Source organism: Sander lucioperca, chromosome 12 (assembly GCF_008315115.2).
Source record: "Sander lucioperca isolate FBNREF2018 chromosome 12, SLUC_FBN_1.2, whole genome shotgun sequence".
Lineage (NCBI taxonomy): Eukaryota > Metazoa > Chordata > Actinopteri > Perciformes > Percidae > Sander > Sander lucioperca.
This window is the reverse complement of record NC_050184.1, coordinates 13,524,671-13,583,316: the sequence shown is the minus strand read 5'-3', so window position 1 is coordinate 13,583,316 and position 58,646 is coordinate 13,524,671. Positions and strand designations below refer to the sequence as shown.

At 40.2% G+C, this 58,646-nt stretch overlaps 3 protein-coding genes and 1 long non-coding RNA gene across 6 annotated transcripts; 2 read left to right on the top strand and 2 right to left on the bottom strand.

The window, feature by feature from the left end:
- Positions 1-1,842: 1,842 nt before the first annotated feature.
- znf341 (zinc finger protein 341) lies at positions 1,843-18,950 on the bottom strand. Of its 3 annotated transcripts, none has more exons than XM_036008271.1 (16): positions 18,715-18,950; positions 17,347-17,475; positions 16,149-16,339; positions 15,443-15,592; positions 14,287-14,760; positions 13,353-13,536; positions 12,119-12,212; positions 11,913-12,003; positions 9,805-10,000; positions 8,284-8,516; positions 6,693-6,901; positions 6,349-6,445; positions 4,984-5,116; positions 3,899-4,010; positions 3,586-3,656; positions 1,843-2,746 (listed from the first exon to the last, which is right to left on the bottom strand). In XM_036008271.1, the coding sequence occupies exons 1-16, from the start codon at positions 18,743-18,745 to the stop codon at positions 2,118-2,120; spliced, it is 3,024 nt and encodes a 1,007-aa protein (XP_035864164.1). In that variant the 5' UTR covers positions 18,746-18,950; the 3' UTR covers positions 1,843-2,117. The 3 variants fall into 3 exon arrangements, with proteins under 3 accessions (XP_035864164.1, XP_035864165.1, XP_035864166.1); XM_036008272.1 differs by having other exon boundaries at positions 12,119-12,209; XM_036008273.1 differs by having other exon boundaries at positions 17,365-17,475; positions 18,715-18,949.
- A 400-nt stretch (positions 18,951-19,350) lies between these two features.
- Positions 19,351-31,902, top strand: e2f1 (E2F transcription factor 1). Its single transcript, XM_031286558.2, has 7 exons — positions 19,351-20,770; positions 21,095-21,194; positions 22,278-22,497; positions 22,764-22,917; positions 23,074-23,187; positions 23,284-23,566; positions 28,025-31,902. Exons 1-7 carry the CDS (start codon positions 20,519-20,521, stop codon positions 28,264-28,266), a joined length of 1,365 nt encoding a protein of 454 aa, XP_031142418.1. The 5' UTR covers positions 19,351-20,518; the 3' UTR covers positions 28,267-31,902.
- Positions 31,903-33,516: 1,614 nt separating this feature from the next.
- On the top strand, positions 33,517-48,905 carry LOC116040865 (protein-glutamine gamma-glutamyltransferase 5-like). Its single transcript, XM_036008189.1, has 15 exons — positions 33,517-33,632; positions 37,756-37,950; positions 38,774-39,010; positions 39,109-39,227; positions 39,329-39,457; positions 40,172-40,349; positions 41,546-41,684; positions 42,847-42,950; positions 43,176-43,415; positions 43,980-44,036; positions 44,170-44,192; positions 45,621-45,837; positions 46,048-46,208; positions 47,301-47,440; positions 48,500-48,905. Exons 1-15 carry the CDS (start codon positions 33,605-33,607, stop codon positions 48,654-48,656), a joined length of 2,124 nt encoding a protein of 707 aa, XP_035864082.1. The 5' UTR covers positions 33,517-33,604; the 3' UTR covers positions 48,657-48,905.
- LOC116040866 lies at positions 38,007-58,247 on the bottom strand. Its single transcript, XR_004102784.1, has 3 exons — positions 58,236-58,247; positions 49,851-49,859; positions 38,007-38,159 (listed from the first exon to the last, which is right to left on the bottom strand). It is a non-coding gene; the product is annotated as an uncharacterized LOC116040866 (long non-coding RNA).
- Positions 58,248-58,646: the final 399 nt, after the last annotated feature.

Below are 58,646 nucleotides of genomic sequence, written 5' to 3'. Positions count from 1 at the left end.
TTCTTCCCCACCCTTAGGCATCAGGTATCCTTTTTAGTAGTCTATATCAATGACGTTCCACTTAAAGGATTGCTCCGTTGCCGTCGGAAATTCCGCCAGATTTTACTCTTTTTCAGCTGGATGTCCGTTTCCTTCCGCTTTCTGTGTTATAATTTTAAACTCCAGTGGATTTATGAGGACTATGGTTAACTGCTCTTCAGATCTCTGCAGGGTAAATCCAGACAGCTAGCTACACTATCTGTCCAATCTGAGTTTTCTGTTGCACAACTAAAACAACCTTTGAACGTACACACGTTCCACCAAAACAAGTTCCTTCCCGAGGCTATTTTGCAGAGGCACAGGGGCTTTTCTCCGGTGCTTAGCGCAACCCAAGACGATTGTGATTGGTTTAAAGAAATGCCAATAAAGCAGAGCACGTTTTTCTCCCATCCTGGAATGCTGTGTGGACTAGCCAGACCCTCCTCCGCAGCGCTGTGGAGGAAGGTCTGGCAACGCGAGACTACCTTTTAAGCACCTTGATGCCAGCAGAAATTATTGACCACATAGGCTTTACGGTCAAATCAATAGTCTGAACTCTGGCACTGATCAGTCCTTCTTGACCCTGCTGTGGAGAATTAACCAGACCAAGAGGAGTTTGAGAAGTTCTTTTTCAAGAAACTGCACTAGTTTGGAAAAGCTATAAGACTTGAGCTGATGACACATGCCCTGTTTTGGTGGCTAATTGTGACTTCAGCTGGGATAACAACTACTGAGACAAAGTCAGTTTAATATTACGAATGTATCATAATGAAAACGTTGATTGATAAAGTTGCCTATTTACATCTTTGCCTCAGATTATCCCGAATGCAGAGTGTTTTAATCTTGTTCTGAGTCAACTACATATTAAAATCCCAGGGACATAGCAGTTAAGCAAATATGTGAATATCATAATTCACCGCTTCTTTTTAGTTTTGTTTTTCAGAATCCTCCATGTACAACTAAACCACTGTCACTCTCCTGTATATGAAACAAGTTGTAAATGGTGTCAATAACAAATTTTCTTTTGTAAAAGAGAGGTTTTAATAAGAGGTTTATGGTAACACTATATTTTCTTTTCTGTTTAAATTGCTGATGTACATGAAAGATGTGTAATATAGAAATTGTCACCTTAATAAATTAAATTTAAAAAAAAAAAGTGTGTGTTAGTGCCTTGATGAATGAAAGCATTTGATTATTTACCATGTGTTTATTATTTCTAAATTTGAGTGATTCCAGCAGCAGGGAAAAAAATCTGTTAATGTCTGCAAGAGCCCCTTTGTGGACTTGATAGATGGTAGAATTGGGCAGCCCAAACCACTTTGCACCTGTTGATGTCTACATTACTATATCTACATTTCAAGATAGCCATTTTCCTTGTGCTCCCACTAGGTAGTCTCAGAAATCTTAAATCTCCAACTGTAGTAGAAGTACACAAGGAAATTTGAGGGACGGACGATGGCAAACGGAGAAAAGAGTATCAGAGGGTTGCATTTTACTCAAAATGCAAAAACATTTGGTTACACTTTACGGTATCTACATAAGTGACATGACACTCATGAACATGTCATAAACATAAGTCAAACGTTTATGACATAACGCTTCTGTCAGTGTCATTCAGTTTTTGTCATAACAAGTTAGGGTTAGAGTTCATGTGTCATGACAGTGTCATGTGTTCATGACAGTGTCCTGTCACTCTTATGTAGATACCTTCAAGTAAAGTGTTACTGAGCATTGATATGGACACAAATATACTTCGAGACATGGGTTAACTTAAAATAATTCAGTTTTTGCTACATATAAGTAAATGTAAAGACAATGTTGGCATTGCTTTTGACATGACATTTTTAATGAACCACTGTGGCCTAACTTGCACAAAATGTGTAAACAAGAACATAGAAATGGTCCCTTGGTTATTTTGGCAAAATATATACTACTAGGTAACTGTTCTTACTTTACAGTAAAAGCAGTGTGTATGATTTTAAATAACGTTTTAATTTAAAACAAATAATGAAATTATTTCCCCAGACTTGGAAAAAAAATAATGGATAGTTTGTTTGGTCCATGTCCAGGAAACGTTCCTACAAAGATGATGCTTAAAACTACAAACATGGCTGCTGCAAACAGTTTTGGTCATTGCTCTGAATCTGCTCCAGTGCTACGCCACCATGTTCTATCCCGTCCTCTTCTCTGTCCGTCTGCCCTTCAATGGTGCTGATAGTCCTCGCAGCCTGACAACCCTCGTCATTCCTCCCTTCTCCCTCCTCCTCTTCCTCCTCCTCCTCCTCCTCCTCTCCCTCCTCCTCCTCTCCCATCTCCTCCTCCTCCTCTCCCTCCTCCACCTCTTCCTCCTCCCCGTGTGTTTCCACCTGCTCTTGGCTACCCTTTGAGCTGTCGTCATTCTCTTCGTCATCTCCCCCGGCCCCCGGCCTTTTTTCTTTACTCAGGAACCTTCTTCTTCTTCTCCCATCCTCCCCTCCGTCCTTTTCCTCTGCCATGGGCACTCCCCCCACCTGGTCTCCCTCTGCCTCTCCAGTCCCTCCTTCACTTCCTGTCCCGTTCCCTGCCGCGGGACATTTGTGATCTCTGTAATAGCTCTGTCTGGTGAATCCCTTGTTGCAGGCGGAGCATCTGAAGCGGTAGTTATCTGTGTGAGACTGCTGATGCTCGAGCATGTGGGCCCTGCGGCTGAACGCTTTCTGGCAAAAAAGACACTTGTAGGGTTTGATACCTGGAGGAAAGAGGAGTTTATGAGAATCAATGTAATAATGCCATGAAGGGTTTACCCGCTTTCAGTTCATGTCTTTTGTTAAATGTACAGTATGTAGTTTCAGTGATACAAACAATTCTGAACAACAAGAAACTGGCTTATAGGGGTGCGGGGGGGGGCAATGAAAATCATATGTATCGTGATTTTTTTTGCGACGATTTTTAAAATTGATTCTTTTCCCTAGAATCGTGATTGTTTTTTATTATTAATGAATCACCTAAATATTTTTTGTTTACACGGTACCGCTGACGGCGACTACATCACAAATGCAGAAAATACATGTTATGTACTTCTTTACAAATGAAATAAATATCAGACTGACTGACTGACACGTTTAGTTTTCAGAAATGTCTCATGATATATTGTCCCTAGAAGTGTATTATTCAACTTTAGTTTTTGTTAAAGAAGGAAAAGAAAATCATAATACTCAATACAAATCGAATCGGCACCCATGTATCATGAAAGAATCGAATTGGGACAAAAGCATATCGTCCCAGCCCTACTGGCTTATATGCCAAAAGATGTTTTTTTGTATAATTTTAATTAATCACTTGGCCCTGCAAACATACCCTTAAGATTGGCAGTCAAGTCTCAGGTATGTCTAGAAAACAGTCATTCATCCAACAACAATATTTCCACATTATCAGTTCACTGGTTTTCGTGTAAATCTGTTCAGTTTAAGAAGTAAAGAAATAGATCATGTGGGAAAGGATGTTTCATTATTGCTACAACAGAACAATGCAAACAATATTCCGTTATCTTTGTTTGAATGAAAAGTATTATTGCTATCATTCACTCACCAGAATGTGACAGAATGTGGGCCTTGAGTTTGTCTGGTCTGTTGAATTCTTTGGTGCAGCCTACATGTGTCCTGATGACAAAAACAGAAAGCATTACAGAGAGCATTACATTAAATAAATTGTGAGGAAAGTAAGAATCAAAAAGACAAAAAAGGGACAGAAAAGCACAAGTGAGGAGGAAAAGGAAAAGAAAGATAGACGTAAGAAAAGTTGAAAAGGCTTGAATGATAAAGTAAAATGAAAGAATCAAGTAGGGAAGGAGGGAAGAATGATTTAAATAAGCTAATATGGCTTTTCCATTTGAGAGCCTCACCTAAAGGGACACTTGTATTTCTTGAAGGGTTCATGGATGAGCATGTGTCGCTTCACTTTGTCCTTCCTGTTGAACGTCGCTTCACAGAGGGAACATTTGTATGGCTTTTCACCTGGAAAATGGAATCAGCATCAAACTCACACCTTTGATCGTCATTAATGTGCAGTTCTCGCTTTGATTATGTGATATACGAGTAGGGGTGAGCGTAACTCTAAGTCAAACTAAATCTTTGCCCTGGCATCTTTGCCCTACATCAACATCAACTTGTTCAATCAGTAGTTTACCCAGACATTGTTAAGGGTTTATTTTAACAATAGGTTCTTCCGTCTGTCGCTTTCTGGTGTGATAGGAATAAAGACAGCCACCTAAGTGGCTAAGCAGACACTAAAAATAGTGCTACCTAAGAAAGTCAAACATCAACATCATAGAACATTTCCAGCAATGAGACAGGAACAATATCAACACATCAGCCCTTGACTTAGTTACACAACATAATGCACAATTCGGATCTCAACAGCGCCCCCCCCCCTCCCCCCCGCCACACACACACACACACACACACACCCTCAAAAGAGCGCTACAAACCAGTGTAAACAGCTGTTTCTACACACCTCTACCATGTTGGTTTTGAGTGAGTTTTGTGAATGCTCTGATTAATACATGTAAACAAATAATGCTTTGCTTTAATGACAGTTTAGTTTTAGTTCCTAGTACCTAGCCTTGTCCAATGTGCCTCAGGCTCTGTGGGCTTGTGATGCGTTTGTGACTTTTTCCTCTCCCCCTCTGTGTTCCAGGGCCTCCTGATTTACAAGTGAAGCTCTGAATATAACACATGAATGTACCAAACTCACACAGTAATGTAAAAAAAACTAAAAAAACATTCCCCAGTCTAGAATATGCTATTTCATTATTTTCTCCCCAACCATCTGGCGACCCCCAGAAAGTTTCTCGCGACCCCCTTGGGGGTCCCGACCCCCAGGTTGAGAACCACTGGTCTAGTGGCTTGGCTTAAAGTCTTCTTACTATGAGAATAAATAATAAATATCAGACGGACAAGAAGACTGCTTTGTGGAAGTCTTTCAGACCTGAGTGAATACGTGTGTGCAGTTTGAGGTAGTGCTCTGTCTTGAAGGCTTTCTTGCAGATCTGACACTTGAACCTCCCTCCAACGCCATGAGTGGGGAGGTGGCGTCTGAAGTACCTTTCACACGGGAAAACCTGATGGCCAGCAAGAGAACAGATGAGACACTCAGGCACCGAGGTCTTAAAAATGTGACATGAAAAACAAAAGCCCTGAACGTCTCAAACCTGAACTAGTGAACTGTACATTTTAAGGCAAAGGTAGACTTATCAAAATCAGAATCAGAATCAGAAAAGGTTGTACTGCTACAATAAGTACACTTGTGTTTGGTGGAATTTGCCTTGGTGAAAGGTGCATACATAAACAGACAAACAAACATATTAAACATGAATATGAAATAAACAATAAATACAGAAACTGTCGCATAAGAGGCTGAATGGTTTGAGTGCACAATTTGCAAAGAATATATAGTATGTGCAATGGGCAGATGTAAAGTCAAGGATGAAGGTTAATGTCAATTGTAGTGACTTCGTATGGGGGGGGTTTTACATGCACACCAATATCATACTATTATTCCGAATATGACAATATTACGAATTTGATACAGGTCATGTAAACAGCATATTCTGGTTGGATATTTATAATAGGGCCTTTTTCTGAATATAGCATTTTCCGAGACATGTGGGATATTCTGGTATTATTCGGGTTTTAAAGGCATTCTTTTGACATGTATACAGCGCATTCGGAATATGTGTCTCAATCTGGGTTTTTACCGCAGTTTACGGCGTCTTGCCCTGTTTACGGCTTATGGTCAGCTTTGTGCGTTGCTATGGTTTCTGTACACAAACCAACAAGCCAACAGTATGCAAAGCTGCAGACCCGATAAGAAGGAGAAACACAGCTACTTTTAAACATTACCAAAAGACTTGGATATCAACAGGTTTTTGGATATGCGCACACATTGCTACGCCGACCTTTTCAAGAAGCTGGTTAAGGGAATGAAAGAGGGACACCGTGTTCGCACGGTCCAACAAGTCCGCCACCGGTGGAAAACTGTGAAATTATCGTATTTTGCACGGCTACATGTAAAAAGGAATATTAGTGGAATATTCACTTTCATTAGCCATGTAAACAGCTTAGTCAGAATATTATGTGCATGTAAACGTAGTTAGTGTCAGTGGAGGTCCGGGGCTCTGTTGGTGAGGCTGACTGAGTGCAGAGGGACTACTGTATGACTACTGTAACTTCTAGAGTCCAAATATCATTACAATAATAGCTAACCATGCTGGCTCTTTACATGAGGACAGCTTAACAGATTCCAAAGGTGTATAGTTTGAATGTGTACAAAGCAGTGTGTACAGTATGCTACCTTTTGACAGTGTGGGCAGGGAAAGTTGTGCGTGGCAGTCAGCAGATGTTGTTCCAATGCCTCCTGGGTAGAATATCGGCTTTGACACTTCACACACCTGAGGTGAAACACAAGAACAAAAAAAAGTCATGTTTTTGTTAAAATAACGTACCACCCAACTACAGTAACATACCAGTTGTCTCCTCTTCTTCAAGAGCGTCATCTATGAGAGAGACTTTCTCTCACCTGCCCCACCTCAAAGACGCTGAGGCCATTTCAGCTGACTTTGGGATGCCAGTGTTCTTCCCTCTGTTCTGCTATAATTACAATGTAATCAACGCACAGGTAAGAGTGACTGAGCTGACCTGTAGATGGTGGTTTCCTTGTGTGTGCTCTGTTGTGGGCAGAAGCAGTGGGAGTACTGGTGGACTCCCAGTTCAAACAGTGATGGGAACACCTTGTTGCAGAGGTGGCAGCGGTAGGTCAGCTGCTCCTGGTGCGTCCTGATATGCTCCAGGAACTGGTCCAACTTCTGGAAGGTCTGGGAGCAGGACTTCAACACACACTTGTAAACCTGGGAAGTAAACATGGTTAATTAATCTTGTCATGTAAGAAATAAATTAAAATCATCCAGTGTTTTTTCAATGTCTTATCCCATTTAATCCAAATCACGTATACATTATTACTGCCCACCATTTTCTAAAGCATACCCTTACATGTATTTTTGCATGAGTGATGCGGACCTGGATGATTCTGCATCGATGCAGTGACAGACCATAATCGATTATTGCCTACTGATGTTACTTGTCGATTTTACAGTGGCTGCTTTTTTTGTTTTTGCCTTTTGCCTGTTGTCTGCTGAGTTCAGACTCCACTACATTCAGGAAGTGTCTTTTTTAAGAGCAGATACAATAAAAAGGGGAGTTCATATATATATATATATATATATATATATATATGACTGCTTGAATTTGTTGATGAAAACCATGTGTAGCAATATATAATATTGAGGAGGTGACGCATCGTGATGCTTTGTGATATCGAAACGATTCAAATAGTTGAAAGGATAATCGAAAACCCGAATCCAATCGTGAGACCAGTGAAGATTCACACCACTATGCTGTACTTGATCATACTTGATATTTCTTGTCAAAACTACTTTAAAGTGCCCATATTATGAAAAAATCACTTTTTCTGGGATTTGGGGTGTTCTGTTGTGTCTCTGGTGCTTCCACACACATACAAACTTTGAAAAAAATCCACCCATGCTGTTTAGAGTGAGATACGGTTTCTGAATGTGTCCTGCCTTCAGTCTCTGGGTGAGCTGTTCAAAATCAGCACGGCTTGTGATGTCACAAGCCGAAACGAGCAGGCTAACCGCAACCATTAGCTCGTAGCGTTAGCATGCTAACGCTATGGCTAACGCTAGCATGCTACCTCGTTCTCAATAGCAAAGCACTGCTACAATACACACAAGTTCACCATAATCTACAAAAGAACTACTTACATGTGCACCCTCATTTAGAAGTCTCCCAGCTAATCCTGCCTTGTAACTGAGCAAAGTTGTAGAAACAGCCTTTCTTTTACTGTCTATGGAGCTAGCTAGCTGACATGATCTACATCTGAGCTACTGGGCATGTGCAGTGCAATCAAAGATAGTACAGAAGAAGAAGAAGAAAAGAGGTCTCACTCTGTAGCTAAAACAGAGACCAGCTGAAAAGAGGATCTGCAGCAGTGAGAGAGAGCTCTGCAGTACAACACAAATATGGTGTTTTTTGAAAATTAAACCATGTAAACCTATTCTGGTACAACCTTAAAATACAATTATGAACCTGAAAATGAGCATAATATGGCTGCTTTAAAACGTCTGCTACTGTTGGAAGAGGCCAGGAGCTCTTCTGTTAGATAATCAATCCCATGAGACAAAAAGTAAGCAAACATGGACTCTGTACTCACCTGCTCCCCTTTGTGCTGGGTCATGTGAGACTTGAGCTGGAAGTAGGTCTTAAACTTGCTGGCGCAGAACTGGCACTGGTAGGAGCGGTCTATTACAACTATCTGTTGGCTCGGAGCTTGGCATTGTTGGTCCTGGTTGGACTGTAGCTGAGGAAGACCGTTCTGCTCGGCTTCCCCTCGGCTGCCCTCCGGATCAGCCTCAGGCGTGCTCTCCTCCAACTCTCCTGGAGCTTCTGGAATCAAGCATTGTATTCACAAACAACTTTAAAGCAAAAGTGTATTTCGGTATGTGGTGTCAAACTGTGGCATTCATTGGATAATGATTTTGAGCGTAGTCAATCAATATCATTCAGTTCAAGAAAATGTATAAGACAAAAAAAAAATTAAAGTTGCCAGATACATTTATTTACATTATTGTTATCATTATTATTTTCTTTTGTTTTTGGTCTTCTCTCTCTCTCTTTCCTATGTAAAATTAACTGTTAACTGAGTGACAGTCTATCTATTTCTGTTTGTTTTATTATCTGAGAAAGGGGCTGGGAAAATAAGATGTCTTCATTCAGCTCCTTTCCGATCATGGATATGTGATGTTGTATAGAAAATAATTTTTGCGGTTCGATTATAAAATGTGTCTGTGTCCATGAGCGAATGTGTGAAGTGAAGTATTTACTGTAAAGGCTGGAGATGTAAATCTGATGAAGGATCAGTAGCGGTTATTACTATGTAGGACACAAGTGAAAGTAACCTACAACTCAATAAATAACAGATGTTATTTTTAGCATAGGTGTACTTTGTCTCACATTGCCAGACCTGCCTCCACAGCGCTGCTGAGGAGGGTCTGGCTAGTCCACACATCATTCCGGGATGGGAGAAAAAAACGTGCTCTGGTTTATTGTTCCAAATTTAATGGAGCCTTTTATACATTGTTGTGTTTCTTTAGAAATAAACAATGGACAAATAGAGTCTTTAAACGCTTCAGATGTAAAGTTATTCGCTGTCAAAGTGACGTCAAAATGAATGGCAGTCAATGGAATGCTAACGGCAGGTGATGGCTTGGTAGCATCAAAATAGCGCCATAGGAGGTTCGCGGTCCGAGGAGAAGCTTACCCCCTTGGCCGCAGCAAAATAGCCTCGGGAAAGAACTTGTTTTGGTGGAACATGTGTACGTTCAAAGGTTGTTTTAGTCGTGCAACAGAAAACTCAGATTCGACGGATAGTCTAGCTAGCTGTCTCAATTTACCCTGCAGAGATCTGAGGAGCAGTTAACCATAGTCCTCATAAATCAACCAGAGTTTAAAATTACAACACAAAGAAAGCGGAAGGTAACTGACATCCAGCTGAAAATTAGGGACATCTGGCAGAATTTCCGGCGGCATGGGAGCAATCCTGGAAGTGGAACGTCGTGGATATAGACTAAGGTGTACCTAATGAACAGGCGTCCAACTCTATGTGTTCATTAATATAATTTACATACAATGCATGATTATTGGAATGTATCAGTAGGATGTAAACAGATATTACCTGTTTGAACTCCCTCTTCTGTTTGTGTTTGACAGTTCTGCTGCTGTGACCCCTCCTCCTCTGGTTCACCCTGCTGCTGCTGCTGCTGCTGCTGCTGCTGCTCCCCGCCTCCCTCCACCTCATTGGATGACACTGGTACCACCTTTACTGTGATTGGTAATCTGGACACTGTGCTGGCCACGCCCATAGGCCACACCTTTAAGATAAAGAAAGTTATTATTTTGACTGTGTTGTTGGCACTGTGCTGCATTCACATCTTATGGGAATAATCAAAGGATGTGCTTTACGATACATTTTACCGGCATTGGTTAATTTACTATTTTACGCTACACCCTTCCCCCAAACAGTCATTGTCATTGTCCAATCATAGCTAAGCAACTGTAACTAGACACAGCAGGTCTGTCAACCTTTTGGATTTGACCACGTGTACACAGAGCTTATGGAGAGTTTGGAGCGTGGTCTTTACAAGAGCAAAATACAAGTGCAAAAGTTAAACGTTGCGTTTCTGTGCCTTTAAAGCCTCTGAACACCCACAGGTGTTTTGAGTTATTCTGGCTGATTAGACCTCTGCTCAGGTTGAAGGTGGGCTGGAACTTTGATGGGAATTTATTATGTTTCATCTACCAATAAGAATGATAAAGGTGTTATTTGTTGTCAATCAATCAGTCTAAACACACCCACACAGTCCTGGGAAGAGGGCTAATCAGCCAGAATAACTGAAGACACCTGTGTGGGTGTCCAGGGCCTTTAATTAATGTAAGCTTAAAACGTTAGCATGTGTGGCTAACTAGCTTACTACCTACAGTAGTAACCCAGCATTACTTTTAAAGCCAGGGAGCATGTCATACTCTGTGGGGTTAAAGGTCACATTAAAAGAAAAGATATGGACCTTTTTTCACGGCAGACATTTTGACTTGGCATAGTAGGAAAAGCACAGCTGAAATTGATAACCTTAACGATGGCTCAATTCCATCAAGTGTCCCAGTAAGCTGTTTCAGTGAGTCAGAATGCACAATACCAGGGCCTCTCCTAAGTGGAATGCAGCCATCATTAATGGTTTTGAATACACCTGCGTTTTTCCTACTATGACATGTCAACATGTCTGCCGTGAAAAAAGGTCTATTCTCGAAAGCATTTCCACTCTAGTATTTCCCCCCTGTGAGGTCCTAGATGCCACTGTATCAGAGTTTAGACTAATGTAGCTGCTCTGTCCTCCTCATTGTCGGATTTGGAGTTTACACTCCAGCATCCCCATGCAAAATGTTACGTTCACCAAACACATTGGTTAGTCCTCATCCTGAATACCTTTTCTCTTGAAAAGTAAAACAAACTGTAGCTTCCAAGCATCCTGACAGGATTTATCTGATCTTACATTTTTTCCTTATCGTACTTACAATAGTAGGACTAATTAGTTCTAAACTGCAATACAAGAACAATGCTGTTTCTTTATTTCCATGACTTCTACATGGATGCTTACTTTTTGCCTTGGGCATGCAGTTTTAACCACAGTTTTCTTTAGCATGATAGCATGTATCAATTGCATCAATTGCATATTGGTGACCCTTTTACACGGTTCTCGTTTTAAATGAGTCAGCTTGAAACATACAGTGGGTCAGTGGGAGACTGGGTTTTACATTAACTCATGGAGCTAATGCTAGCGTCAGCTTAATTAGCGAACTATAGCTACACCGGATAAATTCTGCTGGTGGCTGTTGTCATTTCAGTCTGCTAAATAAAGGGTCACCGGCTAGAAATGAGAAGCCTGCTTTTGTCAACCTCTGCCTGAAATCAAGCACTTGTTTCAAAAATGGCTAGGAATTCCACAAGGTAAATCTGTCACTTATTGTAAACTGCATACTGTATGTGCTGTGACAAGAGTGAAAAACTTGACAGGCGTAGCATGAGTTATTAAGGGGGGCAGGGCTTAGCGAATGGTCAATTAGAAAATATTTGGGCTAGCGTTGTTTGTAAGAATTTGTATGCTTAATTTTATCCAGACTTTTATGCATATGACATCAACCCCATTGTGATGACTATTGAGGATGTTTTTCTGTGGGGAGTAAACACTTTTGAAAAGAAGTATGGATTTATCACAAACTATTCAGAACCTTGTGTGTCTGCATGTGTTTCTTCACGTTGGACTTTTGGGCAAAAGCTCGGCCACAGACGATGCACTGAAATGGTTTCTCTCCTGTGTGACTGTAGAAAGAAAAAGGTTAGAGGCCATTACCAGAAAGGGAAATTGAGTCAATTTCTTCCAGGTTAAAGTCTATTTTTAGATGGGGACAGTCTACCATGCTGGCCAGTAACTCACCTTCGAATGTGCTGCTGAAGATCAAAGTTTTTTGAGAAGATTTTGTCACAGAAATTACACTTCAGCTTTGGAACTTTCCCCTTCAGCTGCTCTGCTAAGGAGTAGAAATTAAGTGCATGAATATTTATCCTACGGTGATCATCGTACAGTGAAGCGACTGGGATGAGGATCAGCACCTCTAAATCTGAGGCCATGGTTCTCAGCAGGAAACCGATGGAGTGCCTTCTCCAGGTAGGGAATGAGTCCTTACCCCAAGTGAAGGAGTTCAAGTACCTTGGAGTCTTGTTCGCGAGTGAGGGAACAATGGAGCGGGAGATTGGTCGGAGAATCGGCGCAGCGGGTGCGGTATTACACTCAATTTATCGCACCGTTGTGACGAAAAGAGAGCTGAGCCAGAAGGCAAAGCTCTCAATCTACCGGTCAGTTTTCGTTCCTACCCTCACCTATGGTCATGAAGGCTGGGTCATGACCGAAAGAACGAGATCCAGGGTACAAGCGGCCGAAATGGGTTTCCTCAGGAGGGTGGCTGGCGTCTCCCTTAGAGATAGGGTGAGAAGCTCAGTCATCCGTGAGGAGCTCGGAGTAGAGCCGCTGCTCCTTCGTGTCGAAAGGAGCCAGTTGAGGTGGTTTGGGCATCTGGTAAGGATGCCCCCTGGGCGCCTCCCTAGGGAGGTTTTCCAGGCACGTCCAGCTGGGAGGAGGCCTCGGGGAAGACCCAGGACTAGGTGGCCAACCTGGCCTGGGAACGCCTCAGGATCCCCCAGTCAGAGCTGGTTAATGTGGCTCGGGAAAGGGAAGTTTGGGGTCCCCTGCTGGAGCTGCTACCCCCGCGACCCGTTACCGGATAAGTGGAAGAAGATGATGATGATGATGATGATGATCATCGTACATACGTTCATATCCATGGTCATTATGTGCCGTTTCATTAATTATTAACTGCAGCCTATACGTTTTATAACTGACTGGCTTTGAATGGATTTGACAGTAGTAGTATGTAGGAATACATTTTTTCAGTGGTGGAAGCTGTGGCAGTAGTAGTACTAGAACTTTAAATTGAGATGTGAAGTGTCTCTGATCTAAATGTTGGTTCAGAGAATTTTCCTTCATGTCGTTTCCATTCGGTATGAAGTTAGTCAAATGTAAAGAGTTTGTGAAACAGCATAGAATATCACATATGAATGGTGCGAAAAAAAGACAAACTTGCAATGTCCCTTGATGTTTTTCCCTCACATACCTGCGGCTCCATCAGAGCTTTTTTTGCTACTCCTTGATCGTTTGGGAATGATAACCTTTTCAAAGTCGCCCAGCTCTGTCAGGTTGGTGGTGATGCTGCAGGTCTTTGTTTTGGTGCACTGCTTCCCGGGGCTGTAGACAGGAGGGGTGTTGAATGACTGGCTCTCCACACACTGACTGGGCACCTGAGGGAGACACACGGGCTCAGTGCTTTGTCTTAGACTGCTTTACAGTTTCGGTCTTCTGTGCATACAAGTACACGCCTTATCTGATCAAGATATTTATTCATTCATTCATTCATTTGGAGTTTTCTTTAAAGCCATAGTGCGTAGTTTCTGTCTCCCCCATGAGGAATTGTAAGTAATGACAACAACACTGTCGTTGCATCCACCTGCCGCAAGCCTTCGGTGATCGCGCATGTGGTTAACTGCTCCTCAGATCTCTGCAGGGTAAATCCAGGCAGCTAGCTAGACTATCTGTCCAATCTGAGTTTTCTTTTGCCCGACTAAAACAACCTTTTGAACGTACACACGTTCCACCAAAACAAGTTCCCTCCCCTGGCTATTTTGCAGCGGCATCGTGGCTCCGTCCGGCGCTTAGCACTGCCCAAGATGATTGTGATTGGTTTAAAGAAATGCCAATAAAGCAGAGCACGTCTTTCTCCCATCCCCGAATGTTGTGTGGACTAGCCAGACCCTCCTCCGCAGCATAGACTAGTATTGCATCAACTCATTTGGCAATGGCTTGAATGTAACGGATGTCCATTAATATCAAATAATGGCGCACTATAGCTTTAATATTTTTACTTCAGCCATTACGGACAGAAATTGTTTCAATGTTTTTTTTACGTGCAACACTAGAATGTCTAGATTTAAATGGTGCATACATAGCATATGTAATACTGAGATGGTAACCACACAGGCAGCTTTACTCACTTGTACAGGATGGAAGGGGTGCAAACCCAACATGTGGATCTCTGCACCACCACCACCCCCAGCCATATGGGGCAGTGTGCTGTACACCTGGACAACTGAGTTGCTGTGGCTCACTGGGACCTGTGAGGAGAGAGGCTGCTGGGTGGGCTGTCCAGCTGGCAGAGGGTGGGCCGATGTCTGGTCAGAGGGCTGCGGGTGGGAGGACTGCTGCTGCTGATGCTGCTGATGCTGATGCTGGTGCTGCTGCTGCTGCTGTTGGTGCTGCTGTTGCTGTTGGTGCTGCTGTTGCTGTTGGTGCTGCTGTTGTTGGTGCTGCTGTTGTTGTTGTTGTTGTTGCTGCTGCTGTTGCTGTTGCTGTTGCTGTTGCTGTTGCTGTTGTTGCTGCTGCTGTTGGTGATGGTGATGATGATGATGGTGGTGGTGGTGATGGTGCTGCAGGTAAGATACACCAGCTGTGTGCATGCTCAGGTTACTCTGCAACATAACAGGTAGCAGATTGATTTGTTAATAGTGCAGCAAAAATGTTTATATATATATATATATATAGATAGATAGATAGTACGCTCAGAATGACTCAAAATTAGGGCTGCACAATATATCTTTTTTTTATCGTCATCACGATACCAACTGGCACAATAATCACATCGTGAAAGGCGGCAACATATCGCAAAAGACACTCAGAGATTTTTTATGTCGAAAGAAAATATCAGTAGAAAACTGCACTTTAAAATGTAACCGTCACTCTTTTTTTGGTGGTGCCTTTTATATTCAATTTAAGGTTCAATTTGTTCAATAAAAGAATGTTGGAAATGATTTAATTTGTTTTAAATTCAATAAGCAATTAGTTGTATTTTAGCAGAATAGTGAAAGCAGCAGAAAGGCAGATCTGTTCTGTTTATTTCTCACAAGTAATTTTGTTTTAAAGCAATGTTCAACAACGTTATTGCATATTTTTTCTCATATCGTGCAGCCCTACTCAAAATGGACATTTTTTTAGCTTATGTTCTCCGAATCATCTCACACTTTTGGTGATTTTGGTGGCTTTAAATAGAAAGCATGACACACAGTGACTGGCAAGGATGTGATGCTTCGTACACAAGGTACACAAAAGTGACAGGAGGCCAAACATCTACTGTGTAATGTTGAGCTGTGTTACCTGTATAGGCGTCTGCATCGTGGCCATAGGCTGGTCGATGGAGGTGAAGGCTGAGATAGCCGACATGAGGACATCGTCACTGACCAGCACGTTGCCTTGGACCAGAGTGTGTGTCAAAGGGGAGGGAGGGACTGTGATGTAGGTGGATACCTGATGTAGAAGTAGGGAGTAATACACAAAACATAATATGAGTAATATAAACAAACACAAGTGAGGAAAGCATGCACAATTGTGTAAAAATGTATCACTTTTAATTACTTTGCTTAATACCATCATCACATAAATATTTGTCTTCGTACCAGAAGACAAAATGAATGTTACTGCATGTTTTATCTTAACATAGATCTAGAAATTCTAGCATTTTCTTTTTTTCTCTTCGTAGTCCTGCTCTCACTGTTCCTCTTTTACAACAATTCAAATAACATTCTATTCTAAAAGCATCTTTATTCTGTTTGTTATATTTACAGTTTCCCTTTTTGTATTCTACTGCTCCTTTGTCCTCACATACACATTCATGTACTTATTATTTGAACATCAGTCACTTCCTTCTTTCTGCCATCTAGATTTACAAGCTTACAGGGTACATTTGTAGTCTTTTTTTTTTTACAACTTTTACAGTATATACTGGTTGTTACAGATGAAAACAACACAATATGGAACAAACACTTTATCGTTCACCCCATAAAAACACCCTAACTAACTTCACCTGTCTGTTGGCAGGAGTCTGTGGTCCAGAGCTTATTGAGGGGACCGGTGTGTAGCCATTGGAGGAGGCCAAGGACACTGTGGACAGGGAGGGGACGCTAGATGCGCACTGCTCCCTCTTGTGTGTCATGAAGGCTGGCAGAGAATTGAACTGTTTCTTACACTTCCCACACAGGAACACATCTTCGTCGTCTGTAGGAAGGACAAACATAAGAGGTTTCAAGCACCTACAGGGCTTTAAACTGCAGTAAATGTTAATTTATTAATACAACTAATCAAAAGAGCACTTTGGCCATACAGCATGTGGTGATGGCGCATTTTACATTTCAAGCAGTAGCAAACAAGGTCATTATCGTGAGCAGGGGGGGAAAAAAGCCTCCGTGGCACACAGTCACAGGCTACTGGCAACACTTGATGTTCTGCACGTGCTGTTGGCCTGGCCTCATGTCGCAAAATCATCAATCATGAAAATGATTCAGTTTTTCATAGCCAGGGTTCAACACAACTTAACATATAGCCTGAGTGACACTGCACCAGACCCCCACTACACCGAAACTTTCCAGCAGTGAGCCCACATGGCGACTGGCCAGTGTTACTCTCAGACTGGGCCTGACCAGACCTGATGGGTCCAGGCCCTGCAACCAGACTCTCGCCTGTTACCTCCCCTTACTGACATGGCTCCTGGAGGGGGCCTTGAGCCCCATAGAAGTCTTTGAATCAACCGCTAATCTTGCCACTCACCTGGGACCAGTTTGCCTTGTGAGATCCTACATGGACCTGATACACAGCTCCCACGGTCACATGGAGACACAAACCCTTTCACCATAAGAGGTGGCAATTATAAAGGGATTGTCCTAATTTTGTGTAGTAAAACAGCTATGCATTTTTTGATATGGCACAAGCGCAAGTTGCAATGTCGCAACATCAGGGAGATACAAGTAAATGCTGCTAGTATAAAATAAATGAATCCAAATTGGCACTATTTCACAAAGCAAATGTCACATATTTAATGAGTGGGGCTATTGTTGAAGCCATATTGAAGTTATATATTTTTGAATTAAGCTGATACTGTGTTAAAGACAGTATTCCTATTTCTATATATAAATAAGCCAATTACAAATAACAGAGGGTCACTGGCTTCATAATGGTAGGCTTTTTATTATTTCTGTTTGTTTGGATATCACTCAGCTGGTATTTACTGTATTTGCTGTATATACCCATAGACTGGATAGCGGACGTCCCAGAGACATTCTGGTTGTTTGGGTCAGGAACTCCACCTTGGCCATCCAGCAGAGACTGGACCGCCAACACTGTCTGGTTGTCCATGCCTTAAGAGGAAGAAGAGAAGGGTGGAAAAACACATAATAAGTCACATGCTGTAAAGCTTTATTGTATTCCAGGCACTCAATGGCTGTATGTTTCACTAAGATCTGAAAGTATGAATGTTAAAGGGTCTAAGTAATAAGCCGAAAGGGAAGTGTGTCTGGCCCTGAAGATGGAAGGGAACCTGTGTTTTGTTCAAATACATTTTCAAAGAAACACTCACAGTCTGGTAAACCTTCAGATGAAAAATTAAAAAATGGTGCATGCTTTAAGGCAAGGCATCAGCAGCTTTATATTGTGGTATATTCAGCTCTTCAGCTCTACTTGCCCTATATTGATCTTAGAATTATTTTTTTGGGAAGAATGTACACAAATCAACTGATTAATACCTCAGGAAACTAATATACACAAGGGTCGCTGTAAATTGACTACCGGCCAACACAGACACACAATTAGCCCTTAGAGTAGCAAACAGCTTTATCCATCAGGCTGTCAGGAAACTGAACTCTCTCCCCTCTCTACCCCCTCTCTCTCTGCCCACAAAAGTTGCTGCTTCCTGCTGTTTCTTTTTGTCCATAGCATCTTTTTGCACAAAAACTCTTGACTCTGAAGTTGCTGTTGCATTTTTGCACATCTTTCTGCTCTACCACAACACATCATATAAACATTTGTGCTGCTTGTGACATTCTTGTGTTTTTGTCTTGTGATCTTGTCTTGTGATATTGTTGCCGTTTCTTGTTTTAGTGTTAGGAAAAATGTCTGTTGAGCACTTTTTTTTTTACTCTTGTGGTAGGAATCTGTGCATTTGTTCTTCTTCACCGTGGGATGGTGAGAAAAGAACTTTCGATTCCTCTGCATGTCTAGTATATGTGAAGAAATTGACAATAAAGCTGACTTGACCAGAGTACTAATAGCAACAATTCAGTCTGCTGCAAAAATGTCAAATGCAGTCTGAACAGGAAAAGGGAAGCATATAATGGTATTGCCTGACTGCAATATGATGAGAAAGACTAACAGTCGTAAGCTGTCTATAAGGTCTGAACAATAATCAATCTGTGTGTTTACAGTCATAGTCACTCTTCTCTGTATGGGATGTTTTGATTGTTATAAGGAAAATAGACGAATTTCCATCGCTTTAGAGTTTTCTGCACATCAGATGGTCCTAGTATATTGACGTTGTTTAAAATACACATTCACGTTTTATTCTAGTTGCAATTACGTGGTTATTAACACATAATTCCTACCTTCAAGCACTTCAAATATTGCTTGCGCCATCTTGTAGCTCCTCTGTTGCGCAATAGGCGCTCGACTAGCCGGGGCTGCCTGTTGAAGTACGCTCCCCTCAACTCAGGAAATTACAAGGAAAACCTAGAATTTGGAGGCAAACATTGCCTTATTGATGTTCACAATAAGACTGACGGGGGGCTAAACATTTTGTATAGACTGGAAGTACAGTTTGTTTGTTTGCCTGAAGCCATCAAAACATTACATCGTTGCTCCAAACAACATTTTCCCACTTGATACAAAAATAAACATAGGACGTGACGCACTTGAGTTTCGAGTAAAGCAATGTCACGCCCAATAGTTTTAATGGGGAACAACTTTATATGAAGTGTAAGTAATGGTAGCCTACGTTAATTTCAAAGACTGTAAATATTAGGTTAATTTCATGTAACGTTAAGATAACAAAACGAACGTGATGCTGGTACATTTTATTTGAGGAACCTGAACGCACCTTCAGGTCGATGAATCTGCGCTCGATAAAATGACAGACGATGGTTTACACCAATCAGAGACCGTCCGGTCCCGCCCTCCGGAAAGTGTAGCTTTTCGACCAATGGTGACAGTCGGTTTGAAGCACGTGCCGGTTTCGCGGCAAAAAAGATTTCGCGCGAAAACCGTCCGAGCCTTGTTTAGATGTAGATCAGCTGGGACAATAACAACAACAATAGGCGATAACGGGGTCGGACGGGGTCGCAGGAGACTTTTATAAATGGACCCGCGCCCGGTGTGAGCAGCTGACGGACCAGCAAATGCTGTTTTAAAGGATTCGCGTGATTTCACCGGTTTATTTCCTTACATTTCCAGTTTTGTCAGAGTGCTTCCTGCGTGCCCCAACAAAACGAGGGGGTTGAAGAATTGCGGCTAATAACTCAGCTAGCATGCTAATCTGTCCTATATTTTTAAATTTAACGATATCGCTTTATACTCGCTCAACTAACTGTCGCTTTATTAGCTACGTGTACTCTCAAAAATGCTTTTAAGTTATGGTAATGTATTTGCATTGTGGATATTTTATTTCGATAGCTCACTTCTGGAAATGCTTCTATAAAGTTTTGATAGCCATTTATCTGAGCCCCGTCTTGGGTGTAAATAGAAATAATATTGTTTTATACACTTAAATAGCTAGTTTCTCGGCTGCACCGGGTTGTTTGTTAACTTGTGTCAGTCTTTGTTGTCAGGACATAAGCTAGCTCGTTAGCAGTGTTGGTAGTTGTGTTAAGGGCAGTGTGGCCAGGCCTCGCGGCTGTATGTACTACCAGGAGAGATGAAAACAAAAGATTAGCTTGCTAGCTCGCTAACCAACAGCGTTTATTGCTGCCACGGCCAATTTGCGACTCTTCTTGGATAATATATCAGCGGCTGAGCCTCAAGGCGCAGAGTTGGTATGCGTTTAGCAAAATTGTTTTCTCTGCCAAATTTGCTGTTTGGCAGAACAGCCTGTCTTGCTGTTTGTCCACCAGCTTAAAATAATGTTCCAGCAGTTAGCTAACAATAGGTTATCATATATGTTTAAGTAATGTTGTTAGTCATAATGCATTTGTAGTAGATTGTTTATAAGCAATAAGATGGGCAATAGAGAAAGGGGAACTTTTTAAAGAAATGTTCAAGCTGCCTATAAACATCTACAAGCAAACTTTTAGAAGGTTTCATTATTGTTCCTTAAATTACAGTACAGAAAATCCAAGTGGGTGTTGATACTTAAACTGCAAAAACTAGTTTGCGACCCCTAAAGTCCAGTGAAGGGGTACTCAGTGATACACTGCAATGTCAGAGACTCTGATAACAGGGCAGACATCGGAGGATCTGTTGGCTGACTTTGAGACTTTGCTGAACTCTGGGACTATTGACCTGGGTGGGGACCATCAGATAGTGATCATCACCAGCCCCAGCAATGAGGGTCTCCACCCAGCCGCGGCCCCCACCAGCACAGGGGAAATCCTGCTGTTTGCCACGCCACAGGGCCCTGTTGATGTAGGGGTCCAGGACAAGAGACGACCGGCTCTGGGAAGACCTCCGGTGAGGAGAGGGGGGGAGGTGTGGGGGAAAAAAGGGGAGAGACAGGGCTCAAAGAAAGAAAAGGGGAACAAAAGCGATAAGTGGTTAGCAAAAGAGTTCACCTTCAGCATATTATGTTGAAATGTTTACATACACATGCTTCTGCCTGCGTGACAAAATTGTATAAGCCCATCCACCTGTTGCTTTACGAACATTTTGCTTTTCATTCAGTAGCCTTTACTTTCCTCTTCTTAATACATAATTGGTACACAATTATAACAACATGTAGTGTATAATTATGGTAGTTTTGACAATGTGTGTGTTTTTCTACGACCATTTCTTCAGGTAAAGAGAAAGTTGGACCTGGATAGTGACCATCAGTATGTCAGCACCACTCGACCGTCCATAGGCCAAGCACCACCCTCCACACCTGCCCCACCCAGAGGTATACACACACACACACACACACACACACACACACAGCTCATTGTGCTGATTTTTCTTTCATTGTTACCCAAAATTCACAGCAGAAGCAACACGTCAGCTGCACATGGCCACTACATCCATCCAATCCATACAAACTCTGACTTTTGCTATAGCCATCATTGTCCTAAAAACAGCTGTCCTTTTATAAGCACAGACAACAGCCTGCCAACCTGTCTTTGTCTTTACCAGGCGGACTAGTATCAGAAAAAATTAAAACTATTGTTCTGCTAAAATGACAAAAAGATTCATACGGGAAGACAATGGCTGCTGTTATTATTTATTTATTGATTGATTTATGTTGTGTTCTCACTCCTATTGTCCTTGATCAATCGTTGGGCTTCAAACATAAGGAAAGAGCTTTGAATGGTTGCTTATGGGAGTCCCGTTCACTACATGCACAACAAACGGAAAATAAAATGTACTTGGAGTGTTAAAGATGGACAGGGTCACATGTTTTGTAGTTCTTAATTGACTAAACACTCTTGTTGTAGTCATTGTACTTTCGCTGTGTAACAAACTACAAATGTCACGTCTTAAATGACACTCCAGTCTGAAGTTATATGTCCATTATGCTTTGGTGGCAGAAAAAAATAACATGTTTAATTAAGCCATAAACTTAGTCATCAGAGCTCACATTATTTGTCCCATAATAACATTTAAAAGTCAAAATTACATTACAGTGACACCCCAACACAAAACTAAGGCATTGGGGCTTGAGTAATTCAAAATAGGATGGTACAGGACACAGGAGGATGTTGTGACATGTTGGTTTGAGAGAGAAAGGGAATTTTTTTTTTGTTGGGTGAGTGGGATTGTTAAATCATGTTGGAATAAACTGGTTTGAAGTATTAAAGAATTCCATTGGGTAAAGAGGACAAATCAATAATCCTTCAGTTAGGAGAGATGTGATGCTCTTTTTCACTGCTGCCTCAGTCTTTGCTGTAGGCCAGCAAGGGTGTAGTTTTACAAGGAAATAAACTATCCAGTGTGGTTAAAAGCAGGATATTTAAACCCATGTGTTCCCTTTTCCCTTTCTCTCCAGTTCCTCGAACCACGACGGAGAAGTCACGGTATGACACTTCCTTGAACCTGACCACCAAACGCTTTCTGGACCTGTTGTCCCAGTCGGCTGACGGCGTGGTGGATCTGAACTGGGCTTCGCAGGTCCTGGATGTCCAGAAGAGACGCATCTACGACATAACCAACGTCCTGGAGGGAATCCAGCTCATCTCAAAGAAGTCCAAGAACAACATCCAATGGCTGTGTGTATAAGAAAACCTAGAATGTGTTACCAGACTGAATGATACTATTGTGAGGAAACCGGTGAATGGTTACAGCAGCAAAGTAGAGGAGTATAGATAAAGAATAAATATGACAACATAAACAGTAGCTGTAGTACCGGAATTACAGTCCATATGCAGGATGTGCCTTATTACAGCAGTCAAATATAAGAAGTGGCTGGAATGTTGTGTTTGAAGTCCATAAACCTCCATTTATTTAATTTTTCCGTGCTGTCTTCCCCCTGCAGTGGTAACCGAGTTGATGCGGCATTGGTTGCCCGCCATAAGGAGTTGCAGAGGGAGGTGTGTGACCTCACAGAGGCGGAGGAGCAGCTGGACGAGCTCATTTCCAAATGCAACCTACAGCTCAGACTGCTCACAGAGGACCCACAGAACAAGAAATATCCTTTTGACCCGTTTTAGTAACTTGTTAAATTTTGCCAGCTGGCATAGACAGCAAAGCTTTTGTAAGACAGTGTTGCAGTCCTGGACTCTGCCAGTCTTAGAATGACACCACTTGCTGCTGTATTGAATTCCTTAATGGTTGTGTCCATCAAGTTGGGCTACGTGCGCTGCCAGGACTTAAGAAATTCATTTGATTCCCCGGACCAGCTCGTCATGGTGATCCGAGCTCCACCAGAGACCCAGATGCAAGTTTCAGAACCCAGCCAGGTACAGGCCTTGAATTTTATCAGCGTTTTTGAAACGTGTTTATTGCAACATTGTGAGGTTTTCACCTGACGGTTTGTATCTGTCTGCATCTCCCAGAGTTACCAGGTGTCGTTGAAGAGCACGCGGGGTCCAATTGACGTCTTCCTCTGTCCAGAGGACAACTCCGGCGTCTGCAGCCCCGTGACAGGAAGTAGTCCCTCTAAACCCAATGCTGACCCCTCCCTGGTGCCGCCTCCCACAAAACCTACGGACCAATCACAAGCCAGAACATCCACAACAGCCCTGGAAGTGGGTTTATCATCGCCAGCGTCCACGGCATCCACAGTGACAGCAACCTCCCAGCAGGACCCCTCATCGCTGGTGTTAGGTGGGGACACAGGTGAGTGCTCACATTAGTCAGTAATCATATTTAAAATTCCTTCATTCCCCAATGAATTCATGATGTAAAAAAGTATCAATAGAGACTTCTTAAGCCACTCCTGCTGCATAATCCACTTCCATGTGCTCAGTATGCTCAAAACATTCATAGCTTTACCAGAATGCAGCTAAATACACTTAAAAACATGAAAGAGTTGACAGTCTTCTGCAGTAATGGGAGCAATGCAGCCCTGAGTGAAATTCCATAATACTAAAAGCTAGGGCTGCTCGATTATGTGAAAAAATATAATCACGATTATTTTGGTCAATATTGAAATCACGATAATTTAACACGATTACTCGTCCACTTCGGGAAAGATGTTGCAATTATTGAACTTAAAAAACAGTGGAAAAAGTTAAATAAATCAACAGTAAAAAAACACATACAACTGTGAACTTTGCCTTAATACTTTTCCTATTGAAACTTTATTTTTTGATTCAGAACACAAGAGAAAATAAGAGTTTACTTGCAAAACGTAATGAGCTAAATAATTGTTTTTTTTCGATTTATTCTGTTTTTGTGATCATTGGGAGCAGAAATCATAATCACTAATACATTTCGATTAATTGCACAGCCCTACTAAAAGCTAAAAGGAGGTAGATAGTGTGCACATTGAACCCCAGTTTGGTACAGGCCGAAAACGGCAACAAACGAAAAATGAGAGACTGGCCCTGTTTTTCAACAAGCTCACATAGTGTTGGTTATGTACAGTTAGTAAATTTAACATTTGTCATTTGGGATGACCCATTGTGCTGTTAAGTTTGTATTTAGGTCTGGGTCCGAATATTCGAATATTTGTTCAATGGGTGGGTATTCGATTTTCAATTTTGGAATTTTTTTTTAAACGTGCATGCAGGCTGAAATTTACTGTGGTGTTTTGTCAGTATTAAGCTGCTAGCTGCTGGTGTATTAATGGTGGTGTCGTTTTTCAGGTGATTTGATGAACGCTAATGCTCTAGTGAACCGCTGGCTGAGCATTCATTCACACACACTAAGTCGGTCATCACTTGTCAGACAGTCCGGCAAAAATGCAGGTCTTTCTATTTATTTTGAATGCCTGCAGCAAAAAGTTAAGTCCTATTCAACTTTTTGAGAAAAGCAGCCCGACGTCAACCTGCGGTGGACAATCATGTAACCGGAGATGAGAAGCCTTTGTCCGTATTGCGGCGTGCGAGTCCCGTTAGCATTACTGTAAACAGGAAACATCACTGCCTCTATCGCTGCAACAAAGTTTTAAACACTATGAAGGTAAAACGAAACACAAGCACTAAACCGCCGGGGAGTTTGTGTAACAATAGGGGACTGTGTCTTGCAACAACAAAGCAAAGTCGCTTCAACTCTCGCTTTCTCTTTAGTTTTTCTCCGCTGTCTTCACATGCTGCCTTCACATGCTGCCTTCACTTGCACTTGAACATTTTGATGAGTATTTAGACAAATTGTTATTGAAACTTCCATGCCAATAAAGCCCCATTGAATTGAGAGGGACAGAGAGATTATTTACAAAAGTGTGCGACGACCGATTTCATTTATCTCAGAGCACATAAAAAAGTACATTAACAGAGTAATATTAATAATAGCAGTATATGCAAGGGAGGCCAAAAGCCTAAAAGGCTTATCAAGGGTCTCCCCAAGTCTCCCAACCACTCCAACAGTGACATAGTTTGTCCTTCCCCAGTTGTTCCCCTGATCACTGATGCGTCCGACCCATTTCTCGACATGGGTCGCAAAGCCAAGTCAACGCGGGTTAACCCTTTCAAACACAAAGTCAACCCTGGTTGAGCACTCGGTGTGAAATGGGTATTAGAAAGAGGAAGCTAGTTACCCTAGCTTGTAAGCACTGATTCCAGTCTACGTTATTTTTCGTTGGTGTTATTTCAACCCCCGCTGAGTTTTGTACAGCTCCTGTACACTCAGTGTTGTTTGTCCCACATTGTACGAAGGAGCGGGACTAGTAAGCATTTGCTGTCTTTTTGTTTCGTGGGCCTAGTTTTGTGGTGACGGCAAATGGCCCGATGGCCGAAACTCATATCAGCAACAGCTTGTCCTGTAACCTCAGCAACAGGTTGTCCTGTAACCTCAGCAACAGGTTGTCCTGTAACCTCAGCACTTTGTACCTTACCCAGTGATTCACAACACCGTTTCCCAGTAAGCCACACCAGTGAGTGAGCTTGCACAATACAATACAGGGGCGGATTAAGGTGGTCAGGGGCCCCTAGGCTGCTCTTTGTGTGAGCCCCCTTAATCATTGTGCTTTACTGGAAAAATGTATTTAGTGCCACACAAGGTCCACACGCAAATAAGGTGAACTGGCATACACACACATTGAGACAGCCAACACTACAGAGTTTTCTTTACATTCCTTCAAGTGGTGGACCACAACAGTAGGAAAATTACCACCACATAGGTAAAATGAAAAATTGGAACATTACAGACAAAACACAAATACAAACAAGCATGAGGCCCAGTGCTTAGAATCAGCCCTTTAATTATAATCAAGAAATACTTGCACTGTGGCCGGTTGGTTCTGTTGGTGGGAGTGGGCGCACATGTGCGGGGGTTTGTTCCTCGGCGCAGAAGGTCCGGGGTTCGGGTCCGACCTCTGGCGGTTTTCATGCATGTCTTCCCCCCCCTCTCTCTCCCCTTTCGTATCTCGGCTTCCCTATCTAGTAAAGGCAGAAATGCCCCCAAAAAATAAATAAACACTTTCACTACAACCAAAACTAACATCAACAGAGATGTAAGTGGAAAGAATACCAGATATTACCCTCTGCCTTCACATCCCCAAAACAAGTACACTGGATTTTGATTTGATTTAATTGTATCAAGAATGTCTTACACATGAGAAAAAAGACATCAAATACAGTCAAGGATAAAAACACAATAAAGTCCAGGACTTATTTCCATTGTGGTCCTCAACACATAACATCAGGACAAGACAAGACACTTAGAGCGTGTGTGATAATGAATGATATAAAAACAATTTTCTAAAATAAATAAAAATAAAAACGGTAACTTGCCTTTTGTTCTATTCCGCAACCCTCTCTAATAACCAGGCCTTGATACTCTTTTTAAAAGAATTCAGGCTGGAAATGACTTTGATTTGCCGATCTAACTTGTTTCACTGAACTGCCCCTATATAGGCAAATGTTCCTTTCCCTAACACTGTCTTAAATGTATAAGGCCACAGGTCAGATATGCTGCTATGAGTGTAAATATTGTGTGTGTCCTTTACCTTTAGTTATTTAGACACAACAAAAAAATTGGGACACTACCAAACAATATTTTATGGATCATGATCAGTCTTGACATAGTAACACAAGAGTCAACACGGAGCCAGTTGAGCTCAACAAATTGTGACCTACCTATATGAGACCTATGGCCCAAGTTCAGAATTACTCTTATTAATTTATTCTGTGCTGTTTGCAGCCTCCCTTTTAAGTCAGTTTGTTAGGCCTTCAAACCAGGAAGTACATGCAAATTCAAAATTATTTAAAATTAAGGCGTTGGCTAAGATGATCATTGTTGACCGATCTAGAAATTTAGAATTTCTGGCTAAAAACTTTGTGAGCCCGGTGACTTTACTCAGAACCTTGTTGGCCATATTCCTGCCATCCAAGTTGTTTTCTAGGATGCAACCCAGGTATTTTACTGACGTTTTTGCACTGACTGTGCACTGAAATTTAGGGGTTTTTTTTTCAGAATATCTTGGTCACGTTGTTCTTTTAACCTTTGTATTTTGCGTTTTTGTGCTCCACTTTCTGCCACTATGCCATTATTTTTTATTTTTTTTAATGTTTCTTATGCACCAACTAGGGTCTTTATGTTGTTTGCGCTGAAGTACATTTAAAATAATAAAAAACAGTCTGGCCAATCCCGGGGCCCTGCACACGTGGGGCCCGTAGGCGGCAGCCTACGCAAGCCTGTGTATTAATCCACGCCTGAATACCTGGGAACTGACACCTACGGAACAGACACACCTGAATGGTATGCAGCCATCGTGGATGTTTTTAGTTATACTTATGCTTTTCCTGCTATGACGTGTCAAAAATGTGTTGCTGGGCGCCCGGGTAGCTCAGTTGGTAGCGCGCACCCATATATAGAGGTTTACTCCTCGACGCAGTGGCCGCAGGTTCGTCTCCTACCTGCGGCCCTTTGCTGCATGTCGTTCACTCTCTCTCCCCTTTCATGTCTTCGGCTGTCCTGTCAAAAATAAAGGCCTAAAACGCCCCAAAAAATAATCTTCAAAAAAAAAAAACAGTGTTGCTGTGGTACATACATGATAGGTACTGTCCCAAACACAAAATGGATGGTGCACAATCTGCTGATATTTGTGTGTTTCATTTGCTGATCAAGTTATTGATCAAAATCCAGCAACAACTATATGGTACTGTGGTCCACTAATTTTACTTTCTAAAACAGAATCGCTCCTGGGAGGCGACCCCTTCTCCAACCTCGGAGACATGCCCGATTTTGACCTCTCACCCCTCTCCTCTGCGGACTTCCTGAGTGGAGATGGCCTTTCTCTCCCATTGGACGGTTTTATCAATCTGTCCCCTCCCCACAGCCACGACTACCACTTTGGACTGGAGGACCATGAAGGCATCAGTGAACTGTTTGATTGTGACTTTGGTGACCTATCGCATGTTTTGGGGGACAGTTAAATGAAGAAGACGAGGGGGAGACAAGAAGCATGTGTGGGCGTCTAGATTTTGGACTTTTCCTCTGTTCCCTGGGGCTTCTAAAAGAGGCCTTGAAATCAACATTTTATGGGCAAAAAAAACAATTTTAATGTTTTACTTGTGCAGTGTGGGAAAATGTCTTGTGTAGTAATTGCCTGTGATGCTCAAAATGCCACCCTAACTACAACATCTCAGTCCCCAAAATTGTACAGCACATTATTAGCACTTCTCTTTGGCCATTTAAGTTTTAGATCCAGACTTTAGCTTTAGTATAGCTATTTAAATTATTTATATGAATGTTATTTTGATATTTTGTACGAAGTGCGTTTTTTGTTGCTATTGATAATGTTTTATCCAAGTGGATTGTGCAGGTGTTTGTGTGTAGAGTATGGACTCATGGGGCTGGTTTCCTTAACACTGATTAGCTTACATGCTACTAATTCATAATGCTGGTTTTTAGACACCTCAGTCTGCAGTGTTTTCTCCAAAGGGGAAAGGTTTGCATCCCACTGCTGTGCTGCGTGAATAAAACCGGCATCATGAGGAGTGCAGATTCAGTGCTGAGCTGTCCAAAAGCGTCTCGGAGCTGCAGCGCAGTTTCACACTTAAAATAGTTTTTTCCCACAATGACAGAGGTCATTATAAGCACAAAAGTAAAGGCTTCTCCATTAATAATTCGTTTGATCTAAAACACTGGAATCCTAACAGAATGGTTTCTCTTATGTCTCTGTGTCTGACAGTGACACTCAAGGTATCATTGCCCCCCCCAACTTTTAATGACTAGATTTGTAGATTTGCACGTTTTACAGTGTCCGACAGTGGATGAACAAGGATTTGTAATAAATAGCTAATTAGCAATTTTTAATTGCCCTCGAAACCCACTGACCAACAGATGGGCGGTCTTTACAAGGCTGTAAATATTTATGTAAAAAATGAACACAAACAAGAACATAGATGCTTTTGGGGAGCTTGACTCTCATCTTTCTTCAAATAAATGGTAACATAAAGGGTTACCATGACATTTCATTCATTCATAACCGTTCTTCGAAAGACATTTCCAAAGGAGGTAGAGACTCCACGGTGTGACCAATAATGTGGGTTTGAAGGAAAAAATAAGCAATTGAAATCTGAAAGGTCCAGATGGGATTTGTCAGTGTGCAGGAAACCAGGTGATGATAGTCTGCTACAGGTTTGCTAGTGATGAAAAACTAATACTGAATATGTTCTCTATTAGTTAGCTAGGCGTTTAGCCATAGTCTCAGGTGTTCGGAGCAGAGTAAAGTCTTAAATCAATGTTTTTGATGCAAACATGTATGAGAGTGGAACTGTTTTGGATGCATTTTGTGGGTCTTGTGTAGGTTTGGTAATAGGTATTTACAGGTTTAGAAAATTGTCAAAGACAGTGCATGCTTTTTGGTTTTTGTTTTTAGCCAAGGGTTCAAGTGAGAAAAGTTCACCAGATGCCTGTAGACTAATGCTCCCAAAACCACCCGACTGATATTGTTATGCGGAGAAGCTCCAAGCAGGTCCGAAGCCCAGACACACAGTTAAAGAAGTTCAATAGATCCTCACGGACCATACACTCTTAATTGCATGTTTTTGAAAGCATTCAGTGTGTGTTTTTTTAAAGCTACATCTTTTCTTTTAGCAGTCTAATCGGTGTAGAGGAGTGATGACTTTAGAAAGGGTTAAGTGGAAGCGATGAATTTTTTGAAAGGAATTCAAAACAGGGACATGCTGTTGTTTTTCATTATATGCGCTTCAGATCAGTTGAGAAAGTTAATGTTCATGCCTTAAATCAATGACCTCTACCAGGTAAAGGGAGGTACCTGGGATATTTTATCTCAGCCCCAAAAGGATCAATTCCTTCTTGTTTTTCTACGATAGTCACATCAGGCGCCGTCTTCACGTACTACAAACGTACATGCCTGGGTCCTTTGGGAACCACATTGATTTTGAGTTTAAATAAGCAGCAATAACAAAGATGTTTTTGCATCATGCACTCAGAGTATGAGATGAAAAACTGTCCTGCTACATGTCATGTATTGTCTTAGTTAGCAAAGTCTGCATCCAACTTGTTTTCTTGTTCTAAGTTATGTAAGCTAAACTATTGGGTTTTAATGTGTGTGTGTGGGTGCATGTGTGTTGAAAATACAAATTGTTTTGTTGAATTTCATATTTATTTAAGAAAAAAAGGGGTTCACTAGAAAAAAATGGTACACTTGTCATTAATTTCCTGGCAGTGACTTTACACCTATTCCATTACCAAAGAGGTTGTGATAATAACAATAATAATAATAATAATAATAATAAGAGGCAACCCTCACGTTCTTGGAGTGTCGCCTCTTACTATTATAACCTCTTTGCTTTTACTTGGTAAATCCAAGCAAATCATTTGTTGATAAATGTGTCCTTCAGTGGTGAAAAGAAGTGTTTCTTTTGTAAATGAGCTTCTCGTCAGTAGCACATTTATATTTAGAGATTTTTTATTTTTTATTTCCCTTATACAGAATATATTTCCCTGTCTTACCTGTTGTGCTTCTGCAGCCTTTGCGTTGGCTTATGATGCAACAAAAAAAATTCAGGAATACATTTATTTGTCATTTTGACTGAACCAACTAAAATCAGTTTAGATGACGGATATCTCCATGTTGCAGGCAACCTAGCTAATCTAAGGTTGTACATGTGTTGTAGTGTAGCCTTTGGGTGCCTCAAACTGTCATGTGAGTGTGTGAAAACCTTATAACTACAGCCATCTTTTATTTCCTTTATCTTCAGGTCTGTGGAAACCATAACAATGCATAATTTCAACAGCTTCTGAACATTTTTCAACTGACAGCGGTGTTACAAGCCACTAAAATGTTAGGCTCCTTTAGTCACCCTTAGAATGTATATGACATTTTGTTTTTTTTTGTCTTTCTCTGCGATTAACTTCCAAACTGAGCGACATTGTTGTTGAATGTCAGCAGTTCATGTTGTCAACCTGTCATATGTTGCATCGTGTTTCTGTTCTCTGCAGGACAAATGCAGTGCCTTGTTAAGGTAGAATCTTAATTATTAATTAAATGTCAAATCAGGATTTTGTTTTATGTGCAGCCATGGTGAAAGAATGCAGTGTTTTCAGGTGTTTTGTATGGTTTTTGTGGAGTTTTAAGTGAAGATAAGCACCAGGGTTGAAATCAAATCACCTTCAGTTAATTTTTTATTTTTATTTTTAAACTCGTTATAAGAAAATAAGATTGAGAATTGTAGGAATCAAAGCACGAACGAGTTCAATTTTATACAAAGGTGACTTTTCATGTGTTGAAGTGACTGCGGGGTACACAAAAGGTTTACAAGTGCAATCTGCTACAGAATTGTGGTTTAACAGACCTAAAGTGAATTGACTTCAACCCTGATTCAGTCACTGTTCAAAGTGCTTTTAAGAGAAACTGTAGCTTATCCAGCAACTTAACAATCAATCAGTTTTTTGTGTGTTTTCTACAAAGAAAATGTTTGTCTCTACATATACTGGGTAAAACAAATACAGATTTGTACTTGTGAATTAATGAGCCCCATTATGCCCTTTTGTATCAAATTTTCTTTGACAAAAATAAAAAATTAACTATTTTGATTTGACCCATTTGCAGCACATCTTGTCTTTCTGTTTTACAAACGTGAATCCAATATCCCATTTAGTCATTTGCATTCATTTGTAATAACGTAGGAATGATGTTTGTAATTAAATACTGTAGGGACTTACAGGCATTTTCACAGCAGTGTACTACAATTGTAAGAAAGGTTTGCCATGTAAACGCACAAAAGGTATTTTTACAGTTCATATTCAAGTTTATTGTTGTCTGCAAAGAAACCACCAGGAACCGTTAGCATCAGGGTGCGGATTGGTTGTCCAGCAGTCAATAATGATTTATTTTGTCTTACTGACTTTGATCATTATTGCACCACCTCACTTCTATAGTTAAAAATAATTGTATTTGAGGAACTATACTACACGCTATCTCATAATAATCATTATTTGAAAAAAATGAATGGCTGAGACTGAGATTATAATTCAACAAAATAACCAGAACAAAAATGCATTTAGAGGTCAGAAACTCATTTTCCAGTGGTATTCATATTCATATACTAGTCAGTACAATCTCACCTGTGCAGCTAGAGGGAGCCCTTCATCCAAGGCTGCACAGAGAGGCCAGAAAACAAGTGGAGCAAACCAGTCAGTAGTTCATAATATGTAGTAGTATAAAGAGTCTCTCTAAAATCACATTTTACAAGTGTTTCTATTTTTCCAGTCACTCAGTGTATTTTTTTTGGCTAATAAATCCTAAGGAATTCAAATGTCGTTCTGTTGAATTTTGGTGGGTAAAAGAGCTAACACAGTAGAACGTTGTACTTAAGTCACCTTGAAGTCCTTGAAAACTCTTTAATTGTCAATATGTTACAGCGTTTGGTTAAGCAATATAAAAACCATAAGGTTAAAACAAGTTATAACATGTAACTTTTCCCTGTTGTTAGGGTGGTATCTATTTCCTCATCTCTTCTCTTTTCAGTGCGTCAATGGATCCTGGTTGTCATTTTCTTAGTCACTTGCCACATCATTCTCTAGAAAAATGCCCACACCCATCGGCATCTTTCTTGAAAAAAGGGTGTGGGTTGATGTGGACTGGGTGTGCATGGGGTGTTGTTTCCTAAGAAAAGTGCCAGACTGCCAATCATCATGCTAGCTCCATGCCTTGATCCTTTGGGTGCATGTGTGTTGAAAATACAAATTGTTTTGTTGAATTTCATATATTTAAGAAAAAAACGGGGTTCAATAGAAAAAATTGTACATTTGTCATTAATTTCCTAGCAGTGACTTTACACCTATTTCATTACTGGAATAGGTCTGTGTGTGTGTGTGTGTGTGTGTGTGTGTGTGTGTGTGTGTGTGTGTGTGTGTGTGTGTGTGTGTGTGTGTACCTAAAGGACCTAAAGGATTATTAGGAACACCATATATACCGTGTTTGACCCTATCCTATTAATATGGGCCAACATTGCCATGCTCAAAGTTTCTTAGATCACTATTTTTTCCCATTCTGACATTCAGTTTGGAGTTCAGGAGATTGTCTAGACCTGGCTCACACCCCTAAATGCATTGAAGCAGCTGCCATGTGATTGGTTGGTGAAATTTAACAGGAGTTCCTAATAATCCTTTAGGTGAGTGTATATATATATATATATAGAGAGAGAGAGAGTGAGAGTGAGATGCTTCTCAGTGGCAAGGTGGAGCCTGCTTGTCATTCCTTCACTTGCTTCAGTCACCTGTTGTCACACCTCGGACATCATGCAACAGAGGACGTATACCACCTGGGGTGAGTTCACTCTGCAAATCATGCTTTTAATTAACTTTTAATTAAAGTGGCTATTTGTAACTTTCAGTTTGTGTAGATTTCAGCAAAACTAAAGTGAGCCCTTTTGGCATTCATTATTATCTTTTTGCTAAACGTCAAACACTGCATCAGGTACTATTTCAGATATATAAAATTACATTCTGGATGGAAAGCATTACCATTATAGATAAACACAATTGTAGTTTTCCAAGTAAAATTGCAGTTGTTCGTATCCATAATTACATTTTTACTAGTCAGAATGTATTTTGGATAGTCAACCTTATAATATAGATATCTGGTATGTTTGTTTCTTTTGGATATCTGAAATTAGAGTTTTGACTAGTAACAATTGTATTGTAGATATCTGAAATGGTAGTTCTTCCTAGTAATAATTCTATTGCAGATATCTGGAATGAATGGGAAACATGACGTCATATGTACTAGTAAGAATGACGTTGTGGATATCTGACATGACAATTGTAGATAGGAAGAATGTCATTGTGGATATCTGAATTGTTCTTTTTGACTAGGAAGAGTTGAATTATGGATATCTGCAATAAATATCCAGTCTAGCTATTAAATGTTTAAACTGCCAATTCAAATTTTAAAATGATTTTTGATATCTTCTATTTAGTTTTTGACCAGTACAATCAAAGTTGTATACATCTTGAAATACAATTTCTACTAAAAAATGTTATTGTGGAGTTCTTTAATTACCATTCGTAGTAGTGAGAATTCGAGTTGATCCGGATACTCGGCTGAAACGAGTATCCGGTACGGATAAAGCACTTTTGCCGAGTACGAGTATTATACGAGTAATACGAGTCAATATCTGTGCTCGGATTGAATAAAAATCTTCATTGGGTAGCTGACTGTGTCTGCGTTCTGTGATAGGCTAGTCGTCACAGCGCCCCTCCCCTACACACATACAGATGTATTGTGTTGCTGTAGGTGTCCCGCTCTGCTCACTCACACAGAACAGCTCTCTCTCTCTCTCTGTCTCTCCCTCAGTCACTCAGGTTCGCGGGTCTTTTCCGTTAACATTTAGGGTTTTTTCAGCTTCAGGTTTGTTTTTTACTTCGGTTTGTAGTACTTACTTATTAACCTGTAGAGTTCTGGTAAACGTGGGGTTTGTTCAGACGTGGTGCTTGGTAGAATGCGACTCGTCTCTGCCTGTCGGAGATTTTTTTTCTTTTTTAAACCGTCAGCTGGCTCTAAACAGATCTGAAAAACAGCGTCGGACTATTTGATCCGTAGAACACAGTCCCCCCCGCCTCCCTCTCTCTCTTTCTCTCTCTCTCTCTCTCTGTCTCTCTGTTACACACACACACACACACACACACACACACACACACACACACACACACACACACACACACACACACACACACACCTGGTGTGGAAATAAAAAAAAATAAAAAAGAACCAAAAAAAAAAAAATCACACTGATCATAAAAAAATGAAAAGTTAAAAAAAGAAAGTTATGTTGAGTATGAAAACTCTTGTTCATTACATTTTACTTCATAATTGCAACCGCATATGTTGTATTCATTGTTCTTGTTCTGTATATAGTTTGTTTGTTATCGTGATCAAAACCATTGATCTGAAGCTCAATGCTGATGCTGTCATGTAAATAGTTTTCTAATCAGCAATAAATATAACAATTTCTGATCAACCCATATCAATTGCATGCTTAAAATAACATACCAGTTAAAGCCCCGCCCATTTCAAGACAAACTGACCCACTTTCGGTTGAATCCCGCCCACTTCCGGGTTAGGCCCCGCCCAGTTCGAGTACAGATACAGATACAGATAATTCATATGGTTAACAGATACAGATACAGATAATGCTGTACTCGCTCATCCCTAGTGAGAATACAATTTTATCCAGTAGAAATGCTATTATGGATATCTCAAATGTAATTACAGATGGGAATGTGGTTTTATTAAATGTTAAAACTGCGTGCCATACCTGCACACATAGACATCAAAAGGGGCTTGAGCACCTGCCCTTTTTCTTCCTCGAGAGAAAGTGCCTTTTTTATTTTATTTTTTATTTTTTAATCAATAAATATAGCCTATATATTCCGGTTTGCACACAGCTTCCCTGTCAAACAAATACATTTCTTGAATTAAAAAATCTAAATATCAGATCGGGAGATTAGACTTTGTCGATTTCTCTCTCTCTCTCTCTCTCTCTCTCTCTCTCTCTCTCTCTCTCTCTCTCTCTCTCTCTCTCTCTCTCTCTCTCACACACACACACACACACACACACACACACACACACACACACACACACACACACACACACACAGAGAGAGAGAGAGAGAGGCAGACAGGCAGGTAGACAGCAGTCTCTCTTCCAGCTCTACCCCAGAACATTTTTCTTGGTTTGTGTGGAGGTGAGTGGTGATGAACAAAAGACTGAGCAGCCAGTGCCTCGAGTTTACAGCTAATTAGCCTAAAGACAAAACAAATAGTTAACTTCTGTCTTGCTAACATGCATGAGCTACTTGCTTATGCAATAATAAGTTAGCTAAGGTTTGGCTGAGGCATCATGGCCCTACAGGCCAATGTACTGTACTTAATGGAGACACTTCAGGTGAACAGCTACAGTAAAATCTGTGTCTAATAACGTGATCACAATCGCTACATTGATATGCAAATTAGGCGTTAACTATTTAAAATGCGCTAATTTGCATTCATTTGTCAAGGCACTGCAGGTGAACAGGATAAACAAAATAACTAAAACATATCACCACAGAACTGACCCCCCCTTAAATGTTAGGTGTAAATATGTAGATTAATTTAAAATAAATCTACAGATGCAGCCTAAAACAAATACCATCTGAATGTGTATTTTGGAAGTTTTATTTCCATTAGAGTAAAAGAAGACATGGAAGCAAAATAGACCAAAATCTCTAAATTGACCACAACATGTAAAAAGTGTCCTGCATTAAACAGTAACTTCATCACTAATCGTAGGCTCCTCATCTAATAATAACAGTGTTTTTTCATTATTGGTGTAGTGTTTTTTTTCCTGTAAAGTTAACAAAATTGCAACAACAGCCTTTTGTTGAGATTTTTCAAAAAGAACTTTTTGAAGTTTTATTTATTCCAACACTAAAATATTTAAAATTATTTATTGCCATTTGCAAAATAAACAAAACTATTTCCCTCTCCTTGGTGCAGTCACTTATTCTAAATATATACTTAGAATAGAATAGAATAGAAACTATAGTTTTCCCACTGCCATCACTCTCCTGAACTGCTGATAAGGTTAGTGAATGTAAAAAAGCAACGTTAGGGAAACGTTCCCTAAAGGTTCCCGCAACCAAACATTCCCAGAATGTTCTGGGAACCATAAATTGTTAGCTGGGTAGTAGCATAGAAAACATGCACATTGTGGCAGAGTTTCCTTTGCTGTTTGTGATTAACCTGAAGTATCTGTGTGAACTGATTATTTTGTTGAGTATTTATTAAATATATTAAACAACTGTGTAAGGGAAATAAGATAAATTGGTAAGGTAGTCAGAGTTGTGTTAATATATTTAATGTTTTGTTTAAATTTCAAATAAATAATTATTCATGAACTCTTAGGATTTTTTTTTAGATTGATGATCAGCTGGGCACAAGGCCTAGCCCAGTAGTAGTCAGTAGACAAACCTGCTTGTCAGCCCACATTACGTGTTTTCCCAGTCACCCAAACAGTCAGTGGAAAGAATGTTAACAACGGTTCGCTTGTACAGCAAAATGAACGCTGTATTTTGGCAAACTTCCCGCTACTTTAACATTGATGTTACTGATAGACTGGGGGCATTTGTTGCAACAGGGACTATGACATCCTTGAACTTCCTCTAAAATATATTTTTATATTGTTTTATGGCTATGTTGTAGGCAAGCCTATAAGGAGAGTAATGGATGGATACGTTTTGTGGAGGTGCACATCAGTCTAGCCTACTCTTTGTTGTAGTGATAATTAAATGGGGTACATCCACTTTTTCTGATGCACACCCGCAGTTTGTTTGTCTGTGATTGAACTGATTGTTGTTTCTACACTCTTCAGATGAATGTGGTTTTTATAACACGTCATCTGTTTTTCCAGGCACTCACGGTAGCCACTGCCAACTGAAGTTCGTCGACTTTAAGGCTAATGAAAACCACATTTCCCATGAGACACAGGGGCTCAGCAAACAGCACCTGGTGGTGCGACGAGGGAAACCTTTCAAACTGACTCTGCTGTTTCGCACCTGGTCATTGAACCCTAGCACAGAGAGGCTGGTGCTGGATGTTTCGCTAGGTATCAAAGATTATTTTTTTGTCTTAATCTTACAAATGAAAAGTTACACAGTGAGGCACTCTTAAGACAACTGATGTTTAGTTTCATGTGTCGCCTGGACAAGTCAGAGAACCACATAATTGAAGCCCTAGTCAGCCCTCTGAAAAGCTGTTATAGATACACTTCTAGGTTAAGACGGCATTGGTGTAATAGCCTGTATATACTATAGGCTAATATGCAATTTTTTTATGTATTCTTATATCTCCTTTTTTATACTATTTATACTGTATGATGTGTTATATGGACTTTTGTCTGCAATAAAGTGCATTGTTATTATTATTATTATTACATTCATAGGCAATACAAAGCACGCTTGCTCAATCCAATACACACAAGGTGTTGTTGCTACAGCCTTACTTGGTCTGGTATGAGTAGTTGGTAGTTAGTCTGGTACCAGTAGCTTAGTGGCAAAACTTTACCTTACATGCCATTAGGCTTAAAGTGAAACTATGTCATTTTTGCTTAAACTCACCGGCCACTGTGGCCAAAATTGACTATTATGTTATAAAGGTAAATGCTAAAACAGTGTAGCAGTAGCAGTTAGAGTCAGTCATTCATCAAGTCAGCTGTCTCTGTAATGTCTATGATGCATTAGCCACCATAAGCTGCTGGTCATACCCAGTGACTGTAAAAAGAAGGTCATACCACACCAAGTAAGGCTGTATAGCGATGTATTGAATTTGGAATTGTTTCTCATGAATTCAACTGTTATTATGTTATTACTTCATTCAAAAGTTGTCATCTAACTTTAAGTAAACTGCAAGTGTTTTCTTTCACCATACAGGCCATCTGTCAGAGAGCTTCCCAGTTAAGTTCTCTGACGAGCGATCCGACCCAAAAAGCTGGTCAGCCAAAGTCTACCCAGGCGACATACAGCCTCACTCAGTCACCATCCACATCTGCTCCCCTGTTCAATCCGCAGTGGCTCTGTATAACCTTGTGGTCCACATAGAGACCATACAGAACAGAAGGAGCTATGCAGTGGGAACATTTGTGCTGCTCTGCAACCCTTGGCTAAAAGGTGGGTCCATGTAGTAATACTCCTTCCTGTTGTTGTCTACAGTTTTTGCTCTTAACTTGTTGTAGAAGTCATTCCACACGACTGCTTTTGCCTTTCAGATGATCCAGTGTACATGCCAGTGGATGCTCAAATTGAAGAGTATGTCAAGAGTGATTACGGGCTGGTTTTTATGGGCACCCATCTAAATGTTAGACGGCGGCCCTGGTCCTTTGGTCAGGTATGTGACGCTCAGCTGTCGTGAATGGATCATGTGTAATCACAGCATTATTTGCAGGTAGGAATACAGCACAGCTAAATTTGTTGTTTCCATGTGTGCAGTATGAGCCTGGGGTCTTAGAGGCATGTCTGACGCTCCTACAGGTCAGCCCACAGCACCTCAGGAACAAAGACAATGACTTCAGTCTACGGGCAGACCCTGTTTACCTCAGTAGGGTGATCTGTGCTATGGTGAGAAACAACACTCACAAACACTGTGTGTGCGATGAATATGTAAAAACATGCACATGCATTCCCACTCATGCCACATCCTTCCAGATGTTGTATATTTAAAAACTTTGGAAATACTTTTTCGAGTTGTGAAAAAAATGGCCTTCCTGTCTGTATTCATTTTTTTTTCTTTAATTAAGAGAAGGTCATTATAATTTTAGACGATCATCTATCTTTGAAACTGGTAAAGTGAGGACTAATGTCAAATTTAGATTACTTTCAGTTTTGGGGGTTACATTATGGAATGAACTTAATGATGAGTTGAAAGTGTGTACGTCTCGTTGAGTTTCAAAAAAGCTTTAAAATCTAAAATAATGAAGGGTTATGAAGTAATTTGATTAAAATGTAAAACTACTTACTAATTATTATTGTACTCAAGTATTTAGTTTCATTTAGTTTTGTTGGATTTCTGGGTGATTCTATGGGGATTATAGGATAGACAAAAAAAAAAAAAAGCCTTGGCTTCAGCCTATTCCTTTTTCGGTTATCTACGGTGGCAAATTGTGTGAAATAATTGTTTCTTTCATGTGTGTTAACCGAAATAAAATGATTCATCATCATCATCCTTTACTAATATTATCAATTACATGGCTGGGATTTATTGAAGAGCAATTGTCTGTGCAGATTCACAATGAAGAAAAAAAAAGGTCAGTAATGTGTCTCCTGCTGTCCAAGGTAAACTGTAATGATGACCTGGGTATCTTGGAGGGGAAGTGGCAGGGCAGCTACAAAGATGGTATCAAGCCTACAGAGTGGAGTGGCAGCGCCGACATCCTTCACCAATGGGTCTCGTCCAACTACAGCCCCGTGCGCTATGGACAGTGTTGGGTCTTTGCATCTGTCCTCTGCACAGGTACTTTGAACAATTAGGACCCACGAGTGTATTTATGCTAAAACCATGACATTCAAGTGTTACTGAGCTATCTCCAACACCGAGCAATTGCACTACATCTCATTGAATTGGAATTGGAGTCAGAAAGTTATCAAAGGTTTCTGTTTCTTACAATGTTGCTGATAAGATAAGCTAAACTCACCTAAACATTTTTTAAACTAGAAGATTGATACTTGCAATGGTCTGTTATTTATCAGTTTCATCTCGCTCATTCTTCCAGAAATCAATTTTTTTTCACAACTTTATTGAAAACATACATCCTAATATACAACATTTTAGACACATACTCAAAATAATTATCCAGAGAAACAATGACTTTAAATTAATAAAAATAACAAAGTATGGAGAAGAGGATGATTAAACAATACTATAAAATTACAATTTTCGACAAAACAAAATACATACATACAATATGTAATGAATGCAGATGATCCATAGAGAATGGAAGGGTCACTGAATGGTTTGAGTATGGAAAATATGTGAATCATCTGCTATGGTCCTCACAGTCACCAAATGTCAATCTAATTGAACACCTAAAGGAGACAAATGAGAGTATGTAATATATTTTGGAAGATAGATTTTTACCTTCACCCCCGTAATAATTACAGTGGCAATTACCTGCTGATTTTCTGTGAACTGGCTGGTCATCCGGTAATTTAAATTATGTTAATTATTTCTCTTTCTCTTAACTCTTTCTTGTGGGATGCATAGTGATATTTCTTGTTCAATTTATACTGTGTTATTAAAGCATTTTTTTTTTTTTCATTAAAGGGACAGATGGTTTACCTCAATTACAGACAAATATATTTTCTCACTCACCTCAGATAAACCTTGATGTAAACAGTTTTCATAGCTACTATGTCTGTGGTAAAAACTAGTAAACTAAAACTGTATTTGCATGGCTAGATACCATTAGAGGTCAGAGAGAAAATGTGTTTTTATTATTATTATTTTGGATGAACTGACCTTTATTATAGCATCATCATCATCATCATCATCATCATCATCATCATCATCATCATCATCACTACTTCATTACTTAATTAGAATTTTTTTTTTTACTAAACAGACTTAACATTTCAGGCCTTAATTTGTCAATACAAATGATTTCAGAATCTTGGTCCGTTTAGTGTTTAAGACTGACTTTTTTTCCCCAGTGATGAGAGTGCTGGGAATTCCCTCCAGGGTGGTGACAGTTTTTAATGCAGCCCATGATGGAGATGGCAACCTAAACATTGAAGAATGTTACTCCAGCACAGGAGAAAAGCTCAACCTCAACAATAACGACAGCATTTGGTTGGTGTTTCTTGCTGTCAAACCACAAAGATAACAGTTGGTATTTTACTTGTTTAGCCATCAGGACGATTTGACAATTTACTTTCAAACTGAATTTTTTAAGGGGCACTGTATTGAATTTTGTTAAAATTATAATTCAGTATATTGGTGTCTGTTTTAACATTTACCTAATGACTGTTTTATATGAACATATAAATCCAGAGAAGTGTAGAGGCCTACATTATCGATATCAACACCTTAGGGCGTTTTCACACCTGAAAGTCCGAACCAAGGTCCGGACCAAGGTTCATGTTTTTGTTACATTGTAACATTTGATCCTGTAAATTTTGGTTTCACATTGCAGTTATGCAAGCGCACTAAAGATCTATACGTGACAAAACTACGTCCTGCCGTCATGACATACATGAGCTGCGTCTCCAGATACTGATAATTAATTGATTTGTAGACAGGCTTCCCTGTCCTCTCGTATCCTCTCTCTGTGTCGGAGTTTTTTCAACTGACTGCTGCTCTCCCCTACTGCCGTGGCTCTTTTTGTTTTGTTGTGATGTTGAGAAGCGAGACACGGGAACTTTCTTTCTGGAGAATTTATTCAGAGACAAACGGAAACCTACACTGTACATTTACTACCACTTAACAAATAAAATGCTGATGTATTCTCTGCTCTGATAGCCGACAGCTGTCTGCTCTGAGCGCATTCACCGTTACTCTCTCATGTAGCCTACACACTAAGCACTGAGCTATTCCTTAAAGGAGCTTCCCCGGTCTTGTAACACAAGGAGAGCCTGCCAGAGCTTCTTCTATTTGGTCCGAAAGTCCGAACCATCCAAAAAATGCTTTCACACTATAAACGAACCGGACCATGGTTCAGTTTGGTCCGGACCGAGACCACCTCTTTTTATCAGACCAAAATTTGGTCTTTTGATCCGGACCGTGGTCCTGGGGAGGTTTCACACCTGTAATTTTGGTTCGGATCAAACTGAAAAGTCCGAAAGTCTGGACCAAATGAGGTATGTGTGAAAACGCTCTTAGTCACCTTAGTGCATTTGCCTGTGATCATGTATAATATTCCTCTGTGCATGCATGTCCATGTTTATTGGTGTATGCATACTCGTTTGTCTAGAGTGTTTGTGCATCCATACAGTACCTGTGTGTCCTCTTGCAGGAACTTCCATGTGTGGGTGGAGTGCTGGATGAGGAGACCAGACCTCGGTGCAGGGTTTGATGGCTGGCAGGTAGTGGACCCGACCCCCCAGGAGAAAAGTGCAGGTGGGTCCTTGCCCCAAGTGGGTTTGTTTCCATAGCTGTCATTTGTATTTAAATTGTTCAATTTAATGTTTTCAAATTTGGACAGGAATATTGAGCCTGTTCAAAGCTTAATGTGAGAGCTTCCTTCTTGAGTAAATGTCACAGGAATTGGAACATAATGGATAGTGTGATTTATTTTCGAAGGATAACTAATTAGTATGCAACAATAAACATATTTCTCTGCAGGGAAATTCTGCTGTGGCCCCTGCCCAGTAGCTGCCATCCAGCGACATTGCCTCCGCGCCCCTTATGACACCTCGTTCGTCTATGCCTCTGTTGACGCTGACGTCATACGGATGATTGTGCGCAATGGACTGGTGGTGGAGAGGAAGGTGGACACTGAGTGCGTGGGACAGCTGATCTGCACAAAGAGCATTGGCTCAGACAGTCCAGAGAATCTGACGCAGACTTATAAGAGCAAGAACAGTAAGAATCAGCAGTAGAGACAGTAGAAGTAGGGTGTTTTCTGTCTTTGCTCTCCACATGTGTGACAAAGTTTTTCTTTCCCTTTTTAGGGGGACAACCAACAGCCACTCTAAGCCACTCAGAGGGCAGTGGTCATCAGTGGTTGTGTAATAAAGCATCTTCACCCTTCTTTCCACATGCAAACATACATACATCTGTGCACACAAATACTTTAAAATGGACGTTATTTTGAAACTTAAAGGTCCCCTGTGGAGTTTTTGACCTCTAGTAGTGCTATGGAGCCATTTTTATGCAAGTGGGCTTTTCTGTTTGTCTTGTGCAAACATGCCAAAATGCCAATGGCTTTACACTATTCTACTGATCTACAGGTGGTGGTAATGTCCCAAGACTGGGAAGATAAAAACTAAAGTCAATGTGGGAACATTTTGATGCAAATTTTCACTGGGGGTTTCTGTTAGCCAGAAAAGCCATCGCTCAATTTTCTGTTTGCTTCTTGTGGTCTGGTGAGAGCATACATTTGATACCGTTGCTTTTTTAATAACAAAATCTCTCTCACTTTTACAGCTGAGGTCACTTGTGTAGGGTCTTCTTTGCAGTCCACTCGATTGGTAAATGGAACAGGTACACTTTTTAATACTACTCATTCTATCACAGAACATATGTCACTCAGCTACATATGTTCCTTTTGGCCTTCATTTTCATTGACTGTGTATATTTAGGTGTTTGACAAAATCCCTCTTTTACACTTTTACAGCAAGGTGCCAAGTGATTGGTGAAGCAAGATTTTATTCTACTCATACTGTTGCAGGGTATATTTAGATGTTTGCTACGATCCGATCCCAATTCAGATCACACTACTGTAATACTACTGTGCAACATAACCATGTGGTAATAAGAAACCCTGATGCTATAACACAACTTGTGCACTTATGGTTAGCTCCTATTTATATAAGGTTAGCTCTTATTCATTTATAAATCTTATATAAATTTATATATTTTATTACTTAACTTTTACTTATATTTTTAGCTTATTTTATTTTTATATTATTATCTTATGTTGTTATTTTATAGTATTCTAGATAGACTTACAGATTTATTTATATTTTTTTAATTGTTCAGTACTACCGAACATGCATTTTATCACTTTTTAGCGCACCCTTGGGCTGTCACAAAGTAATCTCGTTGTGCTACACAATGACAATAAAGTGCTTGAAGTGGACAGCTTTAAGTATAGATGTGACTGTACACAGGATGCTTTGAAGACACTAACGTTACCCATTAATAATAGACTGCCTTCATTGCAAGAATTGTTGTATTTTTATAGACATTTTTATCTATATTTCTTTCTATCTATACTAGGCCTATACATAAGTCAATTGTTTTAATTGTTTGTAATGAAGGAGAGGTGTGTGTGTGTGTGTGTGTACATGCCCCCCCAATGGCTTTGCTAGCAGCTCTGTAGCCCAGTTTTCACCTGTTGTTGAAATCAGATCTGAGTGATCTGATCACAAGTGGACAGCTCGAAGTATAGGTGGGAATGCAACCTTCTTGTGTACAAGTATGTGTCCTAAGCCACATTAAGGACCACCTACTCAACTGTGAGCAGAACTACGTAGTCTAATCATTCACTGGCTTAGTCCACCACCACTGTGCTATAGGTAGCTAAGTGTTTTTTCACCCTCTTTGTACTTTTAAACATTAGTATTTTGAAAGTACTTATTGTGTCACAGAAACCACTGAGAGTGAATCTTGTGTTTTGGATGTTAGTTAGTCAGAGGGTCAATTCCCACTGGCACCATTTCTACTTAAAAAGATATGCTAACAAGTAGTGTATGTATGAAATATGCCTAGTAGTAGTAATATCAATATTAGTAGCAGTAATATTAGTGTGCGCAAATAAGGACCTTTGGATTAAAGCATTTTCATAATTTTTCTTTTTTCCTCACCTGTAATTGAGGCAGCCGATCCCACTAAAGGCATGTTTACATACTTTTGGCCATATAGTGTTTGAATGAACACAAAAAGCACCGTGTTCAAGGACTAAAACTGACATGTAAACATGCCAGTTTGCACCGATAGCAGTAGTTAATTGTTGCACATGTAACAAAAGCAATCTTATCCTTTTCCAATCTTTGTCTTTTCTTCATCGGTTTATCCAGCAGCTATTTGAAACAACTTGTGCGCATCTCTCCCCTTAATCTCCACGCAGGAGGAATGTCACCTGGTTTGGAGGTATCCCTAAGGATAGATGGGGTGCCGTCAGTGGGGAAGAGCATCGTCATGTGTGTGACGGTCAGAAACCAGTCAAGCAGGCCCAGGGTCCTGTTGGAACACCTCAACGCTCAGCTTAAGGAGTACAACAGCAACCCGCAGGAGAGCTTCTGGAAAGCACACAATGAAGTGCACATACAGCCGGATGAAGGTGAGGAGAGGACAGTATAAATGCGTACAGTCTCTGGCATGATTGTTGGATTACTTTATTCAATAGTATTTCATTTTAGTACACATTGGCTTGGTCACAGTTATATTACTGAAACCTCTACTGAAATGTTAAACAAACACGAGAGATTGTTTGCAACTTCTATTGTTTCCCCTCATGTTCATTTGTCCACATCCTTTACATTCTCTGCAGTTCTGTTGCTCCACCACACCATCCTCCCCTCTGAGTACGAGTCGGTCCTGGCAGCGAATGACATTGTGAACATGGCAGTGGTGATAAAGGACGTGAGGACCAAAGAAAGAGCCCTGGCGATGCAGGAGTTCAACTTAAGATCCCTAGACATAACCATAGAGGTACAGCAGTATCCAGCCTATCTTTTCTTCATCTCCCAAAAAAAGATGTAGCGTTTTCTTCCTTTCTTTTTCTTCTTTATCGTCATTGTTCACTTTGATCTTCTGTCTCTTGTCATGACATGTACATGACAAGACAACATCATTTTAACAAAGAGCAGAGACAGAAATTCATATCATTCACATCCCCCCTCTCTATAGTTTGTTGAACTAAAACTTTTCCCACTCACTTAATCATATCACAATGTTTATATGACTTCATTTAAGATGCACAGAATTTGTCATATACAACAATGTTTAGTCAATTTACTTACCCCCCTCACACTAAATCTTACAGTCGAGGAGGTCTCAATAACCATTGTAGTGTTAAAAAAAAAAAAAAAAGTTTGGTTTGTGTTCTAAAGAAGAAGATTGTGGTATTCAAAACATCACTGATCTCTATCAAATTCTAATCATAATAATTAGCCATGAAAATCATTTCTGCGTCTTACACACATTTGCATGGAATGAAGAGTAAAGCACTTATCTGGCTGCTCTGTTTGCTGCAGTCAGAACTAGAGTTTCCTCTCATCCAAAACAATAGGTTTTCTATTAGAGCTGCAAAGATTAATCGATTAATCGATTAGTTGTCAACTCTTAAATTAATCGCCAACTATTTTGATAATCAATTAGTCGGTTTGAGTAAAATTCTTTGATTCCAGCTTCTTAGATGTGAATATTTTCTAGTTTCTTTGCTCCTCTGTGACAGTAAACTGAATATCTTTGAGTTGTGGACAAAACAAGACATTTGAGGACGTCATCTTGGGCTTTTGGGAAACACTGATCCACATTTTTCACAATTTTCTGACATTTTAGAGACCAAACAACTAATCGATTAATCGACAAAAAAATCAACAGATTAATCGACTATGAAAATAATCGTTAATTGCAGCCCTATTTTCTATCATACCTACCTACGTACATTTTAAACTCTATTGAAAACCAATCAACCCAACGTGGACTAAAGTGTTAGTGTTGAGCACCAGAGCTCATAATCAACTAAATAGAGGATTTTGTTGTCTAGCGTCTCATCATGTAACTGTGGCTTTTCCCCAGATCAAAGGAGGGGACAGCATCCAGATAAAGACGGAGCACAAAGCCCAGGTGTTCTTCATCAACAAACTTTCCAAAACTCTGAATGGAGTTGTGCTGACTGTAGAGGGATCTGGCTTGTTACAGGGCAAACAGGAAGCCAGGTAAGCCTATTTACAGTTGGACCTTAAGATATACTACAATGATAATAATAATAATAATAATAATTCTCAATTGATACTTTGGGTTATTCATGGCTCCATAGGACAACGGAAGTGTTGTTGGTAAAAACATTAACAACAAAAAGACACAATAGGTTTACCTGTGTAACCATTCCAGTTGACATGACATTCCAAGTTTCTGAGTAATGTGGTTTGGGAATGCTGTCAGGAATGTTTTTGCAGCAGCAGAAACATGTCGTTACATCGAATACGTTTGTGTTACTCTGTGGGGTAGAGAAACCCAGCCAGCAGGAAACGTTCTCATGACATTGGCTAACGTTATCCACACTCTACTCAAAGAAATCCTTTGTGATGTTAAGACTTAATCTCCGGTTTCCTTCCTTTACCTCCATTATGGCTTTAACTGGAAAAACTTTGTCAATGGAATTTTACAAAAAGTTCATAATTATCTTTTCCTGGTTTGGTGTTATTTCTTTCTCATTTCCGTCCCCTGGAGCCATGGTGGCGTTTTATTGGCACAGACAATGAAGAACAAGTTTCACCCAAGAGAGGACTAAGCTTGCTAATTAGGAGAAAAGATTCAGCAGAAAAAATCTAGTTACTGTAAGAGGTAGCCTAATACATCACCATGCTAAGTACTGGAACAATAAAGCTGCTTTTTAGCTTGAAAAGGGGCAGAACTTTCTGGGGCCAGACAAATCTCTGTATTTGGCAAAGGATTCGTAAAATAATTGGTGATATTAATCAACGCTCCTCACGCCCACACACACACACACACACACACACACACACACACACACACACACACACACACACACACACACACACACACACAATATATTATGACTGTGCAGTTTGTGCTGTGAAACATCAAATATCTTGCCAATTGTCCCTTTTATTCATTGTCCAATAGTATTACCGACTCTTGTGCCATCAATGGAATTCCAGACTGTTTCAGGACTGCTCTGGAAATATCCTGCATGGGTCTTTGTGAGAGCTGAAATAAGGAAAGATGATGTGTTTTTCTTCTCTCTTTCCCAGAATGATTTCCCTGCAGCCAGATGAGAAGATAGAGAAGACGGTGTCCATCATGGCAACTTCACCTGGCACTAAACTGCTGATGGCCACTTTATCACACAGCAACAGCGCCAACATGGTTTCCCGGAGCTTCCACAAAGTCTCTGTCATTACTGCATGACACTGAATAGTCTGTCATCCCAAGAAGTTTCAGCAACAAGATATTTCTTTGCACTGAGACATGCAGGAAGTAAGCTTTTTCATTCTTTCAATTTTGTATTTTGATATTTGTTTTTAAGAACACATCTCCGGCAAAGATTATATATTTGTATTTTCGGTGAAGTCTACACAGGCAGTCTCTATTCAGTGATCCATTTAAAATAATGTACTGTATATACTTTGTAAAATCATACAATATTCCTGTATTTTACCATACATGAGTATATTCTCCAAGTCATTTTTGTCAATTGAGTATTTTTTTTCTAAAAAAACACGCACAGGCATTGTTTCACAGGCTCCACAGAATTTGTAAATTGACTTTAACATGTACAATTTGTGAATCGCCCCTTTATAGCTCAGGATGGACTGTCCTAGATTGCTGTAACTCAATTACACTACTAGGTGGCAGCATTGGAGTGTCTGTTTTCTCTCTGAAATTCCCTCTGGCTGTTACACTGTTGAGACCAAGAAAATTATTCTGTTTTAATATGTCAATGTTTCTGCTGTGGTTCTTTTCATCACTTTTTATTTGGCACTGCCTGGGTTCTGTAATCGTAATGTGGATATAAGACTAGACTTGTTTAGTCTCAGGCTCAATTTAAACAAAAGTTAAGTATTTTCTCTCATGCAGTGCGAACTAAATGTACATATAGTCCTTTTGGCCCTTTTTTTTTAAACTACGTAATTGCTGTCAGAGAAGCGGGGACAAAGTGCAACCTCAAAAAGTTGCTGTATGCATTGTTGATGTCAAGACACCGGTCTTCTGTAATTTGTCAAATGAGCACAATGTTTACTTGCCATTAAAAAAATGTAGACACGAGTAAGGATGTAAACATTAGAAGTGGACAGAAAGACTTCAACAGCCCAAGATGCAAAATCATGCAGGAATTTAGTGGGATCACTTATGTTTGGTCATGAACTAAATACATATGTTTTTATTCATTACAAGTTAATTCAACTTCAAATTTCTGAACTTATAAACAGAAGTTCTTCTGACTTGAAGTCTTTTGACTTGATGTGATGAGATGAATTAATCAGTAAACTCATCAAATTAGGAAGAAACATGATCAGCATATTAGCATTGTTTCAGAGTTAAACTCTCCAGAGACCCCTTTTGTTTTGTAGTTTAAAGCAAACGCATATATAGAATGGGAACTTGATGTTTCTTTAACACATATTAAGATAAGTTTTAGTTGTTTCTTTTGGGGGGGCATGACGGAAATGGGGGAGAGAGAGAGAGAGAGAGAGAGAAAAGGCTGCCTTTCTCGCTTTTGACTAGCCTCTTTTCCCAAAATTAACAATGTTTTGTGTAGAATAGAATAGATCTTTATTGTCATTGTTTTCAACAACGAAACGCAGTTTAGCAGCTCTCAATATGACAGTTAAATCACAGGCAAACAGAAATATCAAATTTAAATACTGAAATATAAAATAACAAAATTGAACATTTAAATAGTAAAATATAAATTAACAACAAAATAGAAAAAAATTGCGTCTGCTTAAACCTTAATTTCAGTGTAATGTTTTAGTTTATTTGCTACTTTATCATTTGACATAGGCCTGTTTAGTGGGTTTATTGGTTCATAGTATTTTGCTATGGTTCTGCCTGTGATAGGGGGCTGCTCACCAGCTCAATTAAGGAGAGTGCATGCAGGTTTGTGTGCATGCAAAACGATAACTCCCCCTCTGACACATACTGCTCTACTTCCAAGACACAACACATGACAGGAACACATCATGAGATCAATTTCGCGTTGCATTTGTTTACTGCCTTACAAAAAACATACACATTATAGTCAGACATAATTTTTTCCAAACATACACTAAAATCTGGAATGAGATCCCACATTGCATTAGAGCAATAACCTCAATTACCCATTTCAAACATATAGACACTATTTGATGGAAGAAGGGACCTGCAACCACTGATTTAACCATCTTGCTCACTCCTTTTTCGTCATCTCATTTGTAATGTTGGTGTAGCTGTTTATTTTTGTTGTCTTGTTTCTGTGGCTTGTTTCTGTTTCTTTCTTTTTTTTCATTTTGTATGGTAATGTGATTCTGTATTTTATGTGCTGCAGCTGTAAAACAGTTTTAACTAAGTCAGTTCAGTTTAAATGAAACCTATTTAATGTTACTTTCAATCTTTTCCTGTATAATAATGAAAATGAAACATGAAATGAAAGTTCTGGGTTGATGGTTCAGTTCATTAATAAAAGAAACCAGTCTATATCCATGACGTTCCACTTCCGGGATTGCTCCTTTGCCGCCTGAAATTCCGCCAGATGTCACTCTTTTCTGCCGAATGTCCGAAACCTTTCGCTTTCTTTGTGTTGGAATTTTAAACTCTGGTGGATTTATGAGGACTATGGTTAACTGCTCCTCAGATCTCTGCAGGGTAAATCCAGACAGCAAGCTAGACTATCCGTCCAATCTGAGTTTTCTGTCACACGACTAAAACAACCTTTGAACGTACACATGTTCCACCAAAACAAGTTCCAGTGGCACCAAGGCTCTGTGTGGCGCTTCGCAGACGACTGTGATTGGTTTAAAGCAATGCCAATATACCACAGCACGTTTTTCTCCCATGCGGGAATGCTGTGTGGACTAGCCAGACCTTCCTCCACAGCGCTGTGGAGGAGGGTCTGGCAATGCGAGACTAGCTGTCGGTAGGAAACAGGTCCCCCGTGTTGAAGTCCAACATTTGAATGACCCAGCCATTATCGAACCCGTTGTCTCGAGTTCAGTTAACTTATATCAGTTGGTTTTACATTTTCACAATTTTCACACCATTAGATGACTGGACAGATTATTAATTTCATCACACTGTTAAGGCTGTTAACTCACATTGTTAAGGCAGCAAGGAAACTTTTTTTTTTTAAAGTCAAACAGCTTTTATAGTGCAGATGCATTATTTTCTAATATGAGGGAAGCTTAAGTTGTTTTTTTAACAATTTCCAAAATCTAATCCTGAGTCTCCTGCATGCAACAGCGGCTGAAAAGCTATTCTGGCACAAGAGACACACTAAAAGAGAAGCTACTTTACTGTAGGAGACCAAGTAATTTCTTCCCCTGTTCAGAAATAGGCCCATCAGATAGCCTATAAAACTATACTGAGAGAGCTAGGACAAGGGCACTTGACTGCCCACCGCTGCCGTTTTCCCATGTCAATATAACGGGCTTATAAATGGAATGATATATAAGATCTTGGGTCTGTATTTGAGCATTTAATTTCAGGCAGCACTGAGAGGTTCAGAGATGTTTTACACAGAGATACTTCATGTCTTTATGGATGCAGCTTCTAGATGAGATTGTTTTGACCTAAAGGATTCCAGGCTGACATGTGTGTACCGAACAGCTTGTGATCTCACCTCAGTGTCAGGGAGATTGAAGCAGAGGCGTTGGCAGACGGAGACGATAATCAGACTCCACGCTTGCTGATTTTCAGACAAATTAAACGTCAGGGGAAAGCAGGGAGCGGGACCACTGGGCTGCTTTGAAAAGCTGAGGCTATCATAAATTATTAATGGCTCCCCGTCACAGCCTCCCTCTCTTCATCCCTCGCTCTTTTCAACCATCCCTCCCTCCTCCATGTTGAGCACACTTCTTCCTTTTCTCACTTTGCTCTTCTTCCTCAGTCATTTCTTCCTTCCTTCCTTCCTTCCTTCCTTCCTTCCTTCCTCCTCTGTGCCAATCACCTCCTCTTTTCTTCCCTCCTTTGTCCCTCCTTTGTCTTCAGTCCATATCTGTCTTCCCTCCCTCTGTTCTCCCCCTCCTTCCTGCCTTCTTTTTGACTTCACTCATTTGCATCCCTCCCATCCAGCTGCTCTTCATTACCTCTACCCTCCTTAATCTTGATCACTTTTTCCTTATCTGCATATCCCGTCTTCCTTTTCATCGTTTTGCTGTCCATCCTCCCTTTTTCATTCCTTCCTCCTTCTCTTCAACCCTTCTTGCCTCCTGTTTCCTCATTGTTTGTTTTTTTCTACTTCTTTTATTTGTTAAGGCTCCCTTATTGTCTTCAAAGAGAGCTTTGTCATTTCTTGTGGGAAACCACTCCTCTATACCTAAGTTAGCTTGCAAGCATTTATATTGGTTGTGCTGGAGCTACTTGAGGCTTATTTTAAATAATATATATCCAAACTATGACCATAAGCAAAGATCCCCCAGCCCAGTATCCTAGGAACTACATTCATATTGGACAAATTTGCACCTTACGATTTACGTCCAATGCCAACGTTTTAGTGCCAACGCAGTAAGTGTGTGCCCTTTATGTAGGGATATGGAAACTAAGGATGTGGAGCTTTGGGTGGTGGACTGGCGGGTAGCATATTTGACTTTGATACAGGAGACAGAAACTTGCCTCCTGTCACAGACCTGCACATCACAAGCAATGCATTTCTACTTACTGTGGCCATAGTCTATATCCACGACGTTCCACTTCTGTTGGTTCAATTGGTCTGTTGCCGCTGGAAATTCTGATGTCACTTTTTACGGTTCAATGTCCGTTGCCCTCCGCTTTCTTTATGTTGGAATTTTGAACTCTGAGTTTTCTGTTGCATGACTAAAACAATCTTTGAACGTACACATGTTGCCAATAAACCAGAGCACATTTTTCTCCCATCCCGGAATGCTGTGTGGACTAGCCAGACCTTCCTCCGCAGCGCTGTGGAGGAAGGTCTGGCAATGCAAGACTACTGTGGCCATGATCTTTTCTTACCTTCATCATACCATAGTTGCCATGCGCAGATATTATAGAAAGTAAGAATTGGTGTTGTAGGTGTTGGTAGTGCAGGAAATGCACGAGCATTATTATTGAACTTTAACTTTAAGTGCTGTAATTAACGAGTCACTCAGTCACTGCAGTACATTTGTACTGTACTGCTGTGGTAAATCAGCCATTCACAAACCTTGCTGTTGTCGCCAACGGTATTAAACTGTCTTCTTTTACTTCTCTTTGAATCATCTTCATTTTTTTGTTGGCTGCTTGTCCAACAACCCCCCCCCCCCTCCCACACACACACACACACACACACACACACACACACACACACACACACACACACACACACACACATCTTTTAGAATAGATAAGCAGTGTCGGCAGAGCTGTGGAAATAGGTCTGGCAATGCGAGACTATTATTTGAGTGACCCAAAATGACTATTAAGCCCACAGCACTGCACCATGCAGAAAATGAAAGCTGGTCTAAAGCCGACCACTGAAGTGAGAATTGTTTGACTCTAGCTGTTTTTGCATCAATCACTTTTTCTCTGGTCCGCTGCCCTTCCCTCCCCTCCCTTGTCCCATCCTCTCCCTATCTTGTTCCTCCACCATTCAGTTTCCTGAACATTTTAAATCCAAAAAGATGATGAGTCACAACTATTGGTGTCAACCCCTCTGAATATCAGACTTAAGATGTAGCTGTCCAAAAATGATCCATCCCTTAATTTATTATCCTATGAGAAATGGCTTAAAAGTTGACACAGTTTCTTGATCCACCCCAGCAGCTGAAACTGATCTTGATGTGGGAATATAGGTATAACAAAGCAATAGCCTTACATTGAGCAGAACAGCAATCATTGCTTCCAGGGGAGTCAGTTGTCAAGACACATCATAGATGATGTGGAAAGTAAGTATTATATAACATTTTTGATGCACTTAGTGCTGCTAATCCACTCCTCCCTCTGTCTTGCAGCCTGAGAAGCAGAAGTTTGTAAAGTCGACAAGAGAGGGAGCGGTGAGGGAGCAGGTTGATAGATAGACGTTTGATGGATTCCACTGAACAGATGGAACAGCTGCAAAGCCCTGAAGTGGCCGTCCATTCTGAAGATTTATTCAATATTCCTAGGGGCAAAATGAATGGAGTCCAAATGTTATTTGAAAGTACAAGCCTCCACATTACAGTCATTAAAATATAAGCGAATTCTAGTCAAAATGTTCCCAGCTATCGCATAGGCAAGGAGATATTTTTCACAGTATTGTAATGGTCTATACACACACACACACACACACACACACACACACACACACACACACACACACACACAAGCATGCACCTCGACCAGCAACTCCAGGGAGCTGCAATAAAGGCGGCGCTAATAATTATGATAATGAATCTAGCTTCTGTCTGCCGTCTATTGTCACCTGATAATGAGTTTGTCCCGAAGGTCACTTCTGTAATAGCTCATTAGCAACGCTGGCTAATGCTGCTCTGTGGTGTAGCCTACAATTGCCGGAGGTGCATTGGTCAGCCAGGGCTATTTGTTTGCTGTAGTGGCTGAATTGCTGCTTGACTGACCTGTCTTTCACCACTGATCAATGTGGGTTTCATTACAGCTGAGGGGCAATGTGGCTGCGTGAGTTTGTGTGCGATTATGTATGAGCGCGCCTTTGTGTACTTCCATTTATTGTACCTGTGCATGAATGTCTGCGTATCTATTCATGTGTGCTTGGCAATGAGATTTTATTTGGACGGTTTCTATATCCTGTATTGCAACGTTACACAAAACACGACATTTCAGAAAATTGTTTCGCAAACAAAAGGACATAATTTTTCTGTATCCTGTGTGTAAGTGTGTATGTTCATGAGCGCATGAGTAAGGAATGTGTGTGAGTGTGTTCTAATATGACCAATACTCACGAACACAGCACTGCCTCATTATCTCTGCACAGATGGATGTCCTTGGTCTCTGCATTTTCCCATAGACAAACTCTTGCTATTGCTGCCTATGGGGCATTCTAATATAAATGAATTATCCCCAGCAGGTTCTTGCACAGGCACTTGGCAGCCCACCGATAACACATTGTCTCTCTATTGCAGGCCTTATTTTTCAGCCTGGGACCCATATGACAAATTCATCCTCATTCTGGGACCAAGGCTCATGAAAACATATCACTAATTTTGCCATAGAGGCATAGGTCATTTGGAGTTTCCTCATATTTTATACACAGTGAAGAGAAAACGGGGAGTTGTGAAATGTTATAAACTGTTGTCAGTATATGTTTCTACATAATCCTGTCAGGTATTAAAGTTATAGATCTCTGGTCCTGAAATGAATCATAGATTTACTGTTGCTGGATGCCTGCAGGAAAAATAAAATATTGACGTAGTGACGAAGTGTTTGCATTATTAAGCATTGTATTACTTCTCGTTAATGCATGACCTGACTGTCCTGAAAACTATTCATGTGTCAGTAATTCACAATTTGTTTATTCATTAATACATTAATCAGAGTAAATCTGATATATGAACATTTTATGAGGAGAGTCTACACAGTCCTCAGTGGCCTTTGTCTTGATATAGTTTGTGATTACCATAGGCTTTCCAGATCTCTTAACAACCTCCTTCTTGTCATGTACAGCTGAGTAACCACTTTACCTCTTTTTTTGGGACATAAGACACCATGCGCTTGCTTCTGGCCAAATTTAAACAAACGTGATCCTGGAGCTTTCACCATGTTCGTACCAAACTCAGCTGGCAAATAAGGCTTGTTTCTGTGCACTGTTCCTATGATCTTTTGTGTGAAATCTGCAGCGTCCTCTGAACAGGATGAGCTGTTCATCGATGGTCACATATTCACCAACCGCACATTTTTGTCTGCAGTTTTAAACAGGGGCGATTCTAGGATCAGAGCTTTAGGGGTGCCTGGCACCCTATAAATGTAAATGTCATTCTTCTGTGCTAGCTTAATGTGGTCAACACCTACTTGTTCGGCTGGATGTGCAGTTTCAGCTGATATCGGAAACTCTGCTGTGGCTCAAAAACTGATCTTGCGGGATCTCGTCAAACACAGACTTTTTTTTAAACTATTATTTTTTAGGGGTGCCAGTTAAGGGGTCCTTCAGGTTTGAGCTAAATGGCTTTCATAGCCAGGTCCTCTTGGCATATTGGGATGCGGATGAACAAAATCAACAGTTGCTAGCAGCTGGCCTATTAACTCACGGTCTGACCTGGCTGGACTACCAACAAAGTACTTTGCTTTCTTAAAAATGTGGGCAAAGGGGACCTTCTTCAGTACCTTCTTCCAGTGTTCACTTTCTCACTCCCCAGACCTATCTAACCAATGAGTTGAGTGGATGTTCTTATGTGGCGTTCTTAAGTGATGTATTTTGGTTCACTTTAATACTTTTCTTTGTAAACAAAAACAAAAAACAAACCAAAGAAACGATTAGGACCACACAAACTAGAGATTATAAAACACCCTTTGGCAATAGTGGCTATGGCCTCTTCTGCTGCCCAGTATTTCTTGATTTTACAAACCACATTTTAATTTTTTATACCCACGGATACCTCCAAAATAGCTAATACACAAGCTATTATGAAAACACTTTATGTTAAATGTTTTTTTTTTCACAATATCAATCTGTGGAAGTAACAAAATACATCTAAAATTTCTTTAAAATGTTGCATGATTTGCAAGAGGAATGTGTGAATGTGAGATCTTATAGAAGATGTCTAGCTGTGCTCAATCATTTTTCATCATGATTTGAAAAAAAATATGGAACCCATAAAAGAGAGTGCACATAAAAGGCAGGGGAATTGGATTGCAGTCAGCCATTTTGCAACCAGTATATCAGCCATTTTGGCTTCTGGAAATATGACTTAATCAGTCAATTAGAGCAGCGGTTGATTAATATGACTGGACTGGGAGCAACCTCAGCCAAGAGAGAAATGGGCCAGTGAATGAATAATCACCACCGGAGTGCTGAAGCGCTGCTGCGTGAGTTATAATCATCAAAGATTAAAGGGGAAATAAACTCAGATTTTAAATATGGTCCTGGCACTCAGATCCTGAGTATGATGATCCATGGGCAATTTTTCTGAATGACTGGAGAAGGATAAAAGTTTAAAATACGGTTATTTGCCAGTGAACAATAAGAATACCTCCTGGGGGCTAAGAAACAAAGTAATGAATAAAAAGGTACTGGCTATAAATCTTGACTCTCTCCTGATTCACTTTCAAAAGGCTGAGTAATCCTTAGATGCAAGAAAACTGAATTCTATGTTTTAATAATCAATACTTTATGAGATACAGAGTAATTCTCATTTCCTTTCAGCTCCTTTTTGGTCATCTTTGAACCAGGATATATCATCATTGAGCTGCTGCTTTGGAAGGAGCTTTTAGACCATCAAAGCTGATAGATTACTAAAGCTGCTACCACGGCAACAATGCTTAAATTCAATACCTAAAATGTAACACCGGAACTTTAGTCCCAACTTTCACACCTTTTAAACAATACGTTTTTGCCTTTAGTGCTGTAATAGCATGCGTTGCTCCCCTTGTGTGAGCTGGTGTCATTTAAGGATCAGTGCTACTGTCTCACTAATATTTACTAGAACAATGTAGCATTAAAAAAAACTAGTAGTATGCGTGAATGCGAACAATACTACTGTTTTACAGGTTTCCCTGTATCACTTGCATAACATTACATGCAAGATGAAGCAAGACAGGATCACACACATTAAGCAAAATATGAATAAAAACTAATAAGTAATGTAAGATAACATGAATATATATAGTGTATATATAAGTGACCACAGTTGTTTTGTACACCAAATAATGCTTCAGCAAGGTTAATGCTGGGGTAATTTCTTTAATCATAGAGGCCTGGATAAGTAGTGAGTTGAAAGGGAAAAAAAATCTTAAGGCTCCTTTTGTCAGACATTTCTCAATCTTAAAGGTCCCATATTGTAAAAAGCGAGATTTCCATGTCTTTTAGTGATCATAAAGCAGGTCGAGGTGCTATACAAATACTGTGAAAGTATCAAAATGCTCAGTCCACAGAGAAATGCACACAGCCCGTATTCAGAAATTGTGCATTTAAACTTTTGTCTTTAGCTTTGTGATTGTCAAGAATGGGTTAAACAAACTAATAAATAAAATACAAACACAGCATAGATTGTGTTTGACTGATATGTCGCTCACTCTGCTGTTGCACCATGTTAGGGT

Coding starts and splice junctions, on each gene's coding strand:
- znf341 (XM_036008271.1), bottom strand. CDS start 18,745: ATGGCGCAAGCAATATTTGAAGTGCTTGAAG. Junction 14,761..15,442: donor CGATGCAGACGCCTATACAG/GTAACACAGCTC, acceptor GTTATGTTGCAG/AGTAACCTGAGCATGCACAC. Junction 12,213..13,352: donor AAGCTCTGATGGAGCCGCAG/GTATGTGAGGGA, acceptor TCTACTCCTTAG/CAGAGCAGCTGAAGGGGAAA.
- e2f1 (XM_031286558.2), top strand. CDS start 20,519: ATGTCAGAGACTCTGATAACAGGGCAGACATCGGAGGATCTGTTGGCT. Junction 20,771..21,094: donor CGGCTCTGGGAAGACCTCCG/GTGAGGAGAGGG, acceptor CCATTTCTTCAG/GTAAAGAGAAAGTTGGACCT. Junction 23,188..23,283: donor AAGTTTCAGAACCCAGCCAG/GTACAGGCCTTG, acceptor TGCATCTCCCAG/AGTTACCAGGTGTCGTTGAA.
- LOC116040865 (XM_036008189.1), top strand. CDS start 33,605: ATGCAACAGAGGACGTATACCACCTGGG. Junction 39,011..39,108: donor CTGCAACCCTTGGCTAAAAG/GTGGGTCCATGT, acceptor TTTGCCTTTCAG/ATGATCCAGTGTACATGCCA. Junction 44,037..44,169: donor TCGATTGGTAAATGGAACAG/GTACACTTTTTA, acceptor ACACTTTTACAG/CAAGGTGCCAAGTGATTGGT.